Raw genomic sequence first — 72,089 nt, 5'->3', positions numbered from 1 at the left:
TTAGAAATCGTTATCTCTGCCGCGCGTAGACAAAATGGTTAAGCAAACGCAAAGAAAGAAACTACTTCCAGGAATGGATCCGGGATCCGAATATCACCAGTTCGAGTGTTAGGGAAAGATGTCCGGAAGACTATCTCCTGAACTCGATACGGACACTTCAAGTCCGTAGTGATACCCTTCGGATAGGACCAATGCGCCCATAGCTTTTATGAGCTAAACGAGTAGGGTACGTCTTTATTACCTGGATCAGTTCGTCATTTCTCTAGGTAATGACTTACTTGTCTACCCTTGTAGTAAGAAGGAACCCATGGGAAACCATTCCCTTCAGAGGAACTTTTAGCGCTGTTCTCAAAGCACGAGTTTTGAAATTGAAGAGTCAAATTTCTAAGACCCACTATTAGTAGTGTGGGAAATTTTGAGTACTCTTTCAATTTGTCAAAACCGCTGAGCATTTATCGACATCAGAGACGCCGACATTCCTTCGCCAAACTCTAGGTCTTACCGACCTACCGCCTTAGTTCATTCAGAACTCCTCGCAAACTACAGAAACTCGTACGACTTTGACCCAGCAAGGGGTTGCCTTTGACTGGGAAGTTACGCAAGAAAGGGAACCTTTGAGATTCCAAGTGAGTGACCAAGTTCTCTAGAATAACTCACTCTGGGAATGGCTTTATACGCTTCGTAAAGCGTAGAAAGCTAAATCCAAGTTAGACAGGACCTCTGAGATTCTTATCAGAATCGGTCCTGTGCCTCGCACAAACTACACCTACTCCGCGAACTCAGTAACATACTTTCTACTCTTCGCATCTCGATCGTGAAACTATACCTTTCCGTTAGGACTCTTTCAAGTCCACTCGTCGAGATCCTCGCCTTCGTATTAGAATCGTGGTGAACCTTGACCGAGAGGTCAAGTGGACGAAGCAACATCTTCGCCAGTTAGTGAAGGTTCGTTAGAATGCCAACCGAGAGCCCGATTTCACTTAAGTGCGCTGGCACCAATCGATTAGGAAGTTTTCTCCTCACGACTCGATCATTCGTGCATACTTCCTTGCCTAAATTCTAATTTCGGGACGAAATTCCCTTTAACAGGGGGATGATGTGACAACCCGAAATTTCCATTCTAAATCAAACCATTTCAATCCAATAGTAGTAGAGCAGTTACAGTAAAAATTCAAACTTTTGGAATAAGTTTGGCAGTTTTAGGGTTTTACACCAAAAAGGGGTATTAGGAGAGTGGTTGCACAAGGATTTTGTGCAACACTGTAAATTCCATTACCCTAGAATCAATAGAATCCATTCCGAGAATAGAAATATTTTCTGCCAAAAATCTCAGGACTATAAATAGAATTCTGAACCAAATTGGTTCATTAGTTGAATTCCATTTAGAGAAAAGCCCATTTCTCTCTCACGGATCTTCGGGTTTTCATCCCAGATTGTGAGTCTACTTCCCTAGATGTGTTTTAATACTTGTCATATGCTTTATAACATTGTTACATGTCCAAAATCATCCAAGATCAGAATACTTTTGGAGTTTACGGCCAAGGGTTTCTTGGGCCGTAAACCCCATTTCCAAGGGACAAATGTGCCCTAACTCACCCCTTAAGCCTAAGGACTTTAACCCTCATATGCTTGTGACTATTGTAGACATCAAAACACTTCAAAATCATAAGTTTATATGAGTTTACGGCCAAGAACATTTCTTGGGCCGTAAACCCCTTTTCCAAGGGCTAAAAGTGCCCTAATCACCCCCAAAGGCTTGGACTTCATGTTAGACAAATACCCTAAAGTATCTAGGAGCTAGAAAACATAAGGAAAGCACATATGTTGAAGAGTTTACGGCCCAAGATGTTCTATGGCCGTAAACTCCAAGAAATGGTACCAAATGGTGCCATAAATCCTCTTAAGGCCAAGTACAAAAGCTTAGAATTGTTCCTAGTTATTTGAGAGACTTGAAGGCACCATAATCACCCTCCCAAGGGAGTTTACGGCCGTAAACTCCTAGGGAAAAGGGTCTTTGGGCCGTAAACTCCCCAAAGGAGTCAATATGGTGCCCAAAAACTTGTATATGCCTTGAAACAATTCCCACTAAGGTTGTAGTAATTAAAAGTACTATCCCAAGCCTTGGTTGGGAGTTTACGGCCAGGAACTTACTTCCTTGGGCCGTAAACTCTAATGAATATGGTCTTTTGACCTTAAACTCACATTAGGGGCATTGCACTCCTTTGTTGCAACCCTTTAGCCTCCTAGCACTTGACCCAAAAGTGTTATCCTCGCGCTTAAATGTTATTACTTGTATAATTAGTGTTATAATCACTAATTATTTATATACATATGTTTTCATATGTAATTAGGATCATTGTGTGTGTCTAAGTCTCCACTTGACACCAAGCACTTGTTCGATCCTTCCGTACGATAACAGTCCGTTCAATTCCAGTCACTTACCGCAGGTGAGTTCATACCCCTTAACTAACGTTTTAAACTCTTTTTAAATGTTTTATGGGGTGGGGGGATACAAGTAGAATCATGCTACTTATTATGTCAATCACATGTGATTAGCAAGTAGGATTATATTACTTATTACATCAATCACATGTGATTAATATACAGCAATCAAATGATTTGGCTACTCATTAGCCGTTTTACCAAACAGTTTCCTTCAAATGACTTTTTAAAACATTTTATATGTTTTAAACTCCTTTTTACACTGTACAGCTTACTCCGTACATTTCCTTTCAAACTTATTTACAACCGTGTTTCAAACAAAATTTTCCTTATACTTCAACTGTTTTATTAAACTTATGCCTTCAAATTGTTTTATAGATTGACACCAAGTCGATCTTTTCTTAAAATAATACTTATATTTCAAATGTCTTACAAATCTTATTTATGCTTTTATATTATAAATTGCATGCCTCTATATTTATACTTATATAAGAAATGTTTAAAAGACTTAGGAAGGCTATCCACCCTATTTCCTTTTCGCGCCTTGAGATGTGGTCTGGTGGGATTTTGGATATTCGTCCGAAGGTCGTTTAAATATTAGTTATATATCATGTACACATATATAGTCATAAAAGGTCCTTCCAGTTCATCCTATGCCCTTGGGTAGCAAGGGTATACATCCATGTCCATACGTACACTTAGATTACTAGAAAGCTACCATATGGGTAGTTCAGGAAGATACTAGAATCATTGCTAGAATGCGATATCAGTCAATGAGTCAGTCATTCATGAGTCAATACTTTCTAGAACTTTTCAGTACATTACATATACAGCTATACTAGGACGAGAACATATACAACTATACTAGAATGATTACATTACTATACTTGCTAGATAGAGAGAACACACATTACAGCTAGCACACGTAGAACATTACAGTACACTACTGTACTATTACATGATCGCTCTTACTTGAGTACAATTACATGATCACACTTACATATACATAGAACAGACGTCATTAGGTGCTATAGCACGGAACCAGTTCAGGATCTAACTATACTGATGAATCACACCACAATTGTGATAGTTATATCGAGTATACATGATCATTCGGTAATGTGGATGCTCACGGCTTGCGTTCACGCAGGGGTCGTGGGTAGGTCCCAAAATCCCTTTGATAGGGGAGCGTATAGTCTGGGATCTAGACATCACATTATACCTTATCCCTCAAATAAGGCAGTTGAGTACCGATGTAGTTATTTTTATTAAATACTACAGTACTTGGAAGTATTACCCTAGATTTAAGGTAATAAGTACGGTTGTAGTTGGACACTACACCATAGTACTACATTGATTTTCCATTACATATTTCTAGTGATAACCTCACTTAAACATTATTGTACAAACTATATTTTTGAATAATGATAGTTATACTTTGGAAAATACATCCTCTTACAAGAGACACACACATTCAGAACAGTTAGGTCTTGGTAGAAGACTACATTCAGAACAGTTAGGTCTTGGTAGAAGACTACATTCAGAATAGTTAGGTCTTGGTAGAAGACTCCTTTTGTTATTAATAGGAATCATAGGGATTCTAGGGTTTTTCAAACACTTACAGTTCATATACACTTTCAATACTTTTAAGTACATATACTTACATTTTCTCACATACAAATTAAGACACTAAATACTTATGATCTGACCAGCTTTAAAGCTGATACTCGCTTTCAAAATTACTTGTATCCTCAGGTCATCATAGATAGGTACCGATGCAAGGAGAAAGGAAGATGGAGCTTGTTCAAGACTTATCTTTCATTTTGATTTATGCTTTAGTGTTTATCAAAATTTGACAGAACACATTTGTATAATAATTATATTATTAATGCAATGGATGATGTTGTTGCTTGTTTACTACTTTACATTGTTGTTGATATTATACATGACGTCCTCCGCCCCAGAACGTTTCCATCGTTCCTGGTTTTGGGGTGTGACATCTATAAATAGGGACTGAGGATAGAAGTAGAGAATAACTTTTGGAACTCAAATATTCTTTCTGCTTATTCTTTTAATCAGTCTTTATCAATATAAGTTTTGATTAATATTTACTCTTCGTGTTCTTATTGCTTTCATAATCTCGATAACAATTCTCTTTAATTGGTATTAGAGCAGGATTCAAACTGCATCGATCTGATTTTCGTGTTAGAATCATTTTCTTTTTGAGTAGTAACTTTAGTCAAAATTTTCTGCGCATTTTGGTTTTTGAAAATCAAATTTGATCTTCAGATTTGAATTGATTCTATGTTTGAATTGTTTAGTTGAGTAATCGATTAGCGATTTGTGATCAATTCAGTTGATCAATTCTTAAATTCATCAAGTTTTTCAAGCTTTCTGAAAATTTATGTGTTCATCAATGGCAAACTTCAACATGAATACTATGACTTCCTTCTCTCACTTGCTTGGTTCCTCAACCAAAATTCTGATGTTAATTGCTGAATACTATGATTAGTGGGCTGATAGAATGGAGGATTACTTAAATGGAATTGATGAAGAACTTTGGAATTGTATCGATGGAATAGTGCAATCTCCTACTAATGTTCAACCAATTGGACCATCAACTACATCTGCTGAAGTTGTTGAACAACAAAAACTTTTGAAGAAAAATGAAAAGATGAGCATGAGGGAACTAAGAGGTGCTCTACCTCTTGTGGTTTACAATTACATCCGTAGTTGTAAAACAGCCAAGGAGAGCTGGAACACTCTAAAAAAGAAGTATCAAGGTAGCGAAAAGACGAAGATCAACTCTGTGAAGCAATGTCTAGTTGAACTGAAGGAAATTAGACAGAAAGATGCTGAAACTCTTGAAAATTACTAGGATCGTCTGAATGAGCTTGTGTTTCGCTACAATAGGTATGGAATCACTAGGTCTCTCATGGAGTTCAATTTAACTTTCATCATGGGTCTTCGCAAGGAATGGAGAAGCGTAAGTATGATGATTAAGAATCAAAAGAGTTTTGATACAACTCGCTTGAATGATCTCTACAATCAGCTGAAAACATATGAAAATGAAGTTTTAGAAATGTATGAAGAATCAAAACAGATTATTGGAGGTCCTTTGGCTCTTGTTTCAAAGGTATCAGAAGTTAATGTTAATGAAAAAGATGGTTCAGATAATGAAGGATATTTGATGAACTTTGATGATGAAGCTGTAGCATTCTACTCAAATAACAGAGTTAAGTAATTTTTCAAAAAGCCTTCTAATACAAGAGGAAAGGATAGTGATGCGAAGAGTGGAGTCATAAAAACTGGAGGAGAGGAGAGGAAGAAAATGGAGAAATATGTTGAGAAACAAAAAGATGCGAAAGAAGTGAAGAAGCTGAAAGGTGACTCAGGAATTTATTGTCACTACTGCAATGGTGCGAATCACTTCGCATCCGATTGCATGTTGCGAAAGAAAGAAGAAAAGAAGCAAAAAGTTAAAGACGAAGAATACTATTCGGAAAAGATTGAAGAGTTGCGCGCTAAGACAAAAGGAGTGTCTCTAGTTGCGAAGGGTGAATATGATGATGAAGAGACTGGAACGTATCAGATCTGGTCTTCAGGATCTGCTTACGAAGAAATGAGGCATCCTAAACATGGAGCTATGTTTGCAAGTTCTGAAGATTGCGAAGAGGATATTTCAGGGAGGTGTTTCGTATCCAAATCCACGAACAAATCACCCATGACCACCAAGGTATGTGCCACACTTGAATCTTTTAATATTCCTTTATCTGCTTAGGATGCTGAAATCACTTAATTTGATGATAATGTGGCTTATTTTGATTCTGTTATTGTCTCTACTAGTACTGAAGCTCAATGTTGGGATTAAAACCCTAATTGCGATTTGATGAACAAGATGCGGAAAATAAGAACAACACAAATATGAAGATTAGGTCGAATGATTACTCGATTTATTGAATTGTGAGGAACAAATTACACTTAAGAAATAAGAATCTAACTCTACAAGAAACCTCACAACGTGGCGGCTACATTTTGCCTAACTCTTAACCCTAAAACCCTAATTCTGATTTGATGAACAAGATGCGGAAAATAAGAACAACACAAATATGAAGATTAGGTCGAATGATCACTCGATTTATTGAATTGTGAGGAACAAATTACCCTTAAGAAATAAGAATCTAACTCTACAAGAAACCTCACAACGTTGCGGCTACATTTTGCCTAACTCTTAACCCTAATAATGAATAATACATGACTATTTATAGGGAAAAGACAAGTCTTGGGCTTTTAACCTACAATTCATCAAAGGGGCCCATTGCCATCATCTATGGAGTGCTTTGAAACCCTACAATCTCCCCCTCAAAGTATGGAATGGATGACAATGCTTTAACTTCCAAAACAAGCATCTAGCGAATAAAGAGATCTGCAATGAGGAATATATGAAGCAATCCACGAATCTTGATTCTTCAATAGTCTTCAATCACGGGCTCTAGGATATATAAATCAAGCACTGAAGTAATGTCTATAAACTTCATTTTCGAATGTAATCCCAAAGAATCTTCATGAAAACCAAACCCGCCATAAAAACCCATTTCAAAACAAAAAAACCGAATCAATTCTTGTCTTTGAAGAGCTCCCCCTCCAAGTCACAATGATCTTCAAATAAGCTAATGATATAAGACATCAAAAAATATCATGTAACAACCCAAACTTTAAGATTCGTAACGCCACTTGATCAAGAAAATACAAGAAGTCGGAGATATAACAAGTCCTTAGCGGAGCTCGATAAAGAACTTCCGCTGTAAAGGATACTTCTCTGTAAATGCTTTAGCAGAGCTCGATGAAGAACTTTCGCTGTAAAAGCTACCTTCATAATTCTACCATAATTCTACAAAGTTGTATAACAATAGCGAAGGTTCACTGGAATGCCAAACGTGGAACTGATGTCACTTGGGAAAGGGAAGATCAAATGAAACAAAAGTATCCACATATTTTCCTAAGTTCATGAGTGTGACATCCCCAATATCTCGGCCAGAAAAGACCGATTTTCATTTATGCTTTTAAAATAATTTCAGAGTAAATCCTTTTGATTTGAAAGAGTTGCGGAATTTGTTCCCAAAAACAAAACATGATAAAACAATGTTTACCAAAGCATTTCATAATAGAAATGTATTTTCATTATATAATCAAAACTCGGGGTGTCATGTTCCGATACGGACCAATAAGCATAAACGATAACATTACAAGTCATTCAACAAATATATACATATACAAACTTGTAAACAAAACAACTTGATGGTTCATCGATCTTACGCCCTTGCACCACTTCCTGTAATACAAATAAAACTGAGTGGGTCAGACATGGGAGCCTGGTGAGCATATAGGGTTTTCAACCCACAATAAATAATTAAATTAATTTTCATCAACCAACAATAACCCAATTACCCATTCCCTTTATTCTCACTTTATGTCCCTAAAATAACTAACACAAGGGACCTAGTCTAAGAATATTTCATCGGGGTGAGAACACATGCTTCGGGGTTTCCTAAGCAATATAAATCAAATAAGGCAACCATGAGGGGAATGGAATACAACGAATGAACACCCAAGTTCACTAACACCTACAGGTTATGAGCCTGCTAGCGTTCATGGTCGTCATCTAAATTCCGCTAGATGACTGGATCAAAACAACATCGAGGCCTCTTATCTGTTTATTACACGCCAACTATCTACCCATGTTCTACCAAACATATTAGTAGATAAAACATACATTTTTATACATATTTTCAAAACCTATATAACATGCTCAATCAATACATTTTCCACATAACATATGAGGCACACCCACATAACACGTATTTCATAGAGAAATAAACAGATCTATAAGATAGAAGAAAGTGAATATACATTCACACACATAACAAGAAAATATACACATAACACGTATTTCGTATAAAATACTTCATAATTATGAGTTAGAATAAAGTTACCACACACTCACTTGATCAGAAGATGATCGGACAGCACTACAGCTCGTAGAAGTAGTAATCCTCAGCAGATCTGGAAGATCTTCACAAAAATCGAACTTCTCATGGGCAGAGCTTCGGCTCGGAAACCACACTTCTCGGGATCTTCGGGATCTCGGGAATTGCTTCGTGACTCGGGAATATTACTGGGGCTTCGGGGTACTTCTGGCATGCAAATCGATGTAAAACGGCAGAGAGAAGGGAGAAAAATAGCAATTTAGCCGGCTGCCCTCGCATCCTATTTATAGGAGGCTGAGGCGTCGCAGTACGTGGGGCGTACTGCCTCGGTTCGTAAGCGCATGCGTCATCCGAAGTCTTCGAGTGCGGGTGTCGACATACCTTGGGTACGCGGGGCGTACTTCGGATGAGTCTGGTGACTACTCTTCGGATACTGTCGGATTTAATAATTAAATTTAATTATTAATTATTTAATAAAACTCGAAAATTCATATCTTCTTCATACGAACTCCGTTTTCGACATTCTTTATATCCACGCGAAGGTGAGACTACGCTTTACAACTTTCGTTTAAACTCCATCGGCTAATTTTGATTTATTTTTATCATTTATTTTTAATAGGCCGGAACAGAAAATTTCATTAAAAATTCATAACTTCTTCGTTTGACGTTCGTTCTCGCCTAACTTTTTATCGCTTCGATACTAACAACGAGATCTTCGATTCTCGTTTAGATCACTAAGGCTAAATATCGCTCTAACGTAAATTTCACTTTTTACATCATTCAGCGTTGCTGGTTCTGTCGCAAAACTTCGACAGGTCATAACTTCTTCGTTATAACTCGGATTTCGGCATTCTTTATATCTTCGGAAACCTTGTTTCAACTACTACAACATTATCGAAAGATATCAAGTTTATTTTACACTTAAATTTTTATGCTTATTTTTATTCTTAATTAATCAAACCACATAATTAAGCAATTAAGCACAAAACACATAATACTCAAATAATACACTTCTATTATTTCAAAACGGGTTACAAAGGTTAACCTAGACTATTCTATCATCATTAATGACAGGCCCAGAAACACAGGAGTTACAATTCTCTCCACCTTAGAATAATTCCGTCTCCGGAATCACACATCAACAAACAAATGCGGATAGCGACCCATCATGCCAGTCTCCGTCTCCCAGGTGAGATTCGGCCCATTCGTGTGTTTCCATCGGACAAGCACTAACTCGACCATCTTGCGTCGCAACTTCTTAGTCTTTCGGTCAATAATTGCCTCTGGTTCTTCAATCAACCTTTTTTTCTCATCGATTCTCAACTCCGAAAGTGGAATCATGTCGGGAACTTCCCCCGTGAACTTCCGTAAATAACACACATGAAAAGTGTTATGAATTCCATTCAATTCTTCTGGTAGTTCGAGCTTGTAAGCTTGGTTCCCAATCCTCTGAAGAACTTTAAACGGTCCAATAAACCTTGGACTTAATTTTCCCCTTTTTCCAAATCTTATAAGTCCCTTCCACGGCGAGACTTTAAGCAAAACCGAATCCCCAACTTCAAAAGTCACCGGTCTTCGCTTTTTGTCAGCATAGCTCTTTTGACAATCCTGAGCCGTTAACATTCTTTCCCTAATTATTTTCAACTTTTCAGCAGTTTGATGAACCATCTCCGGTCCCATAAACTGCTTTTCCCCAGCCTCAAGCCAACAAGACGGCATACAACACTTTTGTCCATACAAATCTTGCTAAGGTGCCCTCTTAATGCTCGAGTGAAAACTATTATTATAGGAAAATTCTACCAACGGTAAATTTTCATCCCAATTACCTAGGAATTCCAAGGTACATGCTCTTAGCATATCTTCAAGTGTTTGTATCGTTCTTTCACTCTGACCATCAGTCTGCGCATGGTAAGTTGTACTTAAACATAACTTGGTACCCATTTCCTCTTGTAAACTTTTCCAAAACCTTGAGGTGAAACGACTATCACGATCCGACACAATTGTTAGCGGAACACCGTGAAGTCTCACAATTTCCTTCACATAAGAATTCGCAAGATTTTCCATAGACCATTTCTCCCTAGCTGCTATGAAATGCGCACTCTTAGTGAATCGATCGACGACCACCCAAATCATGTCGTGACCATTCTTTGTTTTGGGCAGTTTAGTGACAAAATCCATAGCAATGTCTTCCCACTTACCCATAGGCACAGGCAATGGTTCTAAACTCCCGTACGGTTTCTGATGTTGTATCTTGACTCTTGCACATGTCACACACTCAGCCACATACTATGCAACGTCAAGCTTCATCGTTGGCCACCGGTAATAGGGTTTCAGGTCCCTATACATTTTAGTGCTATCGGGATGAATCGAGTACATGATCTTGTGAGCTTCTTCCATCAGAAGATCTCTGACTCCTCCTGTCTTAGGTATCCAAATCCGATCATGGAACACCTTTAGTCCATGACTGTTTACACCGAACACCAACGTTTTGCCTAACGTTCCTCCTTTCGGTCATTCTTTTCAGAAGCTTCCTCTTGAGCTTTCTTTATACTTTCCACAATGGTCGAGACAACTTCAATTCTCAACTCTCTTGGCCTTTTCCTTTCAAGATTGACTTTCGGACTGAGAGCATCAGCAACAACATTAGCTTTACCGGGATGGTAAAGTATCTCACGGTCGTTGTCCTTGAGTAACTCTAGCCAGCATTGTTGCCTCATATTCAACTCCTTCTAATTAAAGAGATATTGGATACTCTTATGATCAGTGAAAAGTTTGCACTTAGTGCCATAGAGGTAATGCCTCCATATCTTCAGAGCGAAAACTACCGCTGCCAACTCCAAGTCATGAGTCGGGTAGTTCTTTTCATGCTCTTTCAGCTGTCGAGAGGCATATGCTATCACCTTTTCTCTTTGGGTTAAAACACAACCCAATCCAACCCCAGACGCATCGCTATAAACGGCGAAGTCTTCAACTCCATCAGGTAGAGAAAGTATCGGTGCCTCGCATAGCTTCTTCTTTAACTTCTCGAATGCTTCTTTATGCTTACCACTCCAAGCATAAGTAGCTCCTTTGTGGGTCAAAGCTGTCAATGGAGTAGCAATCGAAGAAAAGCCTTGGATAAACCTTCGGTAATATCCGGCTAATCCTAAAAGGCTTCGAATCTCCGTGAGGCTTTTCGGTTGTTCCCATTTCATTACAGCTTCAATCTTTGCTGGATCAACCATTATCCCTTCTTGGTTGACCACGTGACCCAAGAATTGGACTTCACGAATCCAAAAATCACATTTGGAGAACTTAGCATACAACTTCTCCTTCTTTAAGACTTCTAACACTTCTCGCAAGTGTCTACCATGCTCCTCCTGGCTTTTCGAGTAAATCAGAATGTCGTCGATGAACACTATCACAGATTTATCAAGGAACGGATTGCAAACCCTATTCATTAAATACATGAATGCTGTCGGAGCATTGGTTAGTCCAAACGACATAACCAAGAACTCGTAGTGTCCATATCTAGTTCTGAACGCAGTCTTCTCTATATCCTGCTCTCTTACTTTCAGCTGATGATATCCTGACCTTAGATCGATCTTCGGGAAATAGCTCGAACCTTGCAATTGATCAAATAGGTCATCAATCCTTGGCAACGGATATCTATTCTTTATTGTTGCCTTGTTCAGCTCTCTGTAATCAATGCACATTCTCTTACTTCCATCTTTCTTCTTCACGAATAACACCGGAGCTCCCTAGGGTGATGAACTAGGTCTAATGAAACCTTTGTCCAATAACTCCTGAATTTGCATCATCAGCTCCTTCATCTCCGTCGGTGCTAATCGATAAGGTTCTTTTGCAATTGGCGTTGTTCTTGGTAACAAGTCAATACGGAATTCCACTTGTCGATCAGGCGGTAATCCAGGAAGGTCTTCGGGAAATACTTCCGGATAATCACAAACAACTGGAATACTCTGCATCACCTTCTTTTCCTTCTTAGCATCAATCACGAATGCTAAATATGATGTACATCCCTTGGTCAAACACTTTCTGGATTTCATTAGGGAAATGATTCCAGAATTTACTCGGCGTTTGTCCCCATACACCATAAACGAATCTTTCCCAGGTGGGTTTACTTTAACTATCTTCTTCTTGCACAATATCTCGGCATCATTGGCACTAAGCCAATCCATTCCCAACACGATGTTGAAACCATTAAGTTCGATAGGTAATAATTCTTGGTGAAACTTATTCCCATTAAGGTCGATTAAGATGTTTTTCATACGATGGCTAACGGGTACAAACTTGCCACTAGCAACTTCGACTAATAAAGCATTGTCTAGTCTATCAATAGGCAAAGTTAGTTTTCTACCAAATTCATGCGATATAAAGGAGTAGTTGGCTCCAGAATCAAATAAAATTTGGGCAGGCAATGTGTTTACGAGAAAGGTACCTAAAGTGACATCAGCTTCATCTTTAGCAGCTTCCAGTGTCATCTGGAATGCTCTTGCCTTCGACTTTGGTGGAATGTTGGGCTTAGCTGCCTCCTTCTTCTTCGGACAGTCTTTCAAAATGTGACCCTCTTCATTACAACCAAAACACATCCTTTTTTTGTTCGGATATTCATTGGCAAAATGTCCAACCTTACCACACTTGTAGCAGGTTACATCCTCGCTACATTTCCCAAAGTGCTTTTTCTTACACTTATCACACCACTTCATTTCACCTCCTTTTGCTCCAAACTTTTTCGAATCAGATTTCCAAAATTTGCCTTTCTTACCGGAACATGAAGTTCCCTCAAACTTTCTCTTCTCACCAACTTCAACCTTGTCGGTGGTTCTCCCCTTAATCATGTTCTGCACAGACTTGGCAGCCCAGATAGTTGCCTCTAGAGTATGTGTCTGACGTACTAACACCTCATACTCCCATGGGAGTCCCTTCGCATACCGATCCACCTTTGTCAGCTCGTCTGGAACGATACGCAAGGCAAACTCCATCTTATCGGTGAAGTTATTGGTGTATTCATCAACTGGCATGCTGCCTTTCGTCAATTCAGAAACTTGTTCTGTAGATCCAATAGATTTTAAGCCGAGCAGAACTTGCGCTTGAACTGCACCAAGAACTCTGCCCATGTCAATTGCAGTGGCTCACTTGGGCTTAAAGTCTTCCCTAGAGTGTTCCACCAACGAACGGCTCCACCTCGGAACTGACGTACTGCGAACGTGGTCTGCAATTTGCCTTTGCAGCCACAAGTCATGAAGGCCAATTCCATTTCTGAGATCCAATCCATAACTCCAATCGGATCCTCCTTTCCATTGAAGGTCGATGGTTTCCAAGTTAGAAAGTCCTTTACTTGCATCCCATTCCATCATTCCTTCCATCATGGTTGTTTTTCCTAACTATCGGTGGGTTGGCTTGACCAACAGACCCACTGAAGTTTCCACCTTCCGAGTGCCCTTCATTTAATTCAGGCTCCTCCACACGAATTGACAGTTCGTCATGATTCTGTTGAAGCAACCGCCTAGTTTCATCCATCTGATGATCCAACATTGCTTGAATCATCATTTGCACACCATCCATGGTTATTGGATCAGGTGTTGCTGCTACGACAGGTTTTTGTTCAATCACTGGTGGTTGATTCCTGTTTTCATCAGCATTTCCAACTCCACTTCTTGTTCTCACCATTTTTGATCTACACACCGAATAAGGTGAAATTAGATCCTTATTCACGATAGATATTCAAATCATCCTTATCACTCTGAAATGTTTACAGGCTAGTTCTAATATCATAGACGTACTCTTAGACTCCTACACACATAAAGTTTCTAGATCCGGTCGGCAACAGACCATAGATCCGAACAAATAATATCATATATGGCAACATATAACATTTAGCACATAAAGCATTTTAGGCAACTTTTCTAAAATAAACTAGTGCTCGTTTCTAAAATATAACAGACACACATCTCAAAATTTCACTTAGCATTCTAAGTTTAAGTCTAGAAATCCTACAAATTCCTAGTTCGCTTAAACTAACGCTCTGATACCAACTGTGACATCCCCAAAATCTCGGCCAGAAAAGACCGATTTTCATTTATGCTTTTAAAATAATTTCAAAGTAAATCCTTTTGATTTGAAAGAGTTGCGGCATTTTGTTCCCAAAAACAAAACATGATAAAACAATGTTTACCAAAGCATCTCATAAAAGAAATGTATTTTCATTATATAATCAAAACTCGGGGTGTCATGTTCCGATACAGACCAATAAGCATAAACGATAACATTACAAGTCATTCAACAAATATAGACATATACAAACTTGTAAACAAAACCACTTGATGGTTCATCCATCTTACACCTTTTCGCCACTTCCTGTAATACAAATAAAACTGAGAGGGTCAGGCTTGGGAGCCTGGTGAGCATATAGGGTTTTCAACCCACAATAAATAATTAAATTAATTTTCATCAACCAACAATAACCCAATTACCCATTCCCGTTATTCTCACTTTATGTCCCTAAAATAACTAACAATAGGGACCTAGTCTAAGAATATTTCATCGGGGTGAGAACACATGCTTCGGGGGTTCCTAAGCAATATAAATCAAATAAGGCAACCATGAGGGGGATGGAATACAGTGAATGAACACCCAAGTTCATTAACACCTATAGGTTATGAGCCTGCTAGCATTCCACTGGACAGTCTAGAAAGTCCATGGTCGTCATCTAAATTTCGCTAGATGACTGGATCAAAACAACATCGAGGCCTCTCATCTGTTTATTACACACCAACTATCTACCCATGTTCTACCCAACATATTACTAGATAAAACAAACATTTTTATACAAATTTTCAAAACCTGTATAACATGCACAATCAATACATTTTCCACATAACAGATGAGGCACACCCACATAACACGTATTTCATAGAGAAATAAACAGATCTATAAGATAGAAGAAAGTGAATATACATTCACACACATAACAACAAAATATACACATAACACGTATTTCGTATAAAATACTTCATAATTATGAGTTAGAAGAAAGTAACTACACACTCACTTGATCAGAAAATGATCGGACAGCACTACGGCTCGTAGAAGTAGTAATCCTCAGCAGATCTGGAAGATCTTCACAAAAATCGAACTTCTCGCGGGCAGAGCTTCGGCTCGGAAACCGCACTTCTCGGGATCTTCGGGATCTCGGGACTTGCTTCGGGACTCGAGAATATTATCGGGGCTTCGGGGTACTTCTGGCACCCAAATCGATGTAAAATGGGAGAGAGAAGGGATAAAAATAGCAATTTAGCCGGCTGCCCTCGCATCCTATTTATAGGAGGCTGAGGCCTCGCAGTATGCGGGGCGTACTGCAGTACGCGAGGCGTACTGCCTCGGTTCGTATGCGCATCCGTCATCCGAAGTCCTCGAGTGCGAGTGTCGACATACCTTGCATACGTGGGGCGTACTTCGGATGAGTCCGGTGACTCCTCTTCGGATAATGTCGGATTTAATAATTAAATTTAATTATTAATTATTTAATAAATTTTGAAAATTCATATCTTCTTCATACGAACTCCGTTTTCGACGTTCTTTATATCCACGCGAAGGTGGGACTACGCTCTACAACTTTCATTTAGACTCCTTCGGCTAATTTTTATTTATTTTTTATTATTTATTTTTAATAGGCCGGGACAGAAAATTTCGTTATAAATTCATAACTTCTTCGTTTGACGTTCGTTCTCGCCTAACTTTTTATCGCTTCGATACTAACAACGCGATCTTCGATTCTCGTTTAGATCACTGAGGCTAAATATCTCTAACGTAAATTTAACTTTTTACGTCATTCAGCGTTGTCGGTTCTGTTACGAAACTTCAACAGGTCATAACTTCTTTGTTATAACTCGGATTTCGGCATTCTTTATATCTTCGGAAACCTTGTTTCAAGTACTACAACATTATCCAAAGATATCAAGTTTACTTTACTCTTAAATTTTGACGCTTATTTTTATTCTTAATTAATCAAACCAAATAATTAAGCAATTAAGCACAAAACACATAATACTCAAATAATACACTTCTATTATTTCAAAACGGGTTACAAAGGTTAACCTAGACTATTATATCATCATTAATGACAGGCCCAGAAACACAGGCGTTACAATGAGTGCCACTTTAGAAACAAATTTCGGGACGAAATTCCCTCTAACCGGGGGATAATGTGATAACATGTTATTTTTAAATCTGTAAAAGTAAAACATATCAAATAAGAGTCAAAATCTTTGTTTTGTTAATTTGTTAAAGTTAAGTTAAAGAATTTTATATGCATAAACCTTTTATTAAAGTGTTGTAAGAATTAGAAGTAAAATCATTCAAAAACCGAGGAATCTCGCATACACCGAAAACCCTTGCATAAGTGAAAACCCTCGGACCGAAAATGAGTTTTCGACCGCAAACCTTCGCATATTGCCTGTTCTTGGCCGAAAACATGCGGAGCCGACATTGAGTTCACGGCCGAGAACCCTCGCAAATCTTATCCTATTATGACCGAGAACCCTTTCCTCAATTTGTGTTCGTGGTCGAAGACTACTAAACCACCTCAACTATTTACTTCCTATAAATATATAACACCGAAAACATCCCTCATTTTTACACTCTTGAACCGAAAATCATTCCTTTTTCTCTCAAGAAACACAATCGAAATCACCTTCTTTCTCTCAAGTTTCATGTGAAATATGCTTGAATCTTCATAGGATTCTACTCAAATCATCAAGTTTTCTTGATATCAACCAAAAGCACTAACCAATCTTCTTAGTTCACACCGAAAACACTCAATATCACTAGTTTTGACAAAGAAAACGAAGAACACCCACTCAATATTTTGTGGATTATTCTAAGTCTTCTTACAATAATTAAGTGTTGTTTAAACAATATAAACTTCATTAGATTATCAAATTTAAACTCGATATGGTGTTAATATAAATTGGGAAACAGATAATTTATACTTATTCTAGTCCGAAGATCCGCGACCACAACGCAACCAACCAAGAACTCACATAAAATGTGAGTTTATACCCCTATGTTTTCAGAATTTTTCACTTTATTAGGGGGGGGGGGGGGGAAATACAAGTGTAAGACAATAAAAATTGTGTTAATATCTAAATGCTTTTAATGTTTATAAATTGTTGTCATTATAATAATGTTATATATATATATATATATATATATATATATATATATATATATATATATATATATTATAATTAGGATTCAACAAGTTTAGAATTAGTAATTTAACTCCATTTCTTAATCCTTTTATGGTTGTGGGCTTGGGGTAAAATTATTTACTCGAATGTCTATTTAATCATAATTTATAATTATTTTATTTATATAAGTATAAAATGATTTTCAAACTTGTTAAACAAAAATATAATTTTTGCAAACTGTTTTTGTACCATTTGTAAGTAAATATTGAATTTCAAGGAGCAACCATATTACAGATTTTACAAACTAAACAAAGATTTTCATTACAGCAAAACACAATCATATAAACTATAATAGGTATAGTTTATGAAGGTTACATATTTTTTCCATATTTCAGATTACAAAATGGATAACAAACATCTAAACTATAATAGGTACAATTTATGGATCATATGAACTACTTTACATATTCAGAATACATTACAAAGAGTAAACATATAAACTATATTAAGTATAGTTTACGAGATATACTTACAGTTTATTCATTATAAAGCAATGTTTTCATTTTTCTACTCGTAATCAGTAATATAGCATTTGTGAGACACACTTCAAGTATTTATCTAGGTACGAACCAAGTCCGGAAATTATAACCAAATTCTCTTGGAGGGAGAGTTTGACACTTGTGTATAGATTTATACGAGACTGACAATCCCACACAAGAGCTTCTTGCAACAGCTAGGCTGGTAGGCCTGTGGTGTCAAATGTCGTACCGATTAGGATGCTTGAACAACTTTGTGTTCAATCCATGTTAGGTCATCCAGCATGGTTATAATAATTCACAATTTGGTATTGAACAAAATGATTAGTGTATGAGTAAGTAAACAATTTCGCATATTTTATTTAACAATAAAACTACAATACAATATTTTACAAGTACAGTTGGTAAAACTAGATAATTACAAATACAAGGTTTTCATATGAGTACAGATACAGAATACTACTTCAGTACAAAGAAAACATACTTTTCATGGTTTTATGTGAACTAATTTACATTTTCTACTTCAGAGTACAATAACATTTACACATTTTTGTTTACAAGACATTACAAAAGAAAATATTGGATTTTCTGGGAAAAACATACTTACATAATCAAGGAAAACAAAACAGATTTCAGTTACAAGCATGTTTATAAACTCACCAACTTAATTGTCGATACGTTTTCAAAACTACTTGTATTCTCAGGAAACCAATAACAGGTTTCCACAGGTTTTGAGAAGACGGAGCTTCATACACTCATGTCTTTTGCTTTTGCAATAAATTTTTTTGTGTCAATATACAATGATTTGAACACATATGTAAAAACTTATACTTTCTCAATACATGGTTGTTTTACTTTGATTAATATTATAGAATTTTTGTGATACTGTACATTGACGTCCTCTACTCCCGAACATTTCCACTGTTCCGGTTTGGGGGTGTGACAGTAGCAATCATCCCAATCATTGATCCCGTTCCTCACTCTCCCAATGATAAGGATCAATCTCTCAATAATGATGAACCAATCATTGATGTTCCTCCTAATCATGAAGAATCATCTTCTAATGATGAGCCTATTATTGATAATGCAAGTCTTCATTTTCACCGTGATCATCGTGAATCTCAGTTCATTGGAGTGGTTAACTTAGGAATCCTTAATCGTAGCAAAGTTACCATAAAATTTTGCTTGTTTGTTAGTTTTGAGTTTATGATTAAACCAAACAAATAGATGGATGCACTAAAAGATGTTCACTGGATCAAGGCAATGCAAGATGAATTGAATGAATTCGAACATCATGTTGTTTGGACTCTTTTTGCTCGTGCTCAAGGAAAATGCACCATTGGTACTTGTTGGGTCTTTCAAAACAAAATTGATAAAGACCGCATCTACACAAGAAACAAAGCAAGATTAGTTGCTTAAGGATTTACTTAATTCTAAGGTTTGGACTACGATGAAACCTTTTCCCCTATTGCAAGACTTCAGGCAATAAGGTTGTTTCTTGTTTATGCTTCTTTTATGAAATTTAACGTTTATAAAATGGATGTTAGCACTGCTTTTCTTCATGGGTATCTTGAGAAAGAAGTCTTCCTGAAGCAACCTGCTAACTTTGTAAACTCTAAATTCCCTTATCATGTGTACCATCTTAATAACGTTTTGTATGGATTAAAACATGCTCCTAGGGCCTGTTATAACATATTAGCTAGCTATCTTCTGGAAAACTGATACAAACAAGGAGCCATTAATAATAATCGTTTTAAAAAATAATTAGTATCTCATATAATTCATGCTTAGGTGTACATAGATGACATCATTTTAGTATCTACAAATTAGACACTGAGTACTAAATTTGCTGAAATCATGGCCAAAAAGTTGAAATGAGCATGATGGGTGAACTAACCTTTTACTTAGGTTTGTAGGTCAAGAAACTCTGTGATGGGATCTTTATTTTCCAAACTAAATTCATTATTGTTCTATTGAAAAAATATGGTCTCACTAATAGCAAAACAATCAAACTCCAATGGCCACATCAACAATAGTTTATGTTGATCCAAATGGCATTGATGTCAATGCAATAGTGTACAAAGGATGCAACGTCCAAAAATATGACCCAAAAATTTCATTTTTAATTTAGATAAAAAAAAGTATTCCAAAATCATCATCAATACAATCCAATTGAAAATAAGTGTATCAAACATCATAACAATCAGAGTATATCACAAAAGCGGAACTACATGGTGTGTGCATTGGAGTCAATCCGAGCTCTTCCCTCTGGAACCAGAAGTACCTGAAACATATATTGAAAACCTTAAGCACAAAGCTTAGCCAGTTCCTCAAACTACCCCATAGCATACATAATAAATCACATAATGGCCTCTCGTCCTCCATCGGCCCCTGCCTTACATCGGGCCACACTCGGTATACATATCTATAGTCTTAGGCCCCGTCTGACATCGGGCCCCGCCCACTATACACATACAATATATATATATATATATATATATATATATATATATATATATATATATATATATATATATATATATATATATATATATCAAGGTTGTAGAAATCGCTCGACGTAGACTAATCGGTGGACTAGAGTGAAGGGATTAATCAGCTAGGCGGGGATTAATCGGGGACCGTTATTTATTAAAAATTTAATAAATATAACATAAATCATAAGAATATAAGTAAATAAGAAAAATAAAAATACATGGTGTGACACTTTTTCTAGTATTTTTGTGAAACAAATCCAATTCAAATACATGTTACATCTATATCACAATCTTATGTTAGAAGACCATATGTCTACCCATCAAGCGTGTTGATGTAGGATGATCTTCAATGATTGGAACACCATTTGGATATTTAACCTTTAAGGTTCCATCTCTAACTTGGAATAAAGAACTACATTTTAACCACATTAGGCATTTCATAGAGCACATTGTATGCATGTTGATAAACACAAAGTACAACACACAAGCATCAGTTTCTTATTTACAGTATGAAAACAATTGCTTATTTCCAGTATACAACCAAATAGAATGAAACCCAAACTTGCAGTTAACAACACAAATTCACAAATTCACGAATTCAAAACCAGTATATAACAAGAAGGAGCCTAAGCTATTGAACTACAATCTGTTATTGTTACTCAGACAAAAAGATCAAAATCTAAAACTTATCTGATTACAAGGTGTAAAAGAACTAAAATGCATAAATAATGATACTAGAATAAGGAACAACTTCAGCTTATGTGTTTCATGATTTGATGGGGCAGGGGTGACTGGTCACGATGACTGAGAACGAGAACAACCAAAATTATGATGGTAGCTGATTGCTCCTCAGTGTTTCGACGGATTACAAATCAATAATCACTTCGTCTAATTCAATCGCTAACGAGAGGGAGAGAGAGTTGAGCATGTGAAATCGATTTCGAGCAGCTCTCAATTCTGACTATTTTGAGTTTGATCAGGTCTCAATTCTGTTGCTTGTTCTTCATCCCTGTGGTTGATACCGAATTAAAGAAAAAACAATCGAATATCTTAACAAAAGCATATGAAATTGTTGGAGTAGGCTTTTCCGATCAAACCGAGAATCCCAAACATCCTTTGAACATACAAATAAGAAAATAGAAAAGGAAGAAAGAATGAATTGGTGATTTTGAATTTGAGCAGCTCTCAACTCCATTAAACTGTGTCTTTTCAGTTGAGTATCCCACATCGTTAGTGGGATAAAAAACCAAGGGCAAACATTTGTATAAAAAAGGTAGAAGGCCTCACTAAAATTCAGATCCAATTATGCTTTGGGGCAGCGATCTCATTTAAGCCCAATTTTGGGTCCGATTTAGTCAGATTTGGACCGGTTTTGACCGATATTGACCAATCCCGATTCTTTTTACCCTCTAACCCTTATTCCTAGGTGGTTGGAGGCCGGCAAGCACCTAGGCGCCGATTAATCGGCTGCCTAGACCGATTTTTATAACCATGATATATATATATATATATATATATATATATATATATATATATATATATATATATATATATATATATATATCACATAATCACGCTAAAACATAGAATGATCATAAAACAATAGCATACGCTTCAATCATCGGGCCTTGCCCGACATCGAGCCCCTCCTAGTATACACAGTAGCACATGTCATATACAAAGGCCACGTCGACTCATAGCATCCTAATATAAACAATAAGGGTTGGCATTGGTGCCTTAGCTATCAATACCAAAATAACATCCATTTAACATTTGGGTCCCAAACCATATACAATAATCCATACTTAGGGTAAAAAGACCATTTTACCACTCACCTAGTTTGGTCCAAGCCTAAGGCCCAAACTCATAATTCAAGAGGCCAAAATCAAATAATCATTCAAGTCCCACTTATGGCCAAAATTTCCAAATTAGGAGCAAAGACTCACATGGGCTTTACCCTAAAGCCCAATAATGTATCCTAGGCCAAGAAACTCATTATCAGATGGCCAACAAGACCCATAGGAATGGCCCATCCGAGTCCCAAAGAATGTGAAGCCCAACTGAATGAATATGCACGGCGTACTCAGCACGTACGCGCAACATACTCGCTTAAGGGCTTGTACGCTATGTGTACCTGCTTATAAGCCTGTCGTGCTCACCCATTCAGCCCAAACTAGAGTTAAGTGCTTAATACTTAAGACCAAATGTCTAAATCATAGATGCAAGTCCTAGTAAACTTCTATAACCATAAAGTCACTAACTTTGTGACTTTGCATGCCCCAAAAGAACCCAAGATCAAGATATAGCACTTTACTTCAACTTAATGGACATAATCTAATGCACGGGGGATTCTAAACCCTAACGGTGTCAACTTTATGAATCTCGAACCTTAGAAACACTAAGAGTGGCAACTCTTAGCTCCTAGAGTGGTACCAAACCACTAGATCTCATTCATGGAGCCAAAAAGTGACTAAAAATCATCTATATTGATCTAAGCCAATAATGAAAAAGTTCATACCGTTTTACCTCAAACAAGCTAGAAATAAAGTAGACAATCAAGATCCATAAGCTCTTCCTTGGTCGCCCACCTTGCACCAAGCTTACTCTTCTTGAATATGGAATAAAAACACACCAAAATAGACACAATGAGCTCAAAACACAAAGGAGTAGGTTAGGGTTTTGTGCATCAGGAGATAAGGATAGTGGAGGTTAGGAAATAAGGGTTTCATGAGCCATAAAGATGCTTATCTAGTGTCCAATCCCGAAATTCGGGTTTTCATTAAGGCACACGTAGCCCCTCATACATTGATGTATGCCCCATGTATGTGTATGGAACCCCTTACAAGCCTCACATGAGTATGCTAACTGTACCATTTGGTACGCCCCATGTACTCGGTCCATAGCTTATACTCTAAGCGTACCATGTGGTATGCCCCACGTACAACACAAGGACAAAAATCCAATTTATCGATACACAGGATTCCAAGTGTTACAATTCTTCCCTACTAGAATAACACTTCATCCTCGAAGTATGCTTCCCGAACAACTCCGGATAGTGCTCTCACATGTCATCCGCAGGATCCCAAGTCCACTCTGAACCCTTGCGGTACTGCCATTGCACCTTTAGAAACTCGAAAACCTTGTTCCTTAAGGTTTATGTCTTCCGATCCAAAATCGCCATCGGTCTTGCAATATAATTCAGGTGGTCATCCACCTGAATATCCTCCAATAGTACCATTGTGGATTCATCAACTAAGCACTTCCACAGCTGACAGACATGGAACATGCTATGAATCCGCCTAAGGTTATCCGGAGGATTCAAAAGATAATCAATCGGTCCCACCCAAGCCAAAATCCTGAAAGGACCAATATACCTGGGGCCCAACTTGCCCCGCTTCCTGAACCGAATGACACCTTTCCAAGGTGAAACATTCAGGAGAACCATATGTCCCAACTGGAACTCTATATCTGACTGGTGCTTGTCGGCATAATTCTTTTGCCGACTCTGAGCTGTTTGGAGATTTCTCCGAATCTAATTAATCGGCTTAGTGGTCTTCAGTACCACCTCAGTACTCCCTATAACCCGCTAATCGAACTCGCACAACAAATTGGCGTCCTGCACTTATTCCCGTAGAGCATCTCAAATGGAGGTTGATTGACACTGGCGTGATAATTGTTTTCATACGAAAATTCCACTAATGGAAGATAAGTATCTCGACTCCCACTCACTCTACCGTCTGTCTGCAAATGAAATGTTATATTGAAATGGAGATGAGTGCTCAACTCGTCATGAAACCTCTTCCAGAATCTGGAAGTAAATTAAACATCCCTATCAGAAACCACTGATAACGGCACCCCATGACGTTCCACAACCTCCCTGATATAAACCTCGACCAATTTCTCTATAGAAATACTCTCCTGAACCAGAATGAAATGCATACTCTTGGGTAAATGATCCATGATGACCCATATCGAATCCACTCCACATGCAGTCCTTGGAAGCTTCATGATAAAATCCATGGTGATGTCCACCTATTTGCACACGGGAATTTCCAACGCTGCACCATTCTGTGAGGATGGTGATGCGTTCCCTTGACTTTCTTGCAAGTCAAGCATCGCTTGATGTATCAGGCCACATCACGTTTCATGCAGGACCACGAATAATCCTGATGAAGATCCCTATACATCTTTTTCTCCCTGGGATGGATGGAGAACCGTGAATTGTGAGCCTCCTCCATCAGAATCTGGTGTACCCTAACCGAATAAGGACCCCAACCCCACCGATGCAAAGTCAAAAATCCACAGTTGTCATAATCGAAGGAAGCCAACTGACCAACAATAAGCTCACTCTTACGGTTGTCTTCATTCATAGTCTTGGTTTTAGCCTCATGAATCCTCTCCAATAATGGAGTAATCACAGTCATCCTCAAACATATGTCCCTGATCGGAGCCGTGACCGCCTTGCGGATAAGAGCATCGTCCACTACATTTGCCTTCCCCGGGTGATAACCCATAGGGATGCCAACGGGGGAAAACGGGAAGGGCATTGCATCCCCCGCCCCCGTCCAAAAAAAATTCCTGTTCCCCCACCCCCACCCTGTTCCCCTCTCCCGATTGATTTTGGGCTACCTTATTTGGGCTAAATGAAGTTCTTATTTGCGTTAAAAGAAACTCTTATTTGCGTTAAAAGAAACTCTTTTTGTACGTAAAAATCATTTTATTATTTATTATATTTATATAAATAATATATATATATATATATATATATATATATATATATATATAATTTATTAACGGGGCCCCCATGGGGGTTTCAAGACGGGACTACCAACCCCCGCCCCCATCCCAATTTTTTTTCAGCAAATGCCACTGTATGGGACGGGACCCCCATGGTATCGGGGTTCCATGAGACATTTTGACATCCCTAATAATGGATCTCATATTCATAATCCATCACCACATCCAGCCATCAACTCTGCCTCATATTCAAATTTGGATGACCATAAAATAGCTCAAGCTCTTGTGATCTGTGTAACTAGTACAATGGATCCCACATAGGTAATTCTGCCAAATTCTAATGGTGAAAACCATGGCCCCCAACTCCAAATCATGCATCAGATAATTCGCCTCAAAAGGCTTCAGCTACCTTAAAGCGTAAGCGATCATACGATCCCTCTGCATCAGCACTGCCCCCAAACATGTGATCGAAGCATCACAATAAACCACGAAATCATCAACACTATCTGGCAGGATCTGAATCGGTGCCTTACGCAACCACTATCATAGAGTCTCGAAAGTTGTTTGTTGCTCAGGCCCCAAAAAAATGTAATCATCTTCTTGGCCAGTCAGGTAAAAGGAATAGCTATCTTGGAGAAATCTTGGATGAATCTTCTATAATAACCAGCCAAACCAAGAAAACTCTTAATCTATGATAGAGACCTTGGAACCTCCCACTACATCATGGCCTCGACCTTGGCCGGATCGACTAGAATAACCTTTTGTTTGACAACGTTCCTAATAAACTGCACCTCGTGCAACCAGAATTCACACTTCGAGAACTTTGCGAAAGTTGCCTCCCTCCTCAATGTCTTCAACACTTCGTTCAAGTGCTCCTCATGTTGCTCCTGAGTCTTGGAATAAATCAATATATCATCAATTAATACTATCATAGACCGATCAATCATCAGTCTGCACATGCAGTACATGAGATCCATGAACGCGGCTAGAGCATTGGTGAGTCCAAAAGGCATCACCAAGAACTCGTAATGTCCATAACGAGTTCGGAAAGTTGTCTTCTGCACATCCTAATCCTTGACCTGCATCTGATGTTAAACCGATCGCAAATCAATCTTGGAGAACCAAGATGCACCTAGAATCTAGTCAAAAAGATCATCAATCCCCAGAAGTGGATAACGATTCTTCCACATTACCTTATTCAACTCCTGGTAGTCAATGCACATATGTTGAGACCCATTCTTCTTCTTCATGAACAATGTGACAACCTGAAATTATTACCTTATTCTGTAATTCAAATCAATCAAGGTCATACTTATTTTTGCTATCTTCTAACATTGTTTATAGTGAATTTGAGTGTTCTAAGCCTAGTATAATCAAAGTATGCGGCTAGGGATGAGTGTATTTGAGTCCAACACCTTTCAAATGAGCCAAACACGCCTTCATGAGGTGTGTGCGGCCAAACACATGGGTATATGGCCGCACACCCATCCTAACCGTGCACTCTCATGTATAAATGAGAGTGATAGCCTTCATTTACCTCTTTTCACACTCCTAAGCCAAGGAATCGACTTCTCTCTTAAGTATCATCCAATTTTCATCTAGATTTTCAAGTTGTAAGTCTTTCTTCCTTCGTTTTGTTGATTCAATACACCATGTAGTAAGGACTCACGACTTCATCCATGAAATTACTCCTTTTGTTTAGATCTTTAAGTTCTCTCCAAGAACACCAAGAACACCTACTATGTTTTTGGACCTCAAACACCCCTAAAGGCTTCTATATCGTAAGAACCACTCTTCATGCTTGTTACTTACTTTTCAATACCTTTAGAAATCATCCAAACCATGATCATCGAGGAGTGTACAGCTGTACACACCCATGTGGTCGTACACCTCTTTGTTTAGTGCTATTTGGCTTCAAACTCATGTTCTACACTAAGAACATGATCAAGAACACTTAGGGGATGCAAGTTAGGGACTTTGGACACACTTTTCACCACTTTTACAAGATCATCAAGGGCGTACAGCCGTACACTCCTTGTGTGGCCGTACACACCCTTTGTGAGGTCCAAAATGGTAATAAACTTCCACTAACACTAAGTATTGGTCAAAACACACTTCCTAGTTGCTTAATAAGACTTTAAATCACCCATTGGCATGTTTTACCATGAGTATGTAGCCGCACACCCACTGGGGCCATACAATCTGGCCGTAGACACACATGAAACACACCGTTTTGGACATACACACCAATATGTGGCCATACACCCATTATATGCAACCCTTGGCACTTCTAGCACTTCAATCTAAGTATTTCCTATTCTTAGGATTTCTTACCTTGCATGATTAGTTGTTTAACCACTAATTATAAACATATAAGTGTCATTATATGCTTATTAGGACCTGTTGTGATCAAGTTTTCACTTGACACTTAGCATCCTACAAACCGATCATTCATTCATATCACTCACTACAGGTGAGTTCATACCCCTTAATATACCTTTTAAATGATAATAAAAGCTTTTATAGGGGAAATACAAGTTGAAACATTGTAGTTATTATATCAATCACATGTGATTAATAACTAGAACTAACAAATAGGTTTCTTATACTTCAAAACTGTGTTAGCAAACAATTACTTCAAAACATTTTATCAAACTCTTTTATGCTAAAATCACATATGTATAGATATAGTTATATAAGTAAGGTTGAAAGGAATTAGGACTGATAACTCGCTTTATTTCCTCTTCTTCATTTGGTTGTGGACTTAGAGTATCCGATTGCTTATTAGGACCTGTTGTGATGAAGTTTTCACTTGACACTTAGCATCCTACAAACCAATCATTCATTCGTATCACTCACTACAGGTGAGTTCATACCCCTTAATCTACCTTTTAAATGACTTTAAATTCTTTTATACGGGAAATACAAGTTGTAACATTGTAGTTATTATATCAATTACATGTGATTACTAACTATAACTAACAAATAGGTTTCTTATACTTCAAAACTGTGTTAGCAAACAATTACTTCAAAACATTTTATCAAACTCTTTTATGCTAAAATCATGTATGTATAGATATAGTTATATAAGTACGGTTGAAAGGAAATACGACTGATAACTCACTTTATTTCCTCTTTGTTGTTTGGTTGTGGACTTAGAGTATCTGATTGTTTGTTCGAGCATCGTTTGAAGCTTAGTTATATATTATGTATATGTATATAGATATAAAAGCTTTTATCTCAGTTCAATACACTCAGTCATAAGAAAAACATTACTAGTAAACTATAATAGGTATAGTTTAGGAAGTCACAAATACTATTACTAGAACAACGAAACATACAAAGGTCAGTTCATACATGAGTCAATACATACTATAACGAGAAACAATACTCTCTATAAAGAGAAACAGACAGAGAACACTATAACGAGAAACAATACATACTACACACTATGAACTAGAGAACATACTATATACTAGATAGAGAAAACATACACTACACTACGACATACTATACAAATACTAGAATACTATAACATTAATGTGAGCCACTACTTTATGGCATAACAATCTACTCCTATGTCATGTTTTGTAACCAGAGTCTCCTGGAGGGAGAGCCTGAATTTGTGTACAGATCTATACGGAACTGACCGTCTTACACCTTGCTGCTAGTTACAGTAGGACCTGCAAATCTACGGATGATGAATGTCATACCATTTCAATGTCTTCGAGCATCATATTTTTGTAGTCGATCAAGTATGGTTACAATCATATCACATTATACCTTAATTAACAATTTGTTTAAGGTAGTTAGTACAATAGTAGTTACTATACACAACACTATAGTACTTTATTATTTTCCCATTGCATTTAGATTGCGATCTTCTCACATAAAAGGTAATGTAAAAACTATATTTTGGTAATGATAGTCACACTTGGGAAAAATACACACTTTTACAAGAAACAAACATTCAGAACACTTGGTCCTTGGTAGAAGGCTACGTTTAGTAGAAAATATAGGATTTTCTAGGAGATACAAACGTTTACTACAAACATTTACAAACTTTTACATCAAACATTTACAAGTATTTACATTACACTGTTACAAACATTTGCTTCAGAATTATACAAACTAATGACATTAAATACTTATGAACTCACGAGATTTAAAGCTGATAAACTCTTTCAAAATAACTTGTATTCTCGGGTCATCAGTAGTCAGGTACTGATGCCAGGTTTTGTAAAGATGGAGCTTTCAAGACTCGTCTTTGTTTTGATCATTCATTTTAGGTGTCTTATAAGCTATACAAAGAACACACTTGTATTAAATTATATTATTAATGAAATGGATGATGTTGTTGCTTGTTTTCTACTATGCATTGTTGTGATACTATACACGATGTCCTCCACCCCCGAATGTTCCTACCAATTCGGTTTGGGGGTGTGACGGATTGGTATTAGAGCATTGTTTATAGTGAATTGAGTATATCAACCCATAAAAGATATACAAACTATAAACACAACGGGATTAAAATAATCTGACCAAGAGTTTATACTTTTAAATAATAAAATATTTAACTAAATATACATATGTGCATTCATACTAAAATTAGTGTCAGTAGGACAGAACAAAAGTATTACGATTGTTGAACAACACAATTAGGTTTAGAGACATATAGTCAGATCTGGGAGTAATATAGCCCGATCAACTATATTTTCCGAGGAGTGACTAGCATGTGCCTAGGAATGGTTGTGATGTTGCAACAAGTCTAAAAGCTTACCAACATTATTACAATAAAAACATTAGAATAGAACATAAACCTAAAATACTATAGGAGTATTTTGTGTTACTATAATTACTTGTTTGAGAACTAAAGATCTTTATTAGCAAATCAATAATTGCTTGGTGGATACGCTAAGGTTATATGTGACTAAGGTGCCATAGACTTAGAGTCTGTAATCTTTGCTTTATTTCCTGCTCCTTGTTTGGTTGTGGACTTGGAGTTAGGGTCACTTATTCGAAGGTCTATTCTATTTTGGTTACCTATGACTGGTATGCACTACGCAAGTATTAAAGTAACTGGTAAAGATCATCCTATAATTATCTTAATTAGTACTCCTATTAACTATCTCTTTTATCCCTATTCTCGCGTAGAGCTCATGGTTGGATTCCATCTTCTCGGTGACCTGTGCTTCCAAAATCAAGGAAATGGTGGATGGATCGATGATGAGCCAGAAGAGAACCATCCAATCCCTTTGGATGAGAATCTCACAGAAGGCTTTTCATTGGATTCTGACCAAAAGCCCAAAGTTAATAATCTAACCCCTGTGGCTCCTGTTCCAAACCCTAACCCTCATCCAGGATTTCAAGGCCCCACACCTCTGTGGGCAACAAATTTGAATCGATGGAGTCACGACCAGGGTTAGCCCTTACCCTACAACGGAGACTGAAGCTTCTATAATCTGAGCGAGGGACGTTCAGCGGACAGAGTCCAGCCAATTATGGTTCATAGGATTTCCCACAATATAGTACAGGGTAGGGCTAACGTAGGTCGGATCCTAGAGGTTGATGCTGATATGGGAGTAAATATTGTTTGCATATGTCAGCTGGAGTCTGCTCAGGGGAGAGTCATGAACCATAATGCAGCCCTACAAAGGTAACTTACTAAAATACAAGACGAAGTCAAGGGACTATGAGTCCGTCAGGCCACCTTTAAAAGGCGCATGCGGGATTTGGAGCGTCTCCTGGCAGAATCAAGGACTTATCCCAACAGCTCACGTCGTAGATAGAGCCAACTCTACATTCTCTTTTGGATATAACTTAGGTCTATGTAAAAACTATAGTTTTAAGTTGTTATCTGTGAGTAGACTTTTGAACTTTCCGTCTACTATTTTTTCCATACTGTGAAAGTTTTCCCTTTATGGTTGATGTAAGACCTACTTTTAGGTCGTTTTCCCGAACTTGTTACATCATTATGCAAATATATTGACAGTAATCTAATCTCTTGAAAAATCAATATCCAAACGTTTTCAAACTTATTCTACTAGATCTCTATATCAATCATACCTTCATTCGTTTTGTTGGACTATGGATAGTTAGTCAATGGATCACACTCATTATACTTCTAATTGATTCTTACTATCATCATAAATCTTTGTAAACTTTCAGTTAAACAACGCCTCCTCGAAGAGTGACAAGACGTAACCCTCCGATAACTCCTATGCAACCTCCACCTCCGCCTTAAGATAACCCGATGACTATCTAATCTGTAGTACATGCAGTTGTTATGGTAGCCCTAGCTTAGTTCAGTGCTAGTGGAACTAATGGGAATGGAACGACTGTGCATTCCACTCAAGGTGATGCTCTAGTGCGATCTAGGGAGTGCTCGTCTAAGGACTTCACCAACTGCAAGCCCAGGTCCTTCAATGGGACTGGCGGAACCATTGCCCTCTCGCAATGGTTCGAGAAGATGGAATCGATATTTGAGATTTGGTCATGTCCGGAAGGAAGAAAAGTAAAATTTGCTACCTGCACCTTCTCAGAAAGAGCCCTGACATGGTGGAATAGCCATGTTAAGTAACTAACTCTATTAGTGGCTAATGCTATGGGCTGGGAAACTCTTAAGGAGCTTATAACCGAAGATTACTTCCTGAGGGGTGAAGTTTAGAAACTTGAACAAGAACTCTGGAGCCTAACCATGAAGGGATCTGACATAGTCTCCTACACTGCTAGACTCAGTGGTTTGGTAGCACTATGTTCGGGAATGGTCCCTTCTAAGGTAAAGAAGGTGGAGAGGTATATCTGGGGGTTGGTGCCTCCATTTTACGGGAATCTCCTAGCTTTAAACCCCGCTACTTTCGATAGTGCCAAGTGATTGAAACAATGGCTTATTGACCATTGGGTCCGTACCCCGTCAACAACAACAACCCTGGTCATCTTAGAACCCTCCAAAGTCGCTGATAACAAACGGAAGTTCTGGAATGACAAAAAGAAGAACGTTGCGTAGAAAGCTGCCAAAAAGTAACAGGTCGTAGCGGTTCGTGCTGCGATAACACCTACTGTTATTGCATCGATGAAGCACTATGTTGGAAACTTGTCGAAGCTCAAAAAATGCAACTTCCACCATAACGGACCCTGCCGGGAAATGCATTGCTCTAACTGCAACAGGAAGGGGCACACTGCCCATTTCTACAAAGCTCCGACAAGGTCAATCACCCACGTCCCCGATGCTATTGTGGGCCAGTCTTGCTATGGTTGTGGCGAGGTGGGCCACTACAAAAGGAACTGCCCTAAGGCAAGGATTGCCGCTGGAGTGGGAAGGGCTTTGGCTATAGGCCACGAGGAACCAGTTGTCAACCCTACAGTGGTTACTGGTACGTTTCTCCTAGATAACTCTAATGCATGCATTCTATTTGATAGTGGAGCGGAGAGGAGTTTTGTGAACCAAAAATTTGCTCACTTGCTTAAACATAAGTCTCATGCACTTAAGGAAAAATTCACTGTAGAAATGGATAACAGGAAAACTGAGAGCACTAGTAGTATATTCATAGGATGTACTCTAACCCTAGATAACCATTCCTTTCCAATCGACCTCATGTCGGTCTCAATTAAAAGTTTCAACCTCATTATCGGCATGGATTGGTTGACTCTTCATCGTGCCGACATCATGTGTTACGAAAAAGTTGTTTGCCGTAACCTTCCATCTAGCGACACCTTTATTATCTATGACGACGAACCAGACACGAACTTCCGTATCATCTCTAGTATTCAATCCCAGAAAATTCTACAAAAGGAATGTCATGCATTCCTTTCTCATGTTGTCAATACAATCCAAGAGACCAAAACCTAAAGAACATTCCCGTAGTACATGACTTTTCCGACATCTTTCTAGAAGAACTACCAGGGTTACCACCACAATGCCAAGTCGAGTTCAGGATCGACTTAGTGCCAGGAGCTAGCCTAGTAGCCAAATCGCCCTATCATCTAGTACCAGCCGAGATTGAGGAACTTTCTAGTCAACTAAATGAACTGCTCAGCAAGGGCTTTATAAGACCAAGCTTCTCACCATGGGGAGCACCGGTCTTGCTCATGAAGAAGAAAGACGGATCGTTCCGTATCTATATCGACTACAGAGAACTCAACAAGCTAACCGTAAAAAATCGTTACCTTCTGCCTCACATTAACGATGCGTTTGACCAACCTCAAGGAGCGAACTTCTTTTCAAAAATAGACCTGAGGTCCGGGTATCACCAGTTACGAGTGCTTGGGTTGTTCCGAAGAAAACCTTCCAAACTCGTTATGGACACTACGATTTTGTAGTGATGCTGTTTGGATTGACCAATGCACCCATAATATTCATGGACTTAATGAATAGGGTGTGCTGTCCTTACTTGGATCAGTTCATCATCGTCTTCATCGATGACATGCTTATCTACTCTTGAAGTAAGGAGGAGCATAGTGATCATCTACATCAGGTCTTATAAACACTGCGATCAGAGAAGTTTTATGCAAAGTTCTCGAAATGCAAATTTTAGATCCGAAGTGTTGAATTCTTAGGGCACGTGGTTAGCAAAGAGGGAATATAGGTGGACCCTTCCAAAATCAAATCCATTGAGAACTGGTCAGCACCGAAGACGCCTACAAAAATTCGTCAATTTCTAGGGCTCGCTGGCTACTATCGCAGATTCATTCAGAAATTCCTGCTGATTACGAAATCTCTTAGGACATTGATCCAGAAGGGCATTGCCTTTGACAGTGAAGATAAGCAAGACAAAGCGTTCCAAATGTTGAAGAGAGCCTTATGCACCGCACCAATACTATCCCTCCCCGAAGGGATAGAAGACTTTGTAGTATATTGAGATGCATCTAACCAGGGGCTCGGTTGTGTTGTGATGCAACGAGAAAAGGTCATCACCTAAGAACTTGGAAGTCAAGGGTGGCAGAGCTTTATATCTCATGGATCAGATCCAAACACCAAAACACGGTTGTTTTAGAGACTTGGTCATGACAGAAACGCACAATACTTGATATTTAGTCCTCCCAATTTCAGATAAGATGTATCTGGATCTTAAAAGGTTATATTGGTGGCCTAACATGAAAGCAGAGATTGCTACCTTCGTGAGGAAATGCCTTACTTGCGCCAAGGTTAAGGTCGAATACCAGAAACCATCAAGTTTGCTTAAGAAACCAAAGATACCTGAGTGGAAGTGGGAGAGGATCACAATGGACTTCATAAACAAGTTGCCTAAGATAACGGGTGGTCTAGATACCATATGGGTGATCGTAGACAGATTAACAAAGTCCCTACACTTCCTGACCATCAAGGAGACTGATAAGATGGAGAAACTTATAGGAATATACATTAAGGAGATAGTACGAATGCACGATCTTCCTATATCCATTATCTCCGATAGAGATAGTAGATTCACCTCAAGATTCTGGCAGTCGCTAAAGAGTTCCCTAGGAACTAGGTTGGACATCAGTACAGCCTACCATCCACAGACTGACGGACAAAGTGAGAGGGATTGTCCAAACTTTGGAAGACATGCTGAGAGCCTCAGTGATAGTATTCAAGAAGTCATGGGATACTCATCTACCCCTTTTCAAGTTTTCCTACAATAATAGTTATCACACGAGCATAAAGGCTACTCCATTCGAGGCCCTCTATGGCTGAAAGTGCAGATCCCCTTTGTGCTGGGCTGAGGTGGGTGACACTTAGTTAGCTAAAGGGAGAGCCCCTGACACCACTCTCAAGGTTCTGGAAATCATTCAGGAAATGATAGAGAAGATCGTTTAGATTCATGAATGATTGAAAGCCTCTAGAGACCGACAGAAAAGCTACGCAGACAAGAGAAGGAAATCGTTAGAATTCCAAGTGAGTGACCGTGTTCCATTGAAGGTATCACCCTGGAAGGGATTGATATGCTTCGGAAAACGTGGAAAGCTAACTCCAAGACACATAGATCCTTTTGAGCTTCTCGCCAGAATCGGCCTGGTAGCTTACAAACTCAATCTACCTCGCGAATTCAGTAATGTACATTCTACTTTTAACGACTAGAACTTGAAAAAGTTTCTGTCCAACGAGACTCTTGTAATACCAATCGACGAGATTGAGATCAACAAGAGCCTCAACTTCATGGAAGAACGTGTAGAGATCATGGACCGAGAGGTTAAACAAACGAAGCAAAGTGGTATCCCGATAGTAAAGGTTCACTGGAATGCCAAGCGAGGACCTGAATTCAGTTGGAAACGCAAGGATCAAATGAAACTAAAATATCCTCATCTTTTCGCTTAGTTATTTGTAATAACTAAATTTCTTAAACTCTAATTTCAGGATAAATTTCTCACTAACGGGGGAATGATGTGACAACCCAAAATTTTCTACCGTGTTCAGCTATTCGAATCAATCAAGGTCAGACTCATTTTTGCTGTCTTCTAACATTGTTTAAAGTCCATTTGAGTGTTCTAAGCCTAGTATAATCAAAGTATGGGGCTAGGTATGAGTGTATTTGAGTTCAACACCTTTTAAATGAGCCAAACACACCTTCATGAGGTGTGTGTAGCCGCAAACATGGGTGTACGACCATACACCCATCCCAACCGTACACTCTCATGTATAAATGAGAGTGTTAGCCTTCATTTACCTCTTTTCAGACTCCTAAGCCAAGGAATCAACTTCTCTCTCAAGTATCATCCGATTTTCATCTAGATCTTCAAGTTGTAAGTGTTTCTTCCTTCGTTTTGTAGACTCAATACACCACCTAGTAAGGATTCATGACTTCAACCATGAAATTACTTCTTTTGTTTAGGTCTTCAAGTGTTCTCCAAGAACACCTACTAAGTTTTTCGACCTCAAACACCCCTAAAGGCTTCTATATCGTAAGTACCACTCCTCATGCTTGTTACTTACTGGTTAAGACCTTTAGAAATCGTCCAAACCATGATCATCAAGGAGTGTATCACTGTACACACCCCATGTGGTAGTACACCCCTTTGTTTAGTGATATTTGGCTTCAAACTCATGTTCTACGCTAATCACATAATCAAGAACACTTAGGGGATGCAAGTTAGGGACTTGGGACACACTTTTGACCACTTTTACAAGATCATCAAGGGTGTACGGTCGTACACTCCTTGTGTGGCTGTACACACCCTTTGTGAGGTCCCAAATGGTAATAAACGTCCACTAAGACTAAGTATTGGTCAAAAAACCATTCCTAGATGCTTAATAAGACTTTAAATCACCCATTTTCATGTTTCACCATGTGTGCGGCCGCACACCCACTGGGGCCATACACTCTGGCCGTACACACACATGAAACACATCATTTTGGTTGTACACACCAATGTGTGGCCATACACCCATTATGTGCAAACCTTGGCACTTCTAGCACTTCAATATAAGTATTTCATATGTCCTAGGGTGTCTTTACTTGCATGATTATTTGTTTAAACACTAATTATATACATGTATGTGTTGTTATATGCTTATTAGGACCTGTTGTGCTCAAGTTTTCACTTGACACTTAGCATCTTACAAAGCGATCTTTCATTCGTATCACTCACTACAGGTGAGTTCATACCCCTTAATCTACCTTTTAAATTATTTTAAATGCTTTTAAGGGTGGGGGGGAATACAAGTTGAAACATTGTAGTTATTATATCAATCACATGTGATTAATAACTAGAATAAACTAATAGATTTCTTATACTTCAAAACTGTGTTAGCAAACAATTATTTCAAAACATTTTATCAAACTCTTTTATGCTAAAACACTTTATTTAACTCTTTCAAATTTATGTATTGTTAAAATCATGTTTGTATAGATATAGTTGTAGAAGTAAGGTTGAAACGACTTAGGACTGTTAACTCGCTTTATTTCATGTTCCTTGTTTAGTTGTGGACTTAGAGTATCCAGTTGTTTGTCCGAGCGTCGCTTGAACCTTAGTTATATATTATGTATATGTATATAGATATAAAAGCTTTTATCTCAATTCAACACACTCAGTCATACAAACAAGATTACTAGTAAACTTTAATAAGTAAAGTTCAGGAAGTCACTAATACTATTACTAGAACAACGAAACTTACAAAGGGTCAATTCATACATGAGTCAATACATACTATAACGATAAACAATACTTTCTTTAAAGAGAAATAGACAGAGAACACCATAACGAGAAACAATATGTACTACACACTATAAACTAGAGAACATACTACATACTAGACGGAGAAAACATACACTACACTAGGACATACTATACAAACACTACAATACTATAACATTAATGTGAGTCACTACTTCATGGAATAGCAATCTACGGATGTGTTACGTTTTGTAACCAGAGTCTCCTGGAGGGAGAGCGTGAATTTGTGTATAGATCTATACTAGACTGACCATCCTACACCTTGCTTCTAGCTACAGTAGGACATGCAGGTCTACGGGTGACGAATGCCATACCTGTAACGACGTAAATTTTAAAACCAATTTTTTATTTTTCTAAACATCAAAAACATCGATTAATATTTCAAATACAAACGTGAGCAAATATTGTCACAACAAAATACATCCCAATGATAATAAAATAGTTTTTCCCCGACAATGTGTACGATCACGCCGGCGCCTTCCCACGGTCCTCGCTAGTACCTGAAACACCAACACAACAACTCTAAGCATAAATGCTTAGTGAGTTCCCCAAAATACAACTTATGCACATACGCCTTTCCAGGCCCTGACCTTCCAGTCCATGTGTCTCAGGGAACTTCCATCCCGACTAGGTAAACCTTCATGTCCTACCCACGTCAACCTTATGGTCCACATCACAACGCCTTCCGGCCCATAACATATTCGCCTTCCGGCCCTTGACATAATGCCTTCCGGCCCATAACAAGCATATCATACATGGCACATATAACGATTAACTTATCACACATAATACATATATCTCATAACATATCTGACCTTCCGGTCACACAGTTAAACCCTACCGGGTACAGTATAGTGAGAAGACTCACCTCGTGGAAAGCCTAAGATATCGCATCCTCGCTATAACCGAATCCCAACGACGACTCTACCTCACCTAAACATAAAAATATCATTTAATACACAAAGACTTCCACCACTAAAACTTTTCCCCCTTATCATCATTCCTCAAAGGGTAATAGACCATTTTACCCATCCTTGACCTAAAGTCCTCATGTTGACCAAAACCCTACAAGTCAACAAAAGTTAACTCTGAGAGTACGCGGGGCGTATATTTCCAATCCCCTGGATCGGGGTCTCCACCCAGTACGCTACGCGTACTGGAAGTTACGCCCAGCGTAACCATCAGAATCCAACACTCTTCATTTCCGGTCTTAATCGGTTAAGCCATTACTTGAACTTCTAGATCCGACTCTTTTAGTGTGTCTAAACCCATAAAGTCGAGACCTTTAAGCCTTGGCATGGCTGTAAAGGCTCCAACATCACATAACAACATTCTATTCCAACTCAAGGACCTAGATCTCATGCATGGTGCAATATCCATGTCCAAGATGCCATTTTTATGAGTCTAAAACTCCAATAGATCATAAATATGAAGTATCTAAGCTTATGGAGGCCATTTGCACAAAAAATCTCCACCTTTCGGACTTAAACCCTAGAAAATGATACCTTAAGCATATAACATGAACCGAGTGACAAGATCCGAACTTTTTACCTGATAATGAAGCTTTAACCCTCGCAAAGCTTAGATCTACACTTGAGCACCGCTTCTAGCCTTTCCAATAAGCTCTTCTTCTCCTTTGCAACCTTAGAATGGCACCACCAAGCTTAGAATACACTCACAAAGGCTAAAGAACGAATGCACGCACTTTTTAGGGTTTCACTCTGAGGGATGGTGGCTGAGAAGTCTAGCCACACATTCCTTTTTATAGCCCTCCAAAGGAAATTAGGGTTTAGATCGAATAAGTTACGTCGGGCGTAACCTTAGGTATGCCCCGCGTACCTGAGGGTGAACGCGTCCAAAATGAGGCGCGCGAGTACGCGTGGCGTACGCCTTGTTCGGGCTGTTACAATACCATATCGACGTCTTACAGTGTCGTATTTTACTAGTTGATCAAGTATGGTTACAATCATATCACATTATACCTTAATTAACAATCGGTTTAAGGTAGTTAGTACAAATAGTAGTTACTATATACAACACTACAATACTTTATTAGTTTCCCATTGCATTCGCATTGTGATCTTCTCACATAAAAGGTAATGTAAAAAACTATATTTTGGTAATGATAGTCACATTTGGGAAAAATACACACTTTTACAAGAAACAAAAATTCAGAACACTTGGGCCTTGGTAGAAGGCTACTTTTAGTAGAAAATATAGGATTTTCTAGGAGATACAAACATTTACTACAAACATTTAGAAACATTTACAAACTTTAACATCAAAAATTTACAAGCATTTACATTACACAGTTACAAAAATTTGCTTCAAACTTATACAAACTAATGACACTAAATACTTATGAACTCACCAGCTTTTAAGCTGATAAAATCTTTCAAAATAACTTGTATTCTCGGGTCATAAGTAGATAGGTACCGATGCCAGGTTTTGAGAAGACAGAGCTTTCAAGAGTCATATTTATTTTGATCATTCATTTTTGGTGTCTTATAAGCTATACACAGAACACAATTGTATTAAATTATATTATTAATGCAATGGATGATGTTGTTGCTTGTTTACTACTATGTATTGTTGTCATACTGTACATGGCGTCCTCCACCCCGAATGTTTCCACCAATTCATTTTGGGGATGTGACAAACAAGATTGGTGCCCCCTAAGGAGAACTGGTCAGTCGAGCAAATCCCTTGTCTAACAGCTCTTGCAATTGTGTAGACAACTTCTGCATCGCGTGAGGGGCCAACCAATACGATTCAGTAGTTATCAGAGTTGCACCTAGAACGAGATCAATCCTAAACTCAACCTGCCTCTCCTGAGGCACCCCAGGCAATTCCTCCGGTAATGCATCCAGTTAATCCCACACAATCAACACATCATACGTGGTCTCCTTACCCTTATCCCAGGTATCCATCACATAGGTGATAGAACTGGAGCAACCCTGCAGGAGATAACGTAATGCCTTCACTGCAGAACACAACATCGGGCCATGTTGCAATCTCTCCCCATGTATCACCAACTCTCCCCCTCTTGGGTACCAAACTCGAACTAATTGCTGCTCATAAATGATCACTGCCCCTATTAGGGCTCAAACAATCCATGCCTATGAAAACCTTGTTCCTACGAAGAGGAATATGAACAAAATCAACCATATAATGCTTGTTGAATAACCAGAGAGTACAACCCTGATGAACTCTAGATCTGGAATCTGATACCTTGGGCCACTTTCCCGAACCCTCAAACCTTGACATGTAATCTGGTTTCCTCTTAATCCCCATCTCCAGATCAATCTCCCTTTCCCTAGTTCACTCTATCATATCCTCCAGCGTCATGTGGCTGGAGCGGCTCACACAATGTCGAATGTCACTACTCAACATCTCATGATATCACTTGTTCTTCATCGCCTCATCCGCCACATATTATGGAACAAGAAGCGCTCTCTCCTGGAACATCACGGTGATGTCAAAACTATCTCGATAGTCTTGCAAAGATCTTGGAACTCTCACACCAACTGCTACACCTCAAACACCAGCGCGAACTCAGCATAGAACCTGGTCAAGAAATCATCCCATGACATCACATCAACATCATCATCACCCACTTTATGTCCTACCTCCTCTCGGCAGTCTCGTGCCCTGTACAACAAAAGGCAGGAAGCTAGTATGTCCCTCTCCCCCATGAAAATCCGAAGCTCCACGTGCCCAGAATCCCCTAAATATCAAAGAAGATGCTCCCACTAGTGTCGTTATCTCCGAAAGAAACAAGATCAACCACTGCTCCAAAACCTCCAGAATACGCTGCTTAACAGTGTCGAAGATCACAAGAGCCTGATCAAGAATGCAATGAATAATATCAGACGACATGAAATCCCTACTCTGCTTATCGAGCTGCCTGGATCCAAATCCTGAGCATGAACCTTCACCAGCACCAGGACTGCCAGCAGGTCTACCTATCAATGTTACCATATTGAAAATATACCATATAAAACATCTAAATACATATCGAATATATATATATATATATATATATATATATATATATATATATATATATATATATATATATATATCGGGGAATCACAACTCCACAAGCTCCCTAGTTTCATTGTACCTCTCCTTGAATCAAGTAGGGATCCTCTACTTCCACTAGTATGGGCGTAAACTACCTTTGGCATCTATCCATACTTTCCTCGAGAATTTCCTTGACTCAACCAAGTTACTTTATATCCATACATGTTTCCCTATCGGATAAGGCTCTAACCATTAGATTTCATCCTAGGTTTTCCTAGGGAAAACTCCATTCCACTCTTCGTCGTCAGCAGTAGAAGGAACTCTTGCTAACTCCCTCTAAATAGCTCAGGAATATAATTACATATCACTAAAACTAGATAATTCTTTGAGTGAAAGGTCTTACACTACAACGGTTGGACTCAAACAAGAGCTACGTAATAGAGTTAAGGCCTAACCTTCTAAAATTATTTAGTTCCCATAATATGTAACATAGCATATTCATTTACTAGTTAGTTGTAGCTAGTTGGAATTCCTAAAAGCACAAAGAATGTAGCATTCGAGCATCAATTAACCAGAATCAACCATGACCTAATCAGGCCATCATATCACTGAATGATCAGTACTAGCATGCAAGTCTACAAGCTCATACAATAAGCATACAAAGAAATATCTCTTTGCATTCTATCATGCAAAAGTTGAGCAGGTCTTTAGCCCTAACTAGCATGCGATTCACAGATTCACAGATCAAATCATATTAGATAACGTGTATGGGTAATTTGGGAAAACCTACTTGACCTCTATTGATTGGATGAACCACACCCTTTCTTATTTTAGCATAATTATACATAATAAATCATATACTGGGCCCCTGCCTTGGATCAGGCCCCACCCTCCATCGGGCCCAACCCATTATACACACACTATATATATATATATATATATATATATATATATATATATATATATATATATATGTGTGTGTGTGTGTGTGGGGGGGGGTGTGTGGGTGTGTGTATACACACAAGATGGAGACCTTGGAACCTCCCACTACATCACCGCATCGACCTTGGCCAGATCAACCAGAATACCATTATGGTCAACAAGGTGCCCCATAAACTGCACCTCGCCCAACCAGAACTCACACTTGGAGAACCTTGCAAAAAATATCTCCCTCCTCAATATCTCCAATGCCTCCCTCAAGCTCTCCTCGTGCTGCTACAAGGTCTTAGAATAGACCAAGATATCATCAATGAATAAAATCATAGACTAGTCTAGCATCAGCCTGCACACACGGTTTATGGGATCGATGAACACAGCCAAAGAATTGGTGAGCCCAAAAGTCATCACTACGAACTCGTAATTACCATAACAAGTCTAGAATGCTGTCTTCTACACATCCTCATCCATAACGCTTATCTGATGATAAGTCGAAGGCAAATCAATCCTATGGGAGTGGATAACGATTCTTCACCGTTACTTTATTCAACTCCCCATAGTCAATGCACATACCATGAGAGCTATCCTACTTATTCACAAACAAGATAGGTTCTCCTTATGGCGAACTTCTCAGTCGAATGAATTGCTTATCTAATAGTTCATGCAAGTGTGTAAACAACTCCTGCATCTCCAGATGAGCCAACCAATATAGTGCTTTGGCTATCGAAGTGGTACTTGGAACCAGGTCAATCCTAAACTCAACCTGCCTCTCTGGAGGCACCCTAGGAAAATCCTTTATAAACACATCCAGTTAATCCTACACTATAGGCACATCATCCATAGTCTCTTTACCCTTATCATGGGTATCCATAACATTGGCGAGAAATCTGGAACAACCTTACTAAACATAGTGTCTGGCACTTACTATTGAACATAACATCAGCCCACTCTAAGCTCTCTCTCCCTGAACCACTAACTCTCCCCCACATAGTGTTCGAATCCAAACTAACTATTGCTCACAATAAATCATCGCCACATTAGGGCTAAGCCAATCCATACCCACAATAACCTTATTCCCATGCAAAGAAATGGGAACCAAATCAACCAAATACTGCTAACTAAAGACTGGAGAACACAACCCCTATGAACCGTCTCTACCCGGATAGATCGATCATCTACAATCTTGACATCTAAATGAAAATCGTGCTCCTTTGGAGCTCTAACAAACCTCTTGCTAAGTCCAAATGACACAAAGGATCGGTTAGCCCCTGAATCAAACAATACCTTTGCAAAAATATCGTTCATAAGGAACGATCCTAAAATAAAACACATAAATATAAGCATCCAATTCAATATAAAAAATGATATAAGGAGAATATACATAGATGTCATCACGTCAGAAGCTATAAGAGTCTCCTTGGTTGTCAACTGGATAGCCTTGCTCTTCACCAAAGGTGCATCCGCCTTACCCAAGCAGCCATCAATAATCCGCAGGGTTGTAAGAGCAGGTGCTAACACCGGTCCTGCTGTAGTCAAAATCAGACAATGGGACTTCTTTTGTCCCCTCTGATTGCAATAAAAGCAAATCAGATCAAATACCAGGTTGGTGATGGTAGTAGCAATACAATCTCTACTAATATGACCCGTCCGGTCGCACTAGAAGCTGCCCAAACCACCTACCCTGGACACCCCCTCATGCATCATGTCGCATTTTCTACAGTGACCCCAGCCCTGTTGGCCCCTCAATCTTGTATCACCAACCTTGAGCCTCTTTCCTGAACCCTATACACTCGGCACAAAATTTGGCTTCCTCTTCTTCTATATCTACAAATATCTCTCTCCCTCTCTCTCTCTCTCTCTCTGTAGTCCTTACTGTTATATCTTCCAGTGTCCTGCAACTGGATCAGATCACAAACTAATGAATATCACTCTTCGGCATCTCATGGTACCTAGCCTTCTTTATCTCCTCATAACCCACATACTGCGGAACCAACAGTTCCCTCTCATGAAACATCATGGTGATCTCAGCCATCATCTCAGTAGTTTGGCGGAGATCCTGGAACTCTTGCGCCAACTACTACACCTCGATCACTGGTGCAAACTCACCCCTGAATTTGGTCATAAAATATCCCATGACATGGAGTCAATCACCTTGCCTCCCCGGGAATAACCTACCACCTCCCACCAGTCTCGTGCCCTATCGTTCAAAAGACAGGAAGCAAGCCTAACCTTTTCCCCCTCTGGAAAACTACTGGTGAGGAAGGTGTTGCCAACATCTGCTAACCAGCTACTGCTTGCTATTGGGTCCTTCGCCCCATGATAGTTTAGAGCTCCACATGCCTTAACTATCTGAAGATCAATGAATGTGCCCCAATCAAGGCTACCCTCCCCTAAAGAAAGGAGCTTAAACACTCATCCAAAATCTCTAGAACTCCCTCCTTCACCATGCCAAATAGCATATGAGTCTGCTCTATATACTGCACGTAAGTTCTGACAAAATGAACTCCCTCATCTACTTGTCCAACTACCCAACTCCAAAACCCGAACCCAATCCCTCACCAGTACAAAACTAACAAGCGGTCTGCCTCGCAAAGTCACCAAATTGAAAATAAACCATACAAACCATCATAATACGCATCAAAATATATTGAGGGATCACAAACTCTACAAGCTTCCGAGTTTCATCGAAGCTCTCCTTGAGTCGAGTACAGATTCTCTACTTCTAGTTGTATGGGCCCATACTACCTTCCACATCTATCCGTACTTTCATTAAGGATTGCCTTGAACCCGTCAAGTCACTTTATATCCATACAATTAACCCTCATAAATATAAGGCTCCCAACACTAAACCTTTTCCTAGGTTTCCTAGGGAAAACTCCACACCACTCTCTGCTATTAGCTGCAGAAGGAACTCCTGCTAACTTCCTCTAACTAGCTCATGAAAACAATTACATATCACCAAAACCAGATAATTCTTCGAATGAGAGGTCTCACACTACAATAGTTAGACTCAAACAAGAGCTGTGCAATACATTTAAACCTAACCTTCTAAAATTATCTAGTCTCAGTAATATGTAACTTAACAAATTCACTTACTATTTAGCTAAAACTAGTGAGAACTTCTAAAAAGCACACAACAAGTAGCATTTGAGCATCGAGTAATCAGAATAGGGCATAACGTAATCAAGTCATCCTATCACTGACTGATCAGTACTAGTATGCAAGTATACAAGCTCATACAATAGGAATACAAAGGCATCTCTCTTAACATTATATTTTGCAAATACTTAGCAGATCCTTAGCCCTAACTAGCATGCAATTCACGGATCATGAATCAAATCATATCAGATAACATGTAAGGGTATTTTAGGAAAACTTACTTGATCTCGATTAATTGCATGCACCACACCCCTTTCTTGTATTAGAAAACCATTTTCTTTTAAAAAAAACTTTTCTTTGAGGAATTGTTTTTACCAAATGCTTAGTTTGAGTTCAGACACACCCGAGAGTATGTCTGAATCCCTCAAACTAAGGCTCTGATACCAACTTGTAACATCCCAAAAATAAGACAAAAACTTACATTTTTCAATTAATAAAACAATATCCCGAAACATCATCACAAATCCCAAGTGGAACAATTGTATAAAAAACATCATAAAATATCAGAGTTATCATGAAAAGCGGAACAACATCGCGTGTACACTACAATCACCCGAGCTCATCCTTTTGCACCGGAAGTACTTAAAACATAAACTGAAAACCGTAAGCATGAAGCTTAGTGAGTTTCCCCCTAAATACCACATACCACACATATCAAACATATATTGGGCCCCGCCCAATAATTGTAACGGGATCCTCCATGACTCGAGTAATGAGCCTCACCCTAACTCTCACAACAGGCCCTGCCAAACATAAAATCATACCAGTATAACAAGTAATGGCATACAAACTACTCATTGGGTCCCGCCCACTTATCATACATACACATGCAAGAGTCACGCACACATCTAGAAGACTAACATAATAAACCATGGGTCGGCATTGGTGCCTTCAAACCAGTAACCAGAGCACGGAAGCCTCACCTCAGACTGGTGAATCTCATAGATAAATCTTTAGCTACTAGGCAGCTAAAATCCCCATGCTACCAACAGAAAATAACATCCAATTAATAATTGGATCCGGACTCACACTGAGAGTCTAAACTAGGGTAAAAGACCATTTTTACCCTTTTCCTATCTTGAACGAAGGTTAAGGACCAAATGTTAGGACATAATTATATGTGGTTTAGGCTAGGAAATTGTTTGTATAGATCTTAATAGGGTTTTGGTACTTTAATGTATTTTTTGGTCTTGTTTGCGACCATGTAGGTGCTCACGGCCGTGAACCTGTTCACGTCCATGAACCCTTTTCGCGGTTAGTTTGTACCTATATATAGGAGTCTTTCAGAATGTGTCAGTGACTTAGTGAGAAGTTGAGTGTTCACGATCTTGTGTGTATGCTCAAGGTGTACCTGATGTTTTTGTGTCATAAACGTGTGCATTGCTTGACTAATCCTTTTATGTACTACATTCTTATTCATTTGATTGATTACTTGTTTGTTCAGTGGTTTGGATCATTGGATTTGGGACTCTACATCTGGTATCAGAGCCAATACAGTGTCAAACTTGTTTTTGGTGTTTACTGTTTAATTTCTTCATCAGTTTTGTGGTTAAGTAGTGTTCGATTGATGGATTTGTGCATTTGTTCGAGGATTTAAGGCTATGGGAAAATCATACGTGATGTTCAAGAAGACCTGAGTACATGCTAGTCCCAAAACAAAGGGGAGATTATTAGGACATACTTATATGTGGTTTGGGCTAGGCAACTATTTGTGTAGATCTTAATAGGGTTTTGTTCCTTTAATGTATGTGTTGGTGTTGTCTGTGGCCGTGTCGGTGTTCGCGGTCGTGAACCTTGTTTGTGGTTGGTCTGTACCTATATATAGGAAATCGTCAGAATGTGTCAGTGACGTAGTGAGAAGTTGAGTGTTCACGGTATTGTGTGTGTGCTCGAAGTGTACCCAATGTTTTTGTGCAATAAACGTGTGAATTTCTTTACTAATCCTTTTCTCTACTCCATTCCTGTTCGTTTGATTGATTACTTGTTTGATCATTAGTTTGAATCATTGGATTTTGGACTCTACACCAAACCAACTATCCAAAAGGCTCAAACTCCCAAAATGATCACCTAAGGCCCAACTATAGCCCAAATTTCCAAATTGGGCCCAAATCCTTTCATAGGCCTTCAACCAAACGAGTACAAAATAGAAATCTGATGGCTGAACGAAGCCCCAAAACTCCTAAGGTCCACACATGGCCTACAATCAAGATGCCTAAAATTGAATCCAATCTGCTGAGTATCGTGAGCCTCTCGTATGCTTAGCGTACATGCTTTGAGCTAGTATGCAAAACGTACTAGCTTGTACACCCAGTGTACTCTTCAGCTTTCCATCTCACATCAAAAAGCACTTAATCCATTCATCCCCTACTCCATACTCTTAGACCTTGTCCTAAAAGATGATTTTGTCACGTAAAGTTGGCAACTTTACATGCATGCATGGCTTAATGAGGTTCTAGTGCTCAAAAGAGTTTAACCAAGGGTCTTAACACATGCATGAGTCGATAAACACCACAAAGCTTGTATCTTTATGCTTAAGGAACCCTTAATATGTCCAAATCTAAAAGTTAAACTCCAAAAACGGACATAGCTCACTAGGACTAACCAAAAGGGTCCAAAATGACCATAAACATGCCCAAAAGAAGATCGATTCAGTGAGTTATCAAGTTTTGGACTTTATAACTCAAAAGCCACGAAATGGAAAAGCTAAAGATGGATCTCTAAGATCTTCTCCAAAGGATGAGTCTTCAATCTTCTCCTTCCTTTTCAAGATGCATAAAACACCCCAAAAATGTTTCACAAGAGCTTAGAACCCCCACACAAAATCTAAGGGACGAAATTAGTGTTTTGAAGATATAGAGGCTGGTTAAAGATGACCAAATGATGTTATCATATGGTTTATATATGGTGCAAGCCATAATATTAGGGTTTCATACTTCCTCACGTACGCTATGCGTACTCAATGTACTCCTAACATACATGGATTCAACTAGTTTTAGGGTCATATAGCAACGATTCATTGGAACAATCGCAACGAACTTGTTTTAGCAACCATGAATGAAAACAAACTTGCATCGAAACCCATTTTGGTTTGTATTATAGCCAATGGTTAAAACTATTTTTATGTGCTTTGTTTGACTGATTGGTCGATATTCATTAGTTAAACTTATTGTCCAGTGGCTAAAAGCCCGTTTTGTGTCAGTTTTTGAACGTTGAAATTGTCTTGTGATGGTTTTCAACCAATTGACATATTTAAGAAATTTTTTGGGTCAAACTCAATACGAGTAGTACTTTTACATTAAAGAACTTAATAGACTAAATGAAAATTCTCATTCTCTTTCTTGCTCTCAAATTTCTGAGTATTATCCAATTGAGGATTTGGGTGTACCACCCATATTCGATTTGAAAGTGTAAATCATGATCTAAGAATTTCCAAGTGATTTATTCCCAAATCACCAATAGAAATAGAAACATATTTCTAATAGAAGAGAAGATATGCAAAGTTAACTGATTCCTAAGTAAAGAAGTAGAGAGTACAGAGAGGGAGAGAATAAAATGAAAGGCAGTAGAAAGAATAGGGAGATGAGAAGAATGATCAATACCATACCACGCATCATCTCTTGGTAATAACCATCGGTTCAATCATAATCGTAGATTTCAATACATGGGTAAGGGCAGGCAGGAGAATCGTTTTCAACCATACCAACATGAGATATACGAAGCATACACCCTAGAAGGAGAACATGGGAAGTAATACCGACATAAATAGAAAATATCTTTAGGATCCAAATAACTATTTTGATTTCCACAAAATATTTTGTCATGCAACGAATGACCGTATAGATCTATACACAAATTCACGCTCTCCCTCCAGGAAACTCTGGTTACAAAACGTGACACCGCAATAGATTATCATTCCATGAATTAGTGGCTCACATTTATGTTATAGTATTCTAGTGATTGTATAGTATGTTCTAGTGTATTGCATGTTCTCTTTGTACTAGTATATAGTATGTTCTCTTGTATAGTGTAGTGTATGTTCTCTTAGTTTCTCATCATAGTATGTTCTTTCTGTTTCTCATAATAGTAAGTTTGTATTGAATCAAGAATGAACTGACTCTTGTATGTTTCATTGTACTAGAAACAGTGATAGTAATCTGCTAAACTATGCCTATTATAGTTTACTAGTAATGTTGTTTGAAGGAATGAGTGTGTTTTATACACCTTTGCTTTGTAAAGGTGTTGAACTGAGATAAAAGTTTTTATATCTATATACATATACATAATATATATATATATATATATATATATATAACTAAGGTTCAAACGACACTCAAACAAACAACCGGATACTCTAAGTCCACAACCAAACAAGGAACAGGAAATAAAACGAGTTATCAGTCCTAAGTCTTTTCAATCACACTTATATAACTATATCTATAGATACATGATTTTCACAATATATAAGTTAAAAGGGTTTTATAAATAGTTTTAGTAGAAAAAGAGATTGATAAAAATGTTTTGAAATAGATATTTGATAACACAGTTTTGAAGTATAAGAAATCTATATGTTTGTTCTAGTTATTAATCACATGTGATTGATATAATAACTACAATGTTTCAACTTGTATCCCCCCCCCCCCCCTAAAAGAATTTAAAATCATCTTAAAAGGTTGATTAGGGGTATGAACTCACCTGTAGTGAGTGGTTTGACTGAAAGATCGGAAAAGGATGTTGAGTGCTAAGTGAAATCTTGGGTGCAAGCGGATCCTAATAAGCATATAATGGCACACATATGCACATAATTAGTGTTTATACAACTAATCATGTAAGGGAAAACACCTTATGGGTAAGGAAACACTTGAATGGAGGGGTATAAATAACATATGATTGTAAATAAGGGGAGTATGGCCACACTTTGGTGTTTTCGGCCAAGGGTTCAAGGCCCCATGAATTTACGTTCATAGGGTTTGCGGCCCTATGAGTTTACGGTCGGAAACTCATAATTTTTTGTGCTAAAGATGTGTTTTAAGGTCTTACAATCAACAAGGAAGTGCTCTATACACAAATCCAAGGCTTAGGAAGTTTATTGCCAACAAATGCACCTTTAACAAGGGTTTACAGTCAAGGGAGATGCTCTTGGCCTTAAACACCTATTATTCTTGGGAAAAGGGTGTTTTCAAGGTGTAAATCAAGTGTTTAAACTAGATAATAAGTTTAGGGAAGAGATGCTTAAGATATGGAAGCTAAAAGGGTTAATTTCGGCCCAAAACACTAGAGAGTTCTTGGTGTTCTTGAATATCTTGAAGATCTAACCCAAAAGATGAAGTTAATGGATGAAATTAAAGGGTGATACAAGGAAATGAGATGTATCAACTAATCAAAGGATGAAACACTTATATTTTTGAAGATTGAAATGAAGATCCTTATGATACTTGAGAGAGAAATCGAGTTCTTGACTTGAAATGGTGAAGAATGAGGATGAAATTAAAGAATCATCATGTATACGGCATGAGTTTACGGCCACCATGAGTTTACGACCGTAAACTCATATGGTGTGGTCGTAAACTCCTCATGAAGGAGTTTAAGGCTTGTTTGGTAGTTTAGAACTTCAACAGACACTTACTAACACTCATTCCTTAAATGTAATAGGCTTAGAAAGCTCAAACAGACTCTAAACAATGCTAAAAAGATAGTAAAAACAAGTCTGACTTTGATTGAGTTGAGTGGTTGTACTAGATAGAAATATCGGGTTGTCACATGCTTCTACCCTACCGCCTCCTTCCCCTTAGCTGAAGAGGTACCAAAAACTAAAGTCAATCCCTATCCTCGTGTAATGTCTACACTATCCTCAGTGTGAAAATCGACTCTCCTCGACTCCTCAATCCCTACAAGACAAGTTATCAATTCGTACTCATAACCCTTACAAAGGTCACTCAAGTCCAAGTCAAACTCAAAGTCAACACCTTGGTCAAAGTCAACATCTGGTTGAATCGACTTGCCGAGTTGTTCCACCAACTCATCGAGTCCCCATGCCCACAAAATGCCCTAATATTCTCTCTACTCGTTGAGTCTAGCAAGAGCTCTACGAGTTTGCCTTCAACTACTCATCAGGAAATCTTCAACTGACTTGGCGAGTTCGTCCTTGAACTCGTCGAGTCCATCTTCATCCAGATGAATGTGTCTAGTCTATGACTCGCTGAGTTCTCCATGAACTCGTCAAGTCCATCATCATGGATTATGAAATTGCCTTGAACTCGTCGAGTTCCATGATTTCCAGGTCCCTAATGATCCTAGACAACTGAGGGTTATTCTTTCAAGCATCTGGTCATTCAACAGAAAGGATTTGATGGGGAAATACGACCCGGCTCGTAGATTCCCAAGAAAAACTCGCCGAGTCCCTCCTTGTCCAAAACTACTCATTTGATATGTTGGGGTTTGAGCATTCTAACACTCCTAAGTGTACATACAACCCTAAATACCTTGGATCTATATTTTCACTATTATACATGCAAATATGAATATCCAAGGTTTTATCCTAACTAACATACCAAAACATTGATACATAGTAATATAACAAGTTAGAATACATACCTCTTTGTTGTAACCTCTCTTCATGAAGCTTGAGTGCCTAGTTCCCCAAGTGTGACACCTCAAATGGTTCACACAAAATCAAATGCACATGGAATAACTTAGAGAGAAGTAATACACTTCATGAAAATCGGTTAACCCATTCTATCACACATAGTGGCAGATTTTTCCCAGGAATAAGATCTTTATATAGTGTCACAATTAGGTTAAACCCTAATTGTTATGGCTTTCCATTTCCTTGGATCCATGAGTTCAAATACACCATGGAGCATCCTATGGGTTTTAGCCCAACTTGATAATCCATGGAGTCTTAGCCCACTATAAAATTATGGATGATTTACACAATCAACCCATATATTTAATTAGTCTTCTTTTGATCACTTAATTAATTCTATATTAATTCTTGATCAATAATAATTAAGTAATCTTATTAATATATTAGAACTTATAATAAATTACCAAACCTTAAGTGTTATTTCTCTCATTTTAGTCAATCAAAATGCATGATACCATGCAACACAAATGGACCATGCCATGTCGGATCAAGTCTTACCAATTATAGTTATGGACTTAGACATTAATCCAACAGTCTCCCACTTGGATAAGTCTAAAACTATTATTGAGTATGACTTCAAAACCTAACTAGCAATCGTATCTCTCAAAAGCTTTTGTTGAACTCTGACGTGTTAGCTGAACTCTGATCTTGTCAATGACTTGTCCATTAGATAAGTGATAATATATTCCTCCATTCTAGATATCATATGGACTGAGACATGGATTATAAATCATTCTCTCTGTCCATTTGTTGTTTCCTGATTTCCGATTTATGATGACTGATTGATTGAATAGATCAAATTAGTCCTGGCTTGGCCAAGCACTCACATGTATCATCATTAAATCATCGAGGGGCCCACATATATCGCTTTTATCCTGAAGGTAAAAGGAATGGATAAACTTAGACTGATATGGCTTGTTCTACTACTTGTTGTATCATACACAAAGGCATGTTTTATGACATCGTGTTACCAATGCGGTTTCGTGCAATCAGTGTATAAGCAACTCATAGTAACAACTCATATCTCTAGGTTTGAAGAATATAAGATATTATCATCTCATGATCACTCGTGATAAAATCCATGAAGTGATTCCAATGAGCGCGCGTTGAATCCAATACTCAGAACTTATGAGCACTCATTAGTGTTGTAACACTACTTTGTCCAACATCGTAGACCCCTACAAGCCAACCCATGACAATCTTGATTCATATCTACTTCCAACATATGACCGACTGTGGATGGTTTGAATAAGTTAGTCATTCGGGAAGAATTACCTAGTTTATTCTGGAAGTCAAAACATGCAAAATGAAACACAAGAATAATTGAATTTAGTATGGTATCAAAACCTATGAATATAAATAGAACACTTTTTATTTATCACCATACTGATTACTCATTAATCATTGTTTCGGTTTTATCAACTTTGTGCTTGAATTAAAAACAATAGTTGTCCCATGCTGCAAGCATGTACACTATGGTTTTCTAAACACTAGTCATGCCATACACCAAGTATGCATACTAAGTTTGTCTATGATCTTTACTTTGTGAAATAAACCAATTGAACATAATTTCAATGATTCTAATTTCACACTCCCAAATCCTTATCGATAATGTAAGAATTCCAAATTCCTATCATTTATTGAAATCTGTTAGATTTTAAACTTATATGCATTGATTCTCTTGTAATGATTATGCACAAAGTCACAAAGACTTGTCAAAAGACATTATAGAGTATTCCAATGGAGATCAATTTCATGGGAAACATCCTTCTTGCATTCAGTTTTTTTTAATCTTACATAGATTTAATAACTTCCACCTATGAAACATTCCCATTTTCACTATCACTTCTAAACAAGAGTTACCTCTTTTCAGAATATGTCAATATGGTCCTTCAAAAAATTAAAACTACACTTCCAACTGTCCCTGAGCAACCAATCATCGGTAAACCTTAGATTGTCCTCGAAAATTGCTTAATCATTTTAGTCTTATCAAATTCTAGACATTTTCCCTTCTTAATACCCCAGGCATTTGGAAAATTTTAGAAAGGATGAATATTATAGCACATGCAATCGATCCTATACCCAAAGAAAATGGGACATGATTCATGATGTCTCACATAAAGACATGATTCTAGACCAGTCTTTTGCTACAATATTTTTATTTTCCAAGTTCTCATAATTCAAATTATGAAAATGGATGCCATAATCATAATCGAATTTTAGAACACAAATAATGAACCCATATATAGAATTTCCTTATTTTGAGCAATTCCAACACAAAATTCATATATATCCTTGACTAAAGATGATTACAACCTCAATCTAAGCTTTTAGAATTGAAACGAAGTATAATTTCCTCTCCCTTAATTATAGCAAAACAACTTTTCAACCCCTGCAACTTCACGAATTGAAACTTTTGTTTTTCTATAATTAACATTGCTATCTTAAAATACTAATAATAATTATCATGCTCCCACTAACATGATGATTATTAGCATAACACTTATGCTCCCACTAGCTTTGACATGTACTCAGAAATCAGTTGGACTTCTAGAAGTCAATACTTTATTGACTTTCTCACCAAAGTTCAGATTTCTAAGATGAGATTTCCTTGATAAGACTTTATCAAAATCATACATCTTATCTTAGAGAGCTCACATGTGTGTCTAAAAAATTCTAGAACTATGAAGAGGGATGTTGTAATCATAGTCTCAATTGTTTAGACTTTTGATATTTGCTTCAAATCTAGTTGGTGGAAGTGTTTCCTCACCATCATTTTCATGAATTGGAGATAAACCTTATCACACTTAGATTTTATGGTGTATGTGTTCTTATACATGTGAATTTGTCAAAACCATAATCACAAGACATAGTTAATGACAAATCTAAACCCATATGGATTGAACTTGTGCAGTCTTAACTTCTTGCCACCTGGCAGCACAAGGGCCTGTCATTGTTTCCATGTTGTTATGCAACCAATTGAGAACTCTAAGAACTCATATGCAAAGCCAACTTTAACTGGAGTGGGCACATAAATAGAAATATGTCAACACGATAGGTTATAAAACTCACGGCGTGTGCTAGTGTTAAACTACGGGTTTTTATTCTTGATTAGATCTTGAAGTTCTTTTCATGATATTTAAGACTCCCACTGTCCTCTTGACCTATAAGAATTTCTTGTCAAATATTCAAGATATAGTGTGGATTCTAATCAAGACACACATTTCACATAATGGGCCTTAGTTGGTCTTTGTTTTATCCAAAACATCACAACATACCAATTTCAAAAGTACAAGAGTAAGATACTTTTACTCTTATGTTTGACTAGTGTTAAGAAACCTTCCTTTAAGATATGTCACTCAAGTTACAATCTTGGAATATGACTCTAAGAATTGTTTTTGGAACGAAGCATGACTCATCTTCTTGATTTCATCATTTCAACAATTCATGATTCCTCTTCTTAGTCATAAGAACACACTAAGATGACTTTAGAGGACCAATTGTGACATGATTTCTAAATCATTAAGATGATCACAAAACATGATGCTAATTACTCTCCCATCTTTTCAGATTTGAGAAACTTTTATCTTTTTGCCTAAGTTGATTCTTCCCATTTGTTCTGCCATACATCCAAACTTTTTCCAATGTTTCAGAATTATAATTTAAACTTGTAAGTATAACCATATTTACTAAGCTTTAGTAAATCATGATGAATAGTCATATTTTTTTTTGTGGTGGACCTGACCATGCCAGTGCACAATAATGTGTACTCGATCCCTTAGTCCTTCACTTGACTCACTTTAACATGTGAACAAAGAATTAGTCTTAATTTTCTAAAGATAAAAATTTTCATTCATCATACAACTTGCATGATTCCAAGTGTCTATTCAACTGAAACTTGGGTGATGAGAATATTTCCTTGTTTGGTAAATTTAGACACTACCACAAATGAAAGAATCAAATTCATATTTCCATTATTTCTAGAAACATACAAACATCAAGTTTTCATAAATGTCATTGCAAGGAGATATAAAATAAAGTAAAACAAACTTTTATTTATTTATAAAATGTGGAAAAATCTTTTCCTTACAATGCAACTCTAAATGAAAACTATATTATTAAATGTTTCATAGCAATCTATCATAACTCCTAAGAGTAGCTTAAGAATCCGATCTTCAATCAAGCGATAGAAATCCATCTACACGATCAGATTCAGCAAACTCTTTCTTTAAGTTTCTTCACTTTTCTTTGATTTTTACAACATCAACATGTGATCCAGTCATATCATGTAACAAGAATCTCAGAATAGAATCTTAACAGAGTTAGATAGTGGACTTTACCTGAAGTAGAGTCAATCTTCTTGACTTGATCAACCTTAAGATCTTTCAGGTAAATATGGCAGCTTCGCAACCAATTCTCTTTCCTTTTGGCAATAGAACCATATGGACCCTTTGGGAATGGTACATGGGATAATCTCAGACTTAGCCTTTCTCTTTACCATTTTGTCAACCGAGTTGACTATGGCCAATCCCTTTCCATTGGGAAAAGAACGCTTTTACTGGGTATCCAGTGCAACCATTGTCAATGTCCATTGAAGGTTTGGAAAGTTGATCAACTAATAAAATTTGCTTGACTAAAGCTCCAAATCATTATTGATTCAATAGTACCAAGCAAATAGATAAGATCATTAAGGGTCATGTCATAGTCTTTTTCATAGTAGTCCCAAAGGTAACTCTCTATGCGACTTAGAGAGTGATTGAACATCCAACTTTATTAAGACTTTGACACCCAACTGTCCCAGCTTGTCAATATGTGACTTCATCTCCAAGATGCAATCACACATAGACCTTGCTTACCAATAGGGTTTGAGTGACCTTGAACTTGTGGGTTAGGGAGAATAATTGGAGAAGGCGGAGGAAGTGAAGTTCCAAGAGATTTGGAATAGGGATGCCGTAATATTCAAGATAGTTGATCTAAAGTCCTTAATATAATACCTAATATGAAATATTAAGGCTAGAACCCAACACAATATTTTATAACTTGGAAGAGGGATGCAGTAATCCAAGCTATAGAATATTTGAAGGTAGGTGAATGACGATTTACCAATTTCCACTACGAAAAAGAAATAATTTAATTAGGTTTTACTTGAATTTGAAACTCCTAGATCTTTTGAGATTCATTGAACTATTCAATGGTATGTTTTAATCTCAAGTGTGCCCTTCAGGTTTTGTGACTTGGATGCCGAGGATCACAAAACAAGGTGTGAATAATCATGCAAATATACTTGGTACCCTTAATTTTTACCCCTCAATCGATGTGCCGGTTAACCACACACGCTCCACCGATACTATGATAAACAATAAGTTACCCTTTGTCTACCTTTTTAAATACGAGTTAGTGTGCCGACTAACCAAACACGCTCCACTAACCGACTTCAACAAAGTGCAAAGTGTAATTTCATGGATTAGCACCAAATTCACATTTTCCTAAGTAACTAAGATTGGGTATTACTAAGAGTTTAGTTACTTAGTATTTATCATTAATACTTTTAATGAAGGGATAATTATAGTCCTTGTCCTACCCATTTGGCTAACGACCCTCCACCAGTCAAGGAAGTGGTGGGTGAGAGTGGACACCCATTAAACTGTCATTTTATAGGCAGTAACCTTATATCCCCCTTATAGACCGGCTTCATGAATGAGGCCTACTAATGGTAAGACGACTTGCTCTTATATATATATATATATATATATATATATATATATATATATATATATATATATATATATATAATTAACTTATAATATTATAAAGTGTTAGGGTTGAATTTTAACTTTTAAAATTCGAAGGGCTTAACTTGGAATTAAAGTAGTCATGGGAAAACTTTACAAATTCCAAAACTTGAGGGCAATTTTTTGAAACTATTCAAAACGATTTAATTCCATAACTTATGTGTTTAAAGTAGTTTTAATTAAGAAAACTCTTCAAGTTCCATAACTTGAGGACAAGTTATGGAAGACTTTAGACTATTAAAGAATGTAACTCATCTTATTTTGTAACTTATGGAACTAATTAAGGTTACACATTTTTATTATTTAATGAAGAGACTCTTGAACCTCCATAACTTGAGGACAAGTTATGGAGTCATAAAACCATTTAATGAGGACAAGACTCTTCATTTTTATAACTTTTATGAGTTTTAAGAAACTTAAATGTGACCTTTCATGTAACTTGAGGACAAGTTACACAAACACATTTTAGAATCAACTCCTAGATTAAAATAGATTAAAGACACATAATCAATCAACTTTTCTATTAATTTAAGCAACTCATATGAACAAAGATAATTCACATAAAACTTTTTCATGTAATTAGCATAACTCTTAAACTAATACAAAACATGAATCTATTGACAATTATCTTTGAAATTGGATTAGTATGAACATTACCACATCAAAAAATAAGTTTATAAGTCCAAAAAAAGCATAGGGTAATGTTCCTAGTCCAAAAAATAAGTTTATAACTCGTCGAATCCATCTTCATGGGGTTGGGACATTGCCTTGAACTCTCCGAGTTTGTTCATCCACTCATCGAGTTCCATGATTTCTAGGTCCCTAATGAGCCTAGACAACTGAGGGTTATTCTTTCTAGCATCTAGTCCTTCAACAGAAAGGATTTGATGGGGAAATATGACCCGACTCACCGATTCCCAAGAACGACTCGCCGAGTCCCTCCTTGTCCAAAACTACTCAGTCGATATGTTGGGTTTTGAGTATTCTAACACTCCTAAGTGTACATGCAACCCTAAATACCTTGGATCTATGTTTTCTCTATTATACATGCAAATATGAATATCCAAAGTATTATCCTAACTAGGATACCAAAACATTGATACATAGTAATATAACAACTTACAATACATACCTCTTTTTTGTAACTTGTCTTCATGAAGCTTGAGTGCCTAGTGCCCCAAGTGTGACACCTCAAATGGTTCACACAACATCAAATGCACATGTAATAACTTAGAGAGAAATGATACACTTCATGAAAATCGGCTAGCCCATTCTATTACACATAGTGGTAGATTTTTCCCAATAATAAGATCTTTATATAGTGTCACAATTAGGGTAAACCCTAATTGTCATGGATTTCCATTTCCTTGGATCCATGGGTTTAAATACACCATGGAGCATCCTATGGGTTTTAGCCCAACTTGATAATCCATGGAGTCTTAGCCCACTATAAAAGTATGGATGATTTACACAATCAACCCATATATTTAATTAGTCTTCTTTTGATCACTTAATTGATTCTAGATTAATTCTTGATCAATACTAATTAAATAATATTATCAATATATTAGAACTTATAATATATTACCAAACCTTAAGTGTTATTTCTCTCATTTTAGTCAATCCAAATGCATGATGCCATGCAACCCAAATGGACCATGTCGGGTCGGGTCAAGTCTTACCAATTATAGTTATGGACTTAGACATTATTCCAACACGATATTAGTAGATCTTAATGCATCCAAATCATAGATCTGGCTTCCTAGGGCCCCTTTTGTACGTCAAGTCCCAAACTTGACATCCATGCATTGGGGTTTTTGGCTCAAAAATCCTTAAAAGAAGTCTACAAGATGCATGAGGTGTATATGCCAACAAACTTGGCACCTTTATGCCATATGGACCCCCAATAGTTCTAGATCTGAAGTGCAAGACCCAGCACACATACAAAATCCGATTATATCTCCACTATGCCCATGAAAAGGGTAGAAATAGACCCAAATCAGAATCTAAGAGATAGATGGTCAAGGTTCCAACGTTTTACCTTGAATGAGCTAAGAATGGAGTCAAACTTCTGGATCTTCTTGCTTCTACTTGAACTTCCAAGCTTCCTTCTTCTTCTCTAACTTCAAACACACACAAAAAGCCACCAAAAGGCTCAAGAACACTCAATGAGGGCTTAGGGTTTCAATCTAGGGCTTCTCTGAGTTAGGAGGGTGATGGAAGTTGGTTTAGGATGAGATAAAGTGTTTAAATATGGTGCAAACCCTAAGCATTAGGATTTTGTCCAGACAGCTCCTACTCGTCGATTCGGTCTCCCGACTCGTCGAGTAGATCACTAAAACCCCCGCATAATGTTGAGTCGACTTGACGAGTTGGGCCTCCAAGTTTCCGAGTCCCAAAGTAGAATACCAAAATACTTGAATTTAAATACGTACCAGGAACCATGTGCTACAGTTGGGGTGATGTGTCATTTATAGATGGATCATCCGCCTTTTCTTAGGGTGGGACATGTTGTTCAACCCCCTTTTTCAGTCATGGGGTGTCGGTTATGATTGTGCAGACACTTTAGGCAAACATCTTGTAGATACTAATGATGATAGTGATGAGGGCACGAAGAATAAGAAGGCTGAGTATGAGAGCGGCGATGAGTAGGTTGAGGTTTTTGAGTTTGATACTTTGTATTTTGATAATTACAATATATTTTGCTACACTTTATGTATGTTGTTTGTATTTGTATATATGATTAATGTTTTATCGTTTATCTATCCCAATTCAGTCGATGTATTGGTTCAGTCAAGATTAAACATAGTTGATCAGGCTACGTTTAGGAGTGACTCAACCTTTACATACTGAACCAACTTGGATATTTATCTTATGTATAACATCTTAGATTTGTATACGTTATTCTAGATCGGTGGGCACAACCATTTTGGTGTATAGCTATTCTAAAATCCAGCCACCCAAGATGACAGTTCCAACCTAGGCACCTCTCCAGTATGTAGTCTATCATTAGGGTAAATAACAGTAATGTTTTTGTTTATAAGTTTGATAACAAGCCTAATCGGAGTATATATCCTAAGTTATAGTCATAGTTCCTAAAGAAATACTAATTTGCTATAGCAAACTAGCTCTGATACCAATTCTGTCACACCCTCGTCGACCAATGGTGTAAAATATCAAGTGTTGACGGTGTATAGATTTCCCAAATCACAGAGCACCAATCATAAATACCTATCTAAACGAAAATCTATATTTCTTCATGTTGATAATCCTTTCTTGACTTGATCTCTACTCTATCCTAGGAACACATGTAATTTTTGAAAACGTGAACTTGATGTTGGTGAATTTATAGGTTTTGAGGTAGAAACTATAATAAACTCTTTTGAAAACTTTTTAGAAATCTTTAATTTTTTGGATTCCTAGTTCCCTATGTTTTATTATATCACCACTTTAACTTTTTAGGAAATTCTACTAATCATATCTTATTGTCTTCTAGGATGCATTATTAATCATAATTTACCATCTTCGTAGGATATCTAACGATCCCGTCTTATTAACTTTTTAGGATATTTTTATTTAACCTAATTTACTATCTTTATAGGATATCTAATGATCCTAACGTGTTTTATCTACCATTCTAAGACATCCCTAATGGTAGTTACATCTCTAAGGTGTTTTTCAATTTATTACCATGAGCCCCCATAATCGACACTGTTTAAATAATAATTTTCCCAGCCACGATACTTCATTGGACGTCGAATAGTGAATAATAAGAAATTTATTGTGTCGGGATTGTAGATAGGAATCACAAGTAGGTTGTCAATCACGTATAGATCTATACATATCTTTTCTTCTTGCAAGATTAATGATTATAGGTACCGGGGAAGCCGAATTTAATCAAGGCCTCTAGATGAATATTAATAGTTCACTAACGCATTAACCTTATGTATTTATCTTTCATTTTTTATCTTCTATCTTTCCTGTATCTATCACAATATAAATCTTTTACATTATATTTGATAATTATAATTTTTTATCTCATAATTATTTTGTGTGTATATATGTATACACACACATACACCTATATATATATATATATATATATATATATATATATATATATATATATATATATATATATATATATATATATATATATATATATATATATATATATATTATCATACATATATACCATAATTATGGTTATTTAAAAATAGAATATTTGAATACGGTAACAATTTGGTACAATGCATATCCATAGATTTGACCAGCACAACTTCTAGGTATTACGTTATCCTTTGGATTTGATCATTATATCATCCGGATATTATCGCTTCTTACACTATTATACATCATAACTGTTAAGCATTATATCATACCTTACAACTAAACATAGTATCTTTAGCTATATTATCTTAAAGCTTTAAGCATTATAAACTGGTTGATATATATATATATATATATATATATATATATATATATATATATATATATATATATATATATATATATAAAAGCATGCATCTCCCCTCCTCCCCATCTCGTTAAAACATTTAAAATATTGAAAATAACGGTCTTATTATACTCTCTTTAATAACATGTATCTTCTCTCCTTCACCGTCTCGGTAAAACATTTAAAATATTGAAAATACCGGTCATGTATTCTCTTTATTATCGTATTTTGAAGCATCAACTCCATTGCATGTGATGCTTCATGCCATGGAGAAGACTTCCAAAATAGCTTGAGAGATATAGAAAAATTAATATGAAAAAATTATTACGGAATAGTAATTAAAAAAAACTTATAAAATCATTATAGTCTTACATTTTATAAATAAAATATCATTAAATATTTAATATAAATAATTAATTAGTTAATAAATAAATAAAATATTTAAGAGGTTAAATGAAATATAACTAAAAATATAAAAAAAATAGAAAAAGTTAACTGATGAGATATAAAAACAAAAATTAATTGTATTTTCTAATAATAATGAATATTTAATAAAAAAAAATAACAAACTTTAAATAAAATTCCATTAAAAATGCTCTAAAAAAATGTAAAGTACAAATCACCCCTATAGCAAAAAGTTGTGGATCTAAAAGTGGCGTTAATCATTGAGGTAGCCCTATGTAATGTTTGACTCAATAATTAACCCCAGTTCAACTATGATTTATTATCACTATTATTGATAATAATTGTTATTATTTATATTTGTCAGGCGGCACGAATTACTATGCTTCCGATGAATAAAATATTTATCTGAAAAAGAACGATATAATAAGGATGTCAAATTTCATTTTCCTATCTCCATATCCAAATATTAAAAGTATTCGAGTTTGTTTGATTGAAGGACGAATCGAGCGAGTTCTCAAAGTCATATATTTACGGGCTACCAGTCATAATCTTTTAGCGTTTAAACTTATTTAGTTTTTTAGCCGGTCTTTCTTACATCAATCATAAACATATACTTTGCTCATTGTCGTTGTTAAGGTTCAAACGAACATATACTTTGTTCATTGTCGTTGTTAAGGTTCAAACGAGTCAAAATAGTCAAAATATGCGTGAACTATTTGGATAGGTTAGTTGAAAGCTATATTCAAAACCAATTTTAAACGAGTCAGAGTCGAGTTCGAACATAATATTAAGCTCAATAATTAAACCGATTTTAAACAAATCTGAACCGAGCTCGAACATAATATTAAGCTTATTTATAAACGAGTTCGACCTCGTGCCTATGTAGCTAGGGGCGAATGATGCTTATGGCTACCCCTGTGACATCCCCAAAATCACGGTCAGAAAAGACCGGTTTTCATTTATGCTTTTAAAATAAATTCAGAGTAAATCCTTTTGATTTGAAAGAGTTGCGGAATTTGTTCCCAAAACAAAACATGATAAAATAATATTTATCAAAGCATTTAATCAATAGATGCATTTTCATTATATAATTAAAACTCGGGGTGTCATGTTCCGATACAGACCATTAAGCATAAACAATAACATTACAAGTCATTCAACAAATATATACATATACAGACTTGTAAACAAAACAACTTGATGGTTCGTCCATCTTACGCCCTTGCGCCACTTCCTGTAATACAAGTAAAACTGAGTGGGTCAGGCTTGGGAGCTTGGTGAGCATATAGGGTTTTCAACCTACAATAAATAAATTATATTTAATTTCACCAACCAATCACTATCCCGATTACCCATTCCCGTTATCCTCACTTTACGTCCCTAAAACAACATCTATCTCAAGGGACCTAATCTAGGATTTTCATCGGGACGGACATTACAGCCAAGGGGTTTCCTCAACAATAGATATCCTAAGGCAACCATGAGGGGGATAGAGTACACCGGTGAACACATCGTTCACAACACCTACAGGTTATGAACCTGCTAGCCTTCCACGAGACTGTCTAAAAGGAGTCTGTGGTCGTTATCCATACTCCGCTGAATAACTAGGTCAACAACAACAACATCGAGGCCTCTCATCTGTTTATTACACACCAACTATCTACCCATGTTCTACCCAACATATTAGTAGATAAAAATATACATTTTTATACATAATTTAAAACCTGTATATCATTTTCATTCAATATATATTCCACACAACAGATGAGGCATACCCACATAACACGTATTTCATAGATCTATGTGAATAAAGAGAGTGAATATACATTCACTTACATAACAACAAAACTATACACATAACACGTATTTCGTATAAAATACTTCATAATTATGCGTTAGAAGAAAGTAACTACACACTCATACATATAAACAACAAATAAACTTAATACACTCAAACCATACTTGTATTATTATCGTGTTTATGAAAGGTAGTATACGCTCACTTGATCAGAAGATGATCGGACAGTACTACGGCTCGTAGAAGTAGTAATCCTCAGCAGATCTGGAAGATCTCTACGAAAATCGAACTTCTCGCGGGCAGAGCTTCGGTTCGGAAACCGTACTTCTCGGGATCTTCGGGATCTCGGGACTTGCTTCGAGGCTCGGGAATATTACCGGGGCTTCGGGGGTAAAAACGCAGAGCTTCGGCACAAAGAGGAGAAGAAATGAGCAAGAATACTCGGACCCCTCGCATCCTATTTATAGGAGGTCGATGCCTCGGAGTACGCGGGGCGTACGCCTGTACGCGGGGCGTACACGGCTCCGAAATGCGTCACTGCATGCGTCATCCGAAGTGTCGACACTCTGGATGTACGCGGGGCGTACTCGAGTACGCTGGGCGTACTCCGGATGAGTCCGGTGACTCATCTTCGGATAAGGCCGGTATTTAATAATTAAATTTAATTATTAATTATTTAGTAAACTTCGAAAATTCATATCTCCTTCATACGAACTCCGTTTTCGACGTTCTTTATATCCACGCAAAGGTGAGACTACGCTCTACAACTTTCGTTTAGACTCCGTCGGCTAGTTTTGACTTTATTTTTATTATTTATTTTTAATAGGCCGGGACAGAAAATTTCGTTATAAATTCATAACTTCTTCGTTTGACGTCCGTTCTCGCCTAACTTTTTATCGCTTTGATACTAACAACGAGATATTCGATTCTCGTTTAGATCACTAAGGCTAAATATCTCTCTAACGTAAATTTCACTTTTTACGTTATTCAGCGTTGCCGGTTCTGTCGCGAAACTTCGACAGGTCATAACTTCCTCGTTATAACTCGGATTTCGGCATTCTTTATATCTTCGGAAACCTTGTTTCAACTACTACAACATTATCTAAAGATATCAAGTTTGTTTTACACTTAAATTTTGACGCTTATTTTTATTCTTAATTAATCAAACCACATAATTAAGCAATTAAGCACAAAACACATAATACTCAAATAATACACTTCTATTATTTCAAAACGGGTTACAAAGGTTAACCTAGACTATCACATTGCTAAAAATGGCAAGCCCAGAAACACATGCGTTACAATTCTCTCCACCTTAGAATGATTCCGTCCCCGGAATCACACATCAACAAACAAATGCGGATAGAAACCCATCATATCACTCTCCGTTTCCCATGTGAGATTCGGCCTATTTGTGTGTTTCCATCGGACAAGCACTAACTCGACCATCTTGCGTCGCAACTTCTTAGTCTTTCGGTCAACAATTGTCTCTGGTTCTTCAATCAACCTTTTGTTCTCATCGATTCTCAACTCCGAAAGTGGAATCATGTCGGGAACTTCCCCCGAGAACTTTCGTAAATAACACACATGAAAAGTGTTATGAATTCCATTCAGTTCTTCTGGTAGTTCGAGCTTGTAAGCTTGGTTCCCAATCCTTTGAAGAACTTTAAACGGTCCAATAAACCTTGGACTCAACTTTCCCCTTTTACCAAATCTTATAAGTCCCTTCCACGGCGAGACTTTAAGCAAAACCGAATCCCCAACTTCAAAAGTCATTGGTCTTCACTTTTTGTCAGCATAGCTCTTTTGACGATCCTGAGCCGCTAACATTCTTTCCCTAATTATTTTCAACTTTTCAGCAGTTTGATGAACCATCTCCGGTCCCATAAACTGCTTTTCCCCAGCCTCAAGCCAACAAGACGGGGTACGACACTTTTGTCCATACAAAGCTTGGTAAGGTGCCATCTTAATGCTCGAGTGAAAACTATTGTTATAGGAAAATTCTACCAATGGTAATTGTTCATCCCAATTACCTAGGAATTCCAAGGTACATGCTCTCAGCATATCTTCAAGTGTTTGTATCGTTCTTTCACTCTGACCATCAGTCTGTGGATGGTAAGCTGTACTTAAACATAACTTGGTACCAATTTCCTCTTGTAGATATTTCCAAAACCTTGAGGTGAAATGACTATCACGATCCGACACAATTGTTAGCGGAACACCGTGAAGTCTCACAATTTCCTTCACATAAGAATTCGCAAGCTTTTCCATAGACCAATTCTCCCTAGCTGCTATGAAATGCGCACTCTTAGTGAATCGATCAACGACCACCCAAATCATGTCGTGACCATTCTTTGTTCTGGGTAGTTTAGTGACAAAATCCATAGCAATGTCTTCCCACTTACCCATAGGCACAGGTAAAGGCTCTAAACTCCCATACGGTTTCTGATGTTGTGTCTTGACTCTCGCACAAGTCACACACTCAGCCACATACTTCGCAATGTCAAGCTTCATCGTCGGCCACCAGTAGTAGGTTTCAGGTCCCTATACATTTTAGTGCTACCGGGATGAATCGAGTACATGGTCTTGTGAGCTTCTTCCATCAAAAGATCTCTGACTCCTCCTATCTTAGGTATCCAAATCCGATCTTGGAACACCTTCAGTCCATGACTGTTTACACCGAACACCAACGTTTTTCCCAAACGTTCCTCCTTTCGGTCATTCTTTTCAGAAGCTTCGCTTTGAGCTTTCTTTATACTTTCTAAAATAGTCGAGACAACTTCAATTCTCAACGCTCTTGGCCTTTTCCTTTCAAGATTGACTTTCCGACTGAGAGCATCAGCAACAACATTAGCTTTACCGGGATGGTAAAGTATCTCACAGTCGTAGTCCTTAAGTAATTCCAGCCAGCGTCGTTGCCTCATATTCAATTCCTTCTGATTAAAGAGATATTGGAGACTCTTATGATCAGTGAAAAGTTTGCACTTAGTGCCATAGAGGTAATGCCTCCATATCTTCAGAGCGAAAACTACCGTTGCCAACTCCAAATCATGAGTCGGGTAGTTCTTTTCATGCTCTTTCAGCTGTCGAGAGGCATATGCTATCACCTTTTCTCTTTGGGTTAAAACACAACCCAATCCAACCCCAGACGCATCGCTATAAACGGCGAAGTCTTCAACTCCATCGGGTAGAGAAAGTATCGGTGCCTCGCATAGCTTCTTCTTTACCTTCTCGAATGCTTCTTTATGCTTATCACTCCAAGCATAAGTAGCTCCTTTGTGGGTCAAAGCTGTCAATGGAGTAGCAATCGAAGAAAAGCCTTGGATAAACCTTCGGTAATATCCGGCTAATCCTAAAAAGCTTCGAATCTCCATGGGACTTTTCGGTTGTTCCCATTTCATTACAGCTTCAATCTTTGCTGGATCAACCATTATCCCTTCTTGGTTGACCACGTGACCCAAGAATTGGACTTCACGAATCCAAAAATCACATTTGGAGAACTTAGCATACAGCTTCTCTTTCTTCAAGACTTCTAACACTTCTCGCAAGTGTCTGCCATGCTCCTCCTAGATTTTCGAGTAAATCAGAGTGTCGTCGATGAACACTATCACAGATTTATCAAGGAACGGATTGCAAACCCTATTCATTAAATCCATGAATGTTGCCGGAGCATTAGTTAGTCCAAACGACATAACCAAGAACTCGTAGTGTCCATATCTAGTTCTGAACGCAGTCTTCTCTATATCCTGCTCTCTTACTTTCAGCTGATGATATCCTGACCTTAGATCGATCTTCGAGAAATAGCTCGAACCTTGCAATTGATCAAATAGGTCATCAATCCTTGGCAACGGATATCTATTCTTTATTGTTGCCTTGTTCAGCTCTCTGTAATCAATGCACATTCTCATACTTCCATCTTTCTTCTTCACGAATAACACCGGAGCTCCCCAGGGTGATGAACTAGGTCTAATGAAACCTTTGTCCAATAACTCCTGAAGTTGCATCATCAGCTCCTTCATCTCCGTCGGTGCTAATCGATAAGGTGCTTTTGCTATTGGCGTGGTTCCTGGTAACAAGTCTATTCTGAACTCTACTTGTTGATCAGGCGGTAATCCAAGAAGATCTTCGGGAAATACTTCCGGATAATCACACACAACAAGAATATTTTGCATCACCTTCTTTTCCTTCTTAGCATCAATCACGAATGCTAAATATGATGTACATCCCTTGGTCAAACACTTTCTAGCCTTCATTAGGGAAATGATTCCAGAATTCACTCGGTGTTTGTCCCCATACACCATAAACGATTCCTTCCCTGGCGGGTTTACCTTCACTATCTTTGTCTTGCATAAAATTTCGGCATCATTGGCGCTGAGCCAATCCATTCCCAACACGATGTCGAAACCATTAAGTTCGATAGGCAATAATTCCTCGCGGAACTTATTCCCATTCAAGTCAATTAAGATGTTTTTCATACGATGGCTAACAGGTACAAACTTGCCACTAGCAACTTCGATTAATAAAGCATCATCTAGTCTATCAACAGGCAAGGCTAGTTTTCTACCAAATTCATGCGATATAAAGGAGTAGTTGGCTCCAAAATCAAATAAAATTTGGGCAGGCAAATTGTTAAAGAGAAAGGTACCTGAAGCGACATCAGCTTCATCTTTAGCGGCTTCCAGTGCCATCTAGAATGCTCTCGCCTTTGGCTTTGGCGGAATGTTGGGTCTAGCTGCCTCCTTCTTCTTCGGGCAGTCCCTCTACATGTGTCCCTCCTCACCACAACCATAACAAACTTTCTTAGTGAGGGTACATTCATTGGCATAGTGACCTGGCTTTCCACACTTGTAGCATGTGGTCACTACCTCACACTTTCCATGATGCTTCTTCTTACATTTGTCGCACCATTTCGCTTCGCCCCACTTCCCCTCGAACCAGACTTCGAGAACTTGTTTTTCTTATTGGACCCTGAAGTTCCATCGAACTTCCTCTTTTCACCAACTTCGATCCTTTCCAGACCCTTTTCCTTCTGCTGGGCCTCCACATTCTTAGCTGCACGAACAACCGTTTTCAGAGTAGTTGCCATTTTGACTGTCGGGCCAAAGTCGGCAGGCAGTCCATTAACAAACCTTTCAATCTTGGAGAGTTCTGTTGGCACTAGGTATGGAAATAATTTCATTTTCTCAGTGAATGTCGTAGCATAGTCGTCTACGCTCATCCTCCCCTTCTTCAAGTTTTGGAACTCATTGTTCAGATCAATTAGATCAATCTCTGAACAATATTGCACCCTTAATTGTTCCAAGAATTCTTCCCATGACATTTTCAGGGCTTTCCCTTGTGGCATAGTATCTGCCAACAACTTCCACCAACTTAATACTCCAATCTTCAGTTGTCTGACTGCAAAGACAGTCTTCTGTTTGTTGCTACACTCGCAACTTTCAAATACCATCTCCATTTCGGAGATCCAATCGATTATTTCAACAGGCTTTGGGCTCCCAGAAAGACTTGGCGGTTTGGCGCCCAAGAAATTCTTGTACATTCGCCCATCGTTGTTGTTTCTCCTTTCCGGATTGTTCCTTCGTTCTTCTAGAGTACCAACTTGACTCAAAATGCGACTATTGTTCCCTTCCTCCGATTGCTCGGGAATCAATTCAGGTTCCTCAATAGGTATGATAGGTTCGTCCCTATTATTATGCAACATTTTTCGCATCTCCTCCCTTTGTTCAGCTAACATAGCCCGAATCATGGCTTGCACTCCAGCCATGGTGATTTGTTCTGGTGCTGCTGCTACAACAGGTGCTTGCTCAATCATTGGCGGTTGATTCCTGTTTTCATCCGCGTTTCCAACGCCACTCCTTGTTCTCACCATTTTTTTTATCTACACAGCGAATAAGGTGAAATTTAGATATTCGGTCGTGATAGATTTTCAAATCATCCTTATCACTCCGAAACGATTACATGCTAGTTCTAAAATCGTATACATACACTTAGAATCCTAAACACATAAACCTTCAGATCCGGTTGGCAACAAACCGTAGATCTGAATAAATAATATCATATATGGCAACATATAACATTTAGCACATAAAAGTATTTTAGGCAACGTTCCTAAAATAAACTAGTGCTTGTGTCTAAAATCCAACAGACACACATCTCAAATTCCACTTAGCATTCTAAGTTTAAGTTTAGAAATCCTACAAATTCCTAGTTTGCTTAAACTAATGCTCTGATACCAACTATGACATCCCCAAAATCACGGCCAGAAAAGACCGATTTTCATTTATGCTTTTAAAATAAATTCAGAGTAAATCCTTTTAATTTGAAAGAGTTGCGGAATTTGTTCCCAAAACAAAACATGATAAAATAATATTTATCAAAGCATTTCATCAAGAGATGCATTTTCATTATATAATTAAAACTCGGGGTGTCATGTTCCGATACAGACCATTAAGCATAAACAATAACATTACAAGTCATTCAACAAATATATACATATACAGACTTGTAAACAAAACAACTTGATGGTTTGTCCATCTTACGCCCTTGCGCCACTTCCTGTAATACAAATAAAACTGAGTGGGTCAGGCTTGGAGCCTGGTGAGCATATAGGGTTTTCAACCCACAATAAATAAATTATATTTAATTTCATCAACCAATCATTATCCCGATTACCCATTCCCGTTATCCTCACTTTACGTCCCTAAAACAACATCTATCTCAAGGGACCTAATCTAGGATTTTCATCGGGACGGACATTACAGCCAAGGGGTTTCCTCAACAATAGATATCCTAAGGCAACCATAAGGGGATAGAGTACACCGGTGAATACATCGTACATAATACACTCATACATATAAACAACAAATAAACTTAATACACTCAAACCATACTTGTATTATTATCGTGTTTATGAAAGGTAGTATACACTCACTTGATCAGAAGATGATCGGACAGTACTACGGCTCGTAGAAGTAGTAATCCTCAGCAAATCTGGAAGATCTCTACGAAAATCAAACTTCTTGCGGGTAGAGCTTCGGCTCGGAAACCGCACTTCTCGGGATCTTCGGGATCTCGGGACTTGCTTCGGGGCTCGGGAATATTACCGGGGCTTCGGGGTGGCTTCGGGGGTAAAAACGCAGAGCTTCGGCACAAAGAGGAGAAGAAATGAGCAAGAATACTCGGACCCCTCACATCCTATTTATAGGAGGCTGATGTCTCGGAGTACGCGGGGCGTACGCGTGTACGCGGGGCGTACAGGGCTTCGAAATGCGTCACTGCATGCATCATCCGAAGTGTCGACACTCTGGCTGTACGCGGGGCGTACTCGAGTACGCTG

Source organism: Lactuca saligna, chromosome 6 (genome assembly GCF_052625555.1).
Source record: "Lactuca saligna cultivar CGN05327 chromosome 6, ASM5262555v1, whole genome shotgun sequence".
Taxonomy (NCBI): Eukaryota; Viridiplantae; Streptophyta; class Magnoliopsida; order Asterales; family Asteraceae; genus Lactuca; species Lactuca saligna.
Note: the sequence above shows the minus strand (reverse complement) of the source record.